The sequence below is a fragment of the Rhincodon typus genome, chromosome 6, assembly GCF_021869965.1.
Source record: "Rhincodon typus isolate 14 chromosome 6, sRhiTyp1.1, whole genome shotgun sequence".
In the NCBI taxonomy this organism is placed as follows: Eukaryota; Metazoa; Chordata; class Chondrichthyes; order Orectolobiformes; family Rhincodontidae; genus Rhincodon; species Rhincodon typus.
Window position 1 is genome coordinate 34,220,538 of NC_063337.1, and position 68,912 is coordinate 34,289,449.

Sequence of the window (68,912 nt, forward strand, 5' to 3'; positions counted from 1 at the left end):
ATTGCCCAGAAGGCAGTGCTATGGGTCTGGAGTGACATGTAGGCCAGACCAGGTAAGGATATGCAGTTTCCTTCCCTGAAGGACATTAGTGAACCAGATGGGTTTTTTCTGACAATCGGCAATGGATTCATGGTCATCATTAGACTCTTAATTCCAGATATTTATCAAATTCAAATTCCACCATCTGCCGTAGTGGGATTCGAACACAAGCTCCCAGAACATCAACTGGGTGTCTGGATTAACAGTCCAGCAATAATACCACTAGGCCATTGCCTCCCCCGTGGCACAGACATGATGGACTGAGGGGCCTGTTTTGTGCTAAAGAAGTTCATGATTCTTTGGTTTCTAAGTTCAAGTGACTAACGCTTAACATTCAGCAGATGGCTGTGTTTTAAGGTCAATGCCACCACTAAGTGGAGCACCACATTAATTAGAGTATTGCAGGGCTATGTCATGACTAAAAATGCTGCAAACATTTGAGATTTTTAAACAACTCCAGTAATTAGAATTCATAGGAACATGTAAACAAGGAGCTGGAGTATGCTACTTGGCTCCTTGTGCATGCTGTGCCATTTAATGAGGTCGTGATTGATGTTTTTGCAATCATAAATCCATTTAACCCTGCCCTGTTGACCATTCACCCTCTTAGTTATCAAGAAACTATCCACCTCTGCATTAATAATTGTCAAGAACTCAGCTTCCACGTCCTGTTCAGAACGAATGTTCCAAAGACTCTGAATTCTCTGGGAGGAGAAGCTTCCATCTTATCAGTTGTAAATGGGTGACCCCTTATTTTTAAACTGTGAACCCTAATTTAAATTCATTCATAACAAGAAGCACTCTCTTTGCATCTCCTTTGTCAAGACCCCCTAGGATCTTGTGCTTAATCAAATTGTCTCTTATTATTCTAAATTTCAGCAGATACAAGTCTAGCCAGTCTAAACTTTCCGAATAAGAAACCCACTTGTTCTAGGTATTAGTCTAATAAATGTTCTCTGAACTGCTTCCAATGTATTTGCACCCTTCTGTAAATAAGGCAATTGATATTACACACAGTACCCTAGGTGTGGTTTCATTAGTGCCCTGTATAACTAAAATATAAATTCCTATTTGGTATTTAATTTTGCCTCACAACAGATTAGAATAGTGTATTAGCTTTCCTAGTTACTTGTTGCACACTAGCCATGTACAATTCATGCACCAGGTCATCCAGATCCTTTGCATCTTAGAACTCTGCAGGAATGTCTCGCCATTTAGGTAATGGGGGTGCTGTTTTGTTTCCCCTGCCAAGATGAATAAGTTCACATTTCTTCACATTATTTCCATTAGCCCAGACCTTCGAGTACTCACTTATCTGATCTGTATCTCTTCGTAGCTGCCTTCTGTCCTCTTCACAACTCACTTTAATACCAACCTTTGCATCATCAACAAATTTGACAAACATACTTCCACCTGTTCATCCAAGTTGTAGAAATACTGAAAATAGAATTTGGCCCTTCAAGTCTGCTCCTCCATTCAATTTGGTCTTGGCTGATTATCCAACTGAATGTTGGAATCCAACTGAATGGCCTATTTCCCCTCCCATCCCCATTGGTATCCTTTTGATTGCTTTTAGCCGCAAGTGCTATTTCCAGCTGTTTTGTGTAGTAGAGAATTCTACATGCTCACTACTGTCTGGGTGAAAGCATTTTGCCTCATCTCGGTCCTAAATGGCTTACCCCATTGCAGTTAGACTGTGATCCCTGGTTCTGAACTCCACTGCCATCAGGAATATCCTCCTGCATCTAACCTGCCTAACCTTGTTAGGATTTTATAGGCTTCTGAGATTACGCAGGCACACACAGAAGTGCACACGCACATGTGCACACACGGACACGTTCCTGTACTACCCCACTCAACACTGCCTGCCATTTACAAAAAAGATCCGCTTATTCCTAATGTCTGTTTCCTGTGTGTCAAGCAGTTCTCTATCCATGTCAGTACACTAACTCCAATCCTATGCGCCTTAGTTTTACATGCTAATCTTGAATGTGAGATTTTGTCAATAGCCTTCTGAAAGTCCAGAAAAATCACGTCAACTGGCTGCATCTCAACAATTCTGTTACATTCTCAAAGAATTTCAGTAGATTTGTCAAGCATGCTATCCCTTTCATAAATCTATGCCAACTCCATGTCCAATGTCCATGTTCATTCCTGCCACTGTTTTGCTCAGCTGTTAAATCTTTTAGAATGGACTCTCACATTTTCCCCATGATTAACATCAGGTTGACTGGTCTACAGTCATGGTTTCTCCCTTTCTTTTTGAAGAGTGGGCTTACATTAGCTACACTAATCCATAGGTGAAGGTAGATAAATCACCGACCAGATAGATTCTATGCCCCAAGTTCTGAGGAAATAGCCGAGGAGATTGTGGAGGTATTGGTGATCTTTTAGGAGTCACTGGATTGAGGGAGGGTCCCAGAGGAATGGAAAATAGCCAACTCTCAGTTCATACCATCGTAATTTCCTTTGTTTAGGTTCGGGACCCTAGTCTCACACCCAAGTATATCACTCCATCTTGATGAGGAATTCTCTCCCAAGGAACCTTGTACAAGTGGATTGCCAATTATTCTTTTCTCATTGCACAGTACCCAGTATAGGATGGTCTGCTTTCTAGTTGGCTCTTCGATGTATTGGTCCCAAAAAACATCCTATATATAGTCCACAAATTCCTGTTCTGGAGTCATAGAGTCAGAGATTCACACAGCATGGGAACAGACCCTTCAGTTCAACTCGTTCACGTCAACTGGATTACCAAAGCTAAACTAGTCCCTCTATGGTATTGCTGATTTGGTTTGCCCAATCTAAGTCACCCACAATTGCAGATGTTCTTTAATTGCATGCATTTCTAATTTCTTGTTTAATGCCATTTCCAGCATCCTTCCCCCCTCCCCCCCACTACAGCTTGAGGTCTTATACAACCCCCATTAATGTTTTTTGCCCCTTGGTGTTTCTCATCTCTACCCACATCCTAGAATGAAGGCAGATACAAAATTCCTGTTTAATTCATGTGCCATCTCATTTTATGTTTCATTATTAATTCTCCAACTGTCTCTCTATAGGGCCATTACTCACTTGGTTAACTCTTTCTTTTTAAAAAATATTTTAATTCTTGCAATCTGCTTTTTATGGTTCTACTTAACTTTCTCCTGTTTTTTCCTCCTTATTTATGTTCTTTTACTGTATTTATCTTGTGTTCAAACTTATGACCTGTCATCTTGTACAATTAAATGCTATCTCTTTAAGTTTGGTACTGTCTTTAATTTTTTCTTGTTAATCATCAGTTCTGGGTCTGTCCCATCTCTATTGACCTATCCTTCAATGTAGTTTATCAATTCACTGTTTTCATGCCTTTTTTTTTGACAGTTTAAAGCAAGCCTTGGACCCATTTCCTGCCCCTCAAACACAGTGTAAACTTCAATCATACTAATGATGCTTCTACCTAGGGAAGCCTTCACTATGAATTCACTCATTAACCCTATCTCATTTCACATTACCAGATCTAGTATAGTTTGCTTTCTGGTTGGTTGCAGAATGTGCTGTTTTAAGAAATTACTTCAAACGTATTTGTCACATGCGCTACCTTTTCTCACCTGGCTTTTCCAGTCTATTTAAAGTTTTTAGCAAAGATTTGTAGCTTGGGTTGTGAGTGAGGTTGTTGACTTGCTCGCCGAGCTGGCTTATTTTCGTTCAGAAGTTTCATCACCATGCTAGGTAACATCATCAGTGAGGCCTCCAATCTTCATCAGAAAACAAGCCAGCTCAGCGACCAAGTCAACAACCTTTTCCAGTCTTTATATCGATTTTAAAAACTCCATTAACGCTGTGTCTTTCTGAGAAGCTCCTGTTATTTTTCTCTTTTCTTGCTCTACCCTTCATTACTGTTTGTGGGTCTATCTAATCAACCTGATCAGAGATGCTCATAGATATTCTGGAGCAAATGGGACTTGAACTTGGGTCGCCTGGTTCAGGGGTAGGGACACTACTACTGCACCACAAAGAGGGGTATCTATGCAGCGCTCCCACAACTGACGACTTGTCTTTGTCATTTGTCTTTTCTATCCAAACTCTTTCTATGTCTTAGACTTGAGTCATCCTCTCTATAGTGCAAATAACTTCATTAATTAACCACCCCTTTTCTTTCCATAGCTTCCTGCTCCATGCTAAATGTCTGGAACCCTTCAAGATTCAGATACCAGTCCATGTTACAAGCACAGAAAATGCTGGAGAAACTCAGCTGGTCTGGCAATATCTGTTGAGAGAAAGCAGAGTTAACATTTTGAGTTCAGTGACAGTTCAGTGTTTGGAAAGATAGGAGGGATGGAAAAGGTGGTGGGTTAGCAGAAATGAAATGAAGACAGTTGTGAGAGACAATCTAGGCTCGGATGATGTCGAGTCCATATACGCTGAAGTTTAAAAAATAATAAGTGAAAGAAGACATTGGTAGAAGTAGTATACAGACCCTTGGACTGTAAGCACTCTGTTGATAAATAGCTTTTCCTACAAATAATAGGAGCATGCAAAAAGAATAGGACAATTATTTGTGACTTTTAGCCCAATCAACATTAGGATTATCAAATTGGAAAAGATAGCTACGACAACAAAATTATAAGGGTGCATTAGGGATAGATTCATAGAGCAATATGTCAGGGAACCAACCAGAGAACTATTTTGGATTTGGTATTGGGTAATAAATGACGTCCTGAGAAAAAGCAGAAATAACAGTAAGCAAGCAGTGGTAGACATTTAAGGAGATAATTCATGACTCTCGGCAAAAATATGTTGCAGAAAGGAGCAAAGATCCTAAGAGAGGGATAGCCATAGCTGACTAAGGTTTTGCAGGAGAATATTAAGTTGAAAGAAAAAAGCATATAACAGAGGCCAAAATCAGTGATAGCCCCAAAGACTGGGACAAATTCAGGATCCAGCAAAGGAGAACTTAAAAAGGTAATAGAGGTTGGAAATAAATTGAGGGTAAACTATTGAATATAAAAACTGAAATAAGAGCTTGATATAAAAAAGGAGCCAGGTCACAGTGGACATACAAATATGGGGAGACTGTTTTGGGAAATAAGAAAATGGCGGAGGGGTTAAACAGATATTTTGCATCAGGCTTTATGGAAGAAAATACTTGAACATCCCACTAATACTAAAGAATACAGTGGAGGAATTAAGTACCATTGCTATCACTTGAAAAATGATAATATACTAATGGACCTAAAGGTTGATAAGTCCCTTAGTCCTGATGACTTACATTCTAGAATCCTAAAAGAGGTACCTACAGAGATAATGAATGAATTGGTTGTAATTTTCCAAAAATCCATGGATTCTGGAGAAGTACCAGAGGAGTGGAAAACTGCTAATATAATACCCCTATTCAAAAACGGTGGGAGGCAAAAAGCAGGTAATTGATTTAGCTTAACATTTATTGATGGAAAAGTATTGGATTCAGTTATTAAGGAAGTAACAGCTGAAAATTCGAGAAATCATAATTTAATATAGCAGAGTCAGCTGGCTTCATGAAGGAGAAATTGTCTGACTAATTCCTGGTGTTTTGAGGAAGACCAACAGGATTGATTGAGCGGATCCAGTACATGTGTTGTGTTTGGACTTCGAGAAGGCATTTGACAAGGTACCTCATGAAGGGTTAAGTCACAAGGTAAGAGCCTGCAATATTGGTGGTAGTATATAGACATGGAGAGAGAATTGGCTAATGAGTAGGGTATGGTGAGTGAGTCAAGGGGTTCTTTTTTTCAGGTTAGTGACCTGTGACCAGTGGAATTCTATAGGGATTGCAACTGTTTTTAATACATATTAAAGATCTTGATGAAGGAAACAAATGCACTGCAGCCAAATTTGCAGATGGTGCAAAATAGGTGGAAAGGCAGGTTGGGAAGGGGATGAAAACGGATCAGAGAGAGATTGGGTTAAGTAAGTGGGCAAAAAGTTGGCAAATGGAGTATAATGTGGGAAATTGTGAAGTTGTTCTTTTTTTGAAGGAAGAACAAAAGAAAAAAAAGTATTATTTAAAAGGAGATTAGCTGCAGAAAGCTGCAATGCCAAGGGACTTGGCTGTACTTGTGCACAAAACACAAAGCTAGCATGCAGATGCAGCAGGTTAATGGAATGTCGACCCTCATTCAAGCAGTTGGAGTATAAGGGAAGCCTTCCCGCAACTGTACAAGACGCTGGTGAGACCATATCTGGAGTATGATTAGCAGTTTTGGAGGTGGTTCATAGAAGGTTCACTAGGATGGTCCCTGGTATGGAACAATTGTCTCTTGGGCAAAGGTTAAATAGGTCGATATTCTATTCATAGGAGTTTGAAGAATGAGAGGTGATCTCATTGGAGGAATGCCTCCATCTTGTCCAGAAGTTTTAGTTGCTTGTCGTTTTAGTTTTGTATTTTACTCCTATGCTGAACATTGTGCCCTTGTTCTGTGAACTCCACGCAAGCTGAAGGGCATTACTGTATTTTTCAACTTGGCACTTCCAACAGTCTTCTAGGCTGAATGTTGAGTTTGAAGTTTGAATGTGACCTCTGCCTTCAGTTTAGGTGGTTTTGTTTTTTCCCCTTTTATTGTGCTGTGTTGACTATGTCTTGTCTTGTTTCCTAATCCCTTCAATTTTTCATCTCGCCTTCAGATGGTTACAGCAATTCATGCCTCATTTGAATACCATCTTTGAACCTTCGTTATACCTATTGCCACTCTGTCTTTTGCAACATGAAATCTTTTTTATTTCCATCTCCACCCTAAGTCAGATAATTTTTATTTTTCCTGCCTCCCCAAAAACATACCCCACATAACCTCCCCCACCCACCCTGGTTCCCATCCCCACTCCAACCTTGTGCAGACTTAAACTCTAAAACCTCTTTCCTGTTCAGTTCTCATGGAAGGTAATTGACCTGAAATGTTATCTTTATCCACAAATGCTGCTTTACCTGCTGATTTTTTTTTTTTCCCCCCAGTATGTTTGTTCTTATTTCAGGTTATTCATGTGATTTTGAAAAACCATTTTGCTGTTTAGGCATATGAATGCAGCTAGCCTCCTTTGCATTAGGGTTTGGGGAAAATGAACTAAGTTGTGTGAATAGAAAGGGTGAATGTATTAGTTTGACAAAAAGCAGTGGATTTCACACACTTGCATCATTGAAGTGTCACTTCACCTGATGAAGGAGCAGCGCACCAAAAACTTCTGATTTCAAATAAACCTGTTGGAGTATAACCTTGTGTTATGTGACGTCTGATGTTACAAATTGGCATATTGTGGAGGCATGCTTGGAATTTGTGATCCGATCCACACTGATTTCCGTTCTCAGAGATCTTGTGATATCTGAAGCCTCTATTTGGTTGGATTTGAACTGATTGAAGAATCTCATCATTGGCTGTTCAGGGTAATTCTTCAAATGGATCATGAATGTCGATTGGATGGTTAGGACACTTTTAACGTTCTCAGAAAAGAATAGACTGTATTTTGCTTTCATAATGAATGTTTAGGACAGGTCATGATTTAGTGTGAGATTTAAGATACAGTGGAAACTCTGTTCTTCACTTTGTAATTTTCATGAGTGCCATAACATATTGAGTAATTAGCAGAGCTCCTAAATGCAATGTTCAAGATGTTAAGTGGAGCGTCCTACTAAATCCTACAGTCTGCTTACAACTCTCACTTCGAAGAAAAGAAAACACAATCAATACCATACTCCAGAATATGAGGCAAAAGGTCTTTCCAAGCTTAGTGAAGTAGGATCTTCATGATTGTTGATGGTCAGAATAGAACCTGGACATTCTGCCTTGTCATTCACTTGACACGTTGGCCTTGGATTCTTTGAATATCTGCTGAGGATGTCGTCTAATGACCTTTTCCATTCCACAGTTTAAAAAAAAATTGTGGAAAACCAAAAGCACCAACAAATTCACATAATTTCAGGCACTGGGACACATCAACAGCAGCTGATGCTTATTAGCAATGCTTTGGGCAAAAAACGGAGCAAAGGCCAAGGTGCCATACAACTGGCTTATGGGTATGATCCAAACACAGGTGAGAATCAGAGTAACTAACGCCATTTACTGTCAGTAATATGTCTGGACAAGGTCATTCATTTTATCTAACAAGCTTGATCTTGTGCAGACTGATTTTATTCTGATTTTATATTTCCCCCCGCCCCTCCTCTCACCTTCCTTAAGTCAGCGTTGATCTATTGAATTCATTGTGACTGGTAGTCATAACGCCATTCATGGAAGAATAACAGTTCCTGCTGAATGAGATTCTAGACATTGAAATGCCTCATGGCTGCAGTCCTGTATTACCTTTGTTCCGAGCCTGTGTGCATTGATACAGAGCAGGGGAGAATTTAAGATTTTTGGTTCATGGTTTGTTCCTTATTTTCTTGGACATGTTGTCGTGCCAACTTCAGCCTATGACTGTTTGAAATTCTTGCTGTCAGTCATAGCCGATGGATTGCACTCTTGCCCCGTAGCCATAAGCCATAAGGCTGTGGGTTTAAAAACCATGTTCAGTGACTTGAGCAAAAAAAATCTTAAATTGTCAGTAATATGGTGAATATATGAAATTTGAAGCAGATGATCAACCATAATCATATTGAGTGGTGGAAATGGCTGAAGCTTAGTATTGTCTACTCATGATCCTATTTCTTATGTTCTTACAAGCCATGTTGACTTTAGCATAAGAGATTAAATTGATGTTGCTGTCGTGGATAAGGAATAACTAGTTGGGCTTCTTAGTGCAAGTTGGGATCTCAATCTGATTTTGCACAAGCTGATGTAATTTTGAGTTTCTGTTGTGGAAGATTGCACTTTTGGTAGCCCCAATATCAATTTACAGAATTTGCAATCCTGGCACTGGTTATAGAGTCATGGAGGTATACAACACAGAAACAGACCCCTCAGTCCAATTCATCTGTGCTGACCAGATATCCTAGACTGACGTAGTCGTATTTGCCCCATATCTCTCTAAATCCTTCCTATTTATTTACCCATCGAGATACCTTTTAGTTGTTGTAATTGTACCATCCTCCACCACTTCCTCTGGCAGCTCGTTTCCTACATGTGCAAACCTCTGTATGAAAAGGTTGCCCCTCAGGTCCCTTTTAAATCTTTCCATTCCTACCCTGGGAAAAAGACCTTGTCTGCTCACCCTATCCATGCCCCTCATGATTTTATAAACCTCTATAAGGTCACCCCTCAACTTCTGACACTGCGGGGAAAACAGCCCAGCCTATTCATCCTCTGTCTATAGCTCAAACCCTCCAACCCTGGCAACATCCTAGTAAGTCTTTTCTGAACCCTTTCAAGTTTAACAACATTTTTCCTATAGCAGGGAGACCAGAACTGAATGCATTATTTCAAAAGTGGCCTCACCAATGTTCTGTACAGCTGCAACATGATGTCCCAACTCTTAAATTCCATCCACTGACCAATGAAGGCAAGCATGCATGCCAAATGCCTTGTTCAGCACCCTGTCTACCTGCAATTCCCCTTTCAAAGGACTATGCACATGCACCCCACAGTTGCATTCATTTGGAGCTCTTCAAACAGGTTTTAGGATCTGACCAAGCTTCTGAACAAAGATTCTCTTCCATATCCATTTAGAACAGGAAATCAACAAAATATATCAATCTGTGTACCTTCTCTTTAAAATCAAAAGGGACCGGTGTTCTTACTGATATGACCAATTTTTTAAAAAAAATTGTGGTATACCCATGTAATTTATTGAACAGCTGTTTTGTTTCATCAACTTTCAACCCCAAAGGAGGATTTGGAATTTATCAACTTTTTCAGTTCTTCATACACAGGAAATCCTGTGAAATGCTTTGGCATTTTGGATTTGAACCCCATTCCAAGACTTGAGCAGAAAGCCAATAGTAATGCTTTAGTACAGTACGGAGGAGCAGTGCATTGTTGAAGGTCATGTTTTTGATTCAGGATGTTAACTCTACTTGTCGAGGTAAACCTAAAACTCAGTGGTAGTAGTCAAAGAACAGCAGCAGAATTTTTTGCACTATCTTAACCAATTATCTTCCAACATGGCCATAAACCAGAAACAAGTAATGAATCTTTATCTAATAATTCTACTTAAGGAATCATGTTATTGACACATGGACTGATCCTTTTGCTTTTGTGATCATAATGACTATCAAAGTTAGTCATTGGAACTTGTCCTGAGGAAACTATATAAATGCAATCCTTTCTTCCTCAGCTTTCACAGCTATGAATTTCCAACTTGATTGGTACTTTCTACTTATTGAACATGCAACTCTTATTTAACCCTTCATTTTATTGATTGGATTCTAATTTTAAATCCAACTATAAATCTTGTTTAAAGTAAGCTATGATTATTTCTTATGTAAACACAAGAGTACCATAGGAATTACTGCAACCATTGAAACAATACTTTTCTGACACTTTTGCAGTGTTAATTGCAGTTGGTTTGCACAAAACAATTCAACCATTGTTTACTTGGAAAAGGAAGATTGAGTTTATTCCAATACAGTAGTTGTTGTTAGTTACGTTTTGTGCATGTCTTCATATAAGTGAGCTTTGTTGCAAGGTGGAGCTTAGTTGAATGACATTTGTAAGGGAACTGACTTCTGTAAGATAATCCAGGAAACCACATTTATTCAAAGTTGATCATTTAGTGGGAGGAATGGACTTTGAAAATCAGTTGTTTAAAACACAAAAATCACCATGAGCTGAGGAGGTTCTTTTGTCAATTTATTCAGGGGATGTGGCACCGCTGCCGCGGCAGCCTTTCTTGCTTATCCTAATTTTCCTCTCAGCTGATAGTGAGCCACCATCTTAAACCACTCCGGTTTGTGTGGTATAGGTAAAAGCCCAAAGAACTGCAAATGCTGGAAATCGGAAACAAAAACAAAAACCCCTGAAGGGGTCATTGGACCGATACATTAACTCTGATTTCTCTCAACAGATGCTCATCACGTGTGCACGCTTTCAGTACTCTGTTAACTTGGTAGGAAGTTGGGTGTGACGCTCACTGCAGGAAGGGGAGAGTATTCTATCATACCCGATTTTTGACTTATTGCTTGTGGAAAGTGTCTGTGAGACGCTTACTGCAGAATACCCAGTCTTTGACCTAGCTATTGTATTTAAATGGCTGATCCAGTTCAGTTCCTGGTCATTGGTGATGTCTTCAAATTGAATTTCAAGGAAGTTGTTAGACACTCTCGTTTTGGAGATGATCATTGACTGTCACCTGTGAAGTGTGAACGTTGTTTGCTACTTACCACCTTAAGCTTCTTTGGTGCCACATCTTCCTGAGTACAGGCACAGTAAGCTCCATTATCGAAGGAATTGTGAATGGAGCTGAGCATTGTAATCACCAGCAAAAATCATGACTTCTAACCTTAGAATGGAGGACAGATAAGCAGCTGAAGATGATTTGGGTCCGGTACACTATTTCGGGACCTCGTGCAATGGTGTCCTGAGGCTTGCAACAATCGTGAACATGTTCAACCAATGGAAAATTTACTTCCAGTTTCTATTTAACTTTGATTTTAATAGGGCTTCCTGATGACCTGCTAAGTCAAATATGGTCTTCATTCCAAGGGCATTCTTTAAATATGGCATTTGATTCATATTTTCATATTTGGATCAAGGTTGCTGTCAACCCTGGAGTCATTTTGACAAGTTGACCATGTTTTTAAGCTTCTGACCATCTATCGGGCTATTAGGAAAGAATAATTACTGCAACAAATCAGCAAAATGCAGTTGAAAACACTTGCACTTAGCCACTATAAAACTCTTGAAAATCTAAAGATCTCATAATTATCTCTACAGACCAGAACATAATGATGACAACATCTTGTCAGCAACTGCTGAGAAATCTGGTAAGTCATAGAATAATTTCCATATTGTTCCAAAAATATAAATAGGTAATATTGTAAAGTTCATAGTCCATTATAACAAGCATGCATATATAAGTTGGAGGTCTTTCAAATGCTTTAGCCATATCCTGTAACTTTGAGTATAATTGCTGGTAAGTCAGTGATTTTACTTCATCTGCAAGAGTTACTTTAAAATAAATTAATTTACAACTTAAAACCAAGATAAACCTTTTTTTTTTACAGATGCAGCTTAGCCCAAGTAAAAGTAACAACCTGTCAAAGTATGGAGGAGACTTCTAACACCGATGTTGAAGGCTCCCTACAGGTGATGATCATCTATAGCGTCAAAGTTCAAATAGGCAGCCTGACTGCTGAGTAAGGAAAACATTTCTTCAGTGAGCAGAATCAACATGAGGCTTAGTCTGCAGTGAAAGCTGAATAGTTCCTTTTTTTCTGTTAAGTTGAAGGATTCAAGCTTACAAGGGAGACAAAGCAGGAAAAAAACAAATAAGATAATGCCATACTTAGATTTTCCAAGCTTGAAGCAGGAAACTCGGCTGCTTTGTTTCTGATGTTGAGGAAAAATGAGTTTAAGAATTCCTTGATTTCAATGTAAGAATAAGGGAAAAAGATTTGGGATAATATATTTGGACATTAGCAAGATTAAAATAGTTAAGGATACGAGCAGTTGTAATGAGAAGAAAGAAGCTGGGGATGAAATACTCACTATCAAAGTATGAATGCTTTCTTGTGTCCTTCCTAGGATTCAAAAAGGGGAATAAAGACCATATTAGTCTTTAGCCTGTCTTATTCCCCTGGCTATCCAAAAGTACTTTGCAGCCAATTAACTTGTTTTGCTATATCATTACTGCTCTTAATCATGTACTAATGATCACCAGTTTGCACATGGCCAGTTCTTACAGCAAGTGATCAAGGGAGACATTGCCCAAATTTCTTGTGACGCAATTGTCCTGGGTTGTTTTTTGCAGTGTTTGTTGCCACTTTTGGCATGTAAAAACTGATGTAAATTAAGCGCAAATGTCTATTGTGTCCTATTCCGGAGACCATCAAGCTTTTTCTTAAAATGATGTATTCCTTCAGAAAATAAAGACTTAATTATTTTGTTGTTCAGTTGAGTGTTTTTGTGAAATGCATAATGAAGTGGATGAGTGTTGTCCACTTGAAGTTATTGCTCAGCCTTGATTGAATGTCTTTTTCAAAGATCAAAACATAATCCTGTGCAGCTCAAAAGGTTACAACTATTGCGATTCATCCTATTTTACTATCAGAGGTGGTGAAAGTTGACATGCATGCCATGTTTGTTGTATTTTGATTTACTAACCATTTTGCAATACTATAATGATATATGCAACAAAATAATGTAAAATAAATTTTATTCCTAATCGTTCATGTTTGACATTACATTGGACAACTGTGAAACACAACATCTGAATGCTTGACAGCAACACTTCTGGCTATTTGCTTGTCTGATTTGAATCAGAACTTGCATATTAATGGAGTCTGAATTTCAGTTTACTCAGGGTGTGTTAGCTCTAATGTGTCATTGTGATCTCTAAAGTTTTAGCGCCAGGCTTACTGGAAGAGAAACTTGTTTGTGATTTAGCTACTAGTTTCTTTCTGCATCTGTTCCATTGCTACATCCTGTCACAGATGAATTTTTATGGCTTTACTATGTGGTGACTATTTGGGCAGGTTATAACTGTAGTGTCACAGAAGTAATTATTATTATTAAAATTTGAATTATAGTCAGAATTACCTTGTGAAGGTAACCCTAGCCTACCCATTTGAAACTGAGCAGATCCAATCACAGAAGAGCAATTTTGTGTTGTCTTTCCAACCTCATTCATTCATTTTTTTTTTGACTGGCATAGTGTCATAGTCTGTCTTATCTAAACGTTTCTTTTCCTCTGCCTTTACCTTATTTTCAAAAACATACTGTTATAAAGTATGAATAAAGTTTATTTCATAACGATTCAAAGTTGACATTAAGGAATAAAACAAAGGAGCTGTTCCTTTCAGAATGTGCCACTCTTCATATATATACATATACAGCTTGTATTTACAATGTTTACTATGTCAAACATACAGCCAGAGGGAGATCTCATGGTTCAGCCAGAGAAGTTTTTAAACAGTTACCAACACCTCTGTGTACCAGTCTGATGGACCTTAATCATTGGCAATTCCCACTTGAGCCTTTGCAACAGCTGCCACAAGCTTTAGAATGTCTCCCAGCAAGGAGTCTTGGATCTTGGAATGTCAGTCTGAAAAAGTAACAATAATTACAAAAGGAGACCAGCAGGTTTTGACAGACCAAACAGCATCCTCCAGCTGCAGTTGATGGTTACCTCAATGTGTCACTGGAAATGTACTGTAGAAAATGGAGCCACTCGGGATGATCCTTAACAAAAGCCAGGCTGCTTATGTGCAAAGCATATTTCAGAAGTTGCTGGACAACTATGTCTTTTCTGCTGCATTTACCTCTTCTTCCATTCATTTCGGAACAAATGAATGTCCAGTAGTAAAACCATTGTGGCTGCTTAGTTAAGTTATTTTTGAATGTCCTGAGACAGCCAGCAGTTAAGGTATTTTGCAAAGTTGTTAGAAAAATGCAAAATAAAAATCAAAAATACTATATAAACTGTAAACAAAAAAGGAAAATGCTGGAAAAGCTCAATAGGTCTGGCAGCATCTGTGGGGAGGAATCAGTTAACATTTCAGGTCAAGTGACTCTTAGAACTAGTTATGTATAACTAGAATAACAAGGTGTAGAGCTGGATGAACACAGCAGGCCAAGCAGCATCAGAGGAGCAGGAAAGCTGACGTTTCAGGCCTAAACCCTTCTTCAGAAATGGGGGAGGGGAAGGGGATTCTGAAATAAATAGGGAGAGAGGGGGAGGCAGATAGAAGATGGATAGAGGAGAAGATAGGTGGCGAGGAGACGGACAGATCAAAGAGGCGGGGGTGGAGATGTAGAGTTAGGGAGGGGATAGGTCAGCCCAGGGAGGATGGACAGGACAAGGGGGTCGGATGAGGCTAGTAGGTAGGAGATGGGGGTGGGGCTTGAGGTGGGAGGAGGGGATAGGTGGGAGGAAGGACAGGTTAGGGAGGCAGGGACAAGCTGGGCTGGTTTTGGGATGCGGTCAGGGGAGGGGAGGTTTTGAAGCTTGTGAAGTCCACATTGGGCTGCAGGGTTCCCAAGCGGAATATGAGGTGCTGTTCCTGCCACCTTCGGGTGGCATCATTGTGGCACTGCAGGAGAGCCAGGATGGACATGTCGTCTGAGTGGGAGGGGGAATTGAAATGGTTCGCGACTGGGAGGTGCAGTTGTTTGTTGCAAACCAAGCGTAGGGGTTCCACAAAGTGGTCCCCAAGCCTCCGCTTGGTTTCCCCGATGTAGAGGAGGCCACACCTGGAACAGCAGATACAGTATATCACATTAGCAGATGTGCAGGTGAACATCTGCTTGATGTGGAAGGGGCCTGGGATGGGGGTGAGGGGGAAGGTGTAGGGGCAGGTGTAGCACTCCCTGCGGTTGCAGGGAAAAGTGCCGGGTGTGGTGGGGCTGGTGGGGAGTGTTGAGCGGACAAGGGAGTCACGGAGTGAGTGGTCCCTCCGGAAAGCAGATAAGGGTGGGGAGGGAAAAACGTCTTTGGTGGTGGGGTTGGATTGCAGATGGCAGAAATTTGAGGATGATGTGTTGGATCCGGAGGTTGTGGGGTGGTACGTGAGGATGAGGGGGATTCTGTTTTGGTTGTTATTGCGGGGAGGGGGTGTGAGGGATGAGCTGCGGGAAATGCGGGAGACACAGTAGAGGCCGTTCTCGACCACTGATGGGGGGAAGTTGCGGTCCTTGAAAAACGAGGACATCTGAGATGTTTGGGAGTGGAATGCCCCATCCTGGGAGCAGATACGGCGGAGGCAAAGGAATTGGGAATAGGGGATGGCATTTTTGCAGGAAGGTGGGTGGGAGGAGGTGTATTCTAGGTAGCTGTGGGAGTCGGTAGGCTTGCCTAGAATACACCTAGAATCTCAAAAGAATGGTTCTTTGACAATGCAACATTTCTTCATAATTGCATTGAAGTCTCATCTTTGACTTCAGTGGTCAAATCTCATTCTTCCCTCCTGAGTCAGAAAATTACTACCAATGGAGTGTGGCTGACAATTGGTTTATCAAAGCAGAGCAGAATCCACTAAGGCTTTTGAGGGGACATTTGGAAAATTAAAACGCAATCCATCAGAGTTGGCCAGGCTTTATGAACGACAAATGGTGTTTGACTGATTTGTTAGAGTTCTTTGGAGATGTTATAAACAACGTGGATATTGGGGGTCCTGTAGATGTTGTATGTCAGGACTCCGAGACGGCATTTGTAATCTTAGGTGACTGAGCCACAACCTAAATGGCACAGGGTCAATAAGCATTATTGCATTCAGAATAAAATTAATAAGTTAACAGCACAAATAAGAATGATAAATGGATATGATTTGGTGGCAGTTACTGAGATTGCAGGGAAACCAAGCTTGAGAATTGAATATCCAAGGGTATTCGTATCTTGGAAGGATAGGCAAGAAGGAAAATGAGGTGGTGTAGCTTTGATAGTAAAGGAAAAGATGTTGTCGTGAGAAATAGTGGAGATCAGAATGTAAAATCATTCTGGGTAGAAATAAGAAAAAGCAAGGGAAAGAAATCCCTGGTAGGAGGAATTTACAGGACCTCAAACACTAGTTCCTTGTTCATACTATGCCTTACTCTGGAAATACTGAGCTTGTAAGAAAGATCCAGCAATAATATAATAGAATTCACCTTGCAGTTTGAAAAGCAGAAGCTGATGTAACAGCATTACAATTGAGTAAAGGTATTATAAAGACATGAGGGAGAAGCTGGCCAGAGTTAGTTAGAAGAGGAGTTTAGCAAGGAAAATTGTGGATTAGGAATGGCAGGTGTTTCTGGGGCTAATTTGGGACAGAAGGCAAAAATTCATCCTAAGGAGAGAACAAAACATCCATGGCTGACAAGGGAAGTCAGGGACAGCATGATGCAAAAGAGAAAGCATACAAAGTGCTGAAGATTAGTGGGAAACCAGAGGATTGGGAAGCGTTTAAATTCTAGCAGAGTACAACGGGAAAAAATCCCATAAGGCAAGAGAAGGTGAAATATCTAAACTAGCTAGTAAGATAAAAGAAGATTGCAAATTTTTTTTTGACATAAAAAGGTAAGAGAGGGCATTAGACTGCTAGAAATTGAGGCTGGAGAAGTAATGATGGGTAACAAAAATGGTGGAGTGTGCATCGGTTTTCAAGTGGCATCTTCTTGAATGTTCTTATCTCAAAACCCCCACACACAGACGTTGACATCAACCCATTGTCCTAATCTCTGTTTGCAGCTATTCAATCCCCCAGACTGACCTTTTAGCCGTTCCTTTGTCCAACTGTTTTTCTCTCTCCTTGGGCTGAGTCTCCACCAATTGTTCTCTTCTCTCTCCTCCACCTCCATCATCATCATCATCATCATCGTCTGCATACATACCAAACATTCCCTAACTAGTATCGGTTCTGAGGAAGGGTCATTGGACCCAAAAGCTTAAGCCTAATTTCTGTCCACAGGATACTGAGGCCTGGATAAACTAGACATGGAGAAGATGTTTCCCTTAGTAGGAGAGACACAGGCTCAGTATGAAGGGACTATCAGTCAGATCGTGGTGAATTTGTGGAACTCATTGCAAAAGCAGGCTGCGGAGGCTAGGTCATTGACTTTATTTAAGACCTAGATAGATAGGTTCTTGATTAGTAAGGGGATTGAAGGTTATGGGGAGAAGTCATGAGAGTGGCATTTAGAAACATATTGGCCACGATCAAATGGTGGACCAGATTCGATAGGTTGAATGGCCTAATTCTGCTTCTACATCTTGGGGCTTATGGTCCTGTGGCAGGATAAGGGGGATAACGTGGTTGCATGGCTTGGTGGGGGTCAAGTTTGACAGTGGGATGGCAGGGGGTTCAGATCTTCAGGGTCCATAGGTGGTTGGGGGAGGTGACATATCTCAGTTCCCAGGAGAGTGGTGTGTCAGGTCCCAGGTAGGGATTGGAGTGTCTCATATTAGGGCTTGGGGTATTTAAGGGGTCTTGGAGAGCGGCACTTAGGGTGACTGAGGTAAGTTTGGGATCAGTTTCGTATTAGTCAGGAGTTAGTCTAATTTTTCCTGAATAACTAGGACTTAACTTCATGTACTTAACAGAATCCTTGATATTCTTTGATTTAAATAAATGCTATCAGAGGCTTTCAGGGGTAGAAGAATTGACAAGTGGAATCTTCATTTCCGGGACAATTCTTTTGCAGTCTGTTGCTATAGAGATTTCCCAGGATCTCCTGGTGTAACTACTATCTATGATAGAAAATTGATCATTTGGCCATTAGGAAATCTGTGCCATTATAAACTTTTTTTAACCTGTGAACAGAGTGTGTTGCAAATACAGCGGAGTTGGGAGGAGCATTTGCATTGAATTTGTTTTCAAAAATGGCGTGTAGAACAGAGGAATTTTCTGAAGTGTTTAAAAGCTACATTTGTATAAGTCATCATGCAAAGAGATGCCTGCAGTGTGCTTGTAAATGTGTAGTTTGTGAATATTTAAAATAGTATGCATTAAATTACTCAGTTCCTGTTTGAAATGCTTTCTTTAACTTCTATATAAGGCGGATTAGGAAAATATAGTACTTTATTTCTCTTCTACAATACAATTGCATTTAATAGTGAAGTTCAGCATTCAGAAATCACCTGCATCCAATTTGCGTAATATTGCTTGTCACCTTTTTACAGATAGTTTGGAAAAGGTAACCATTTGAACGAAATGACGAGGTAGCCTGACTGAGTCGGTAGTCACTGTTTTGAACTAAGATCGCAATTTATACTATTGTACTAAAGATAAAAATAACTTAAATTTATGTAGGTTCTTTCATGTTCTCAGGAAGCTCCAAATTACTTAATAGCTGACTTAAAAACTTCCTGATGTAGAGTTCGTTTGTAGAATTATTTTATAAGATATAGGTACTGTAGACCAGACTGGCATTTGTTGCCCAGCTCTAATTGCTGTTGAAAATGTGGTTATCAACCCTTTTCTTGAACTGCTGCAGTCTATTATGTGTTACTTCATCCATTGTGTTGTTCAGGAGGAAGTTCCAAGATTTTGACCTAGTGATGGTAAAGGAATTGTGATATACACCATCCTGACTTGGAAGTACGACATGGAGAGGAACCTGCAGGTTGGTGGCATTCACGTGATTTGCTGCCTTTGTTTTTCTAGGTCGTAGAGTTTATGGGGTTTGGGCAATGCTGTCGAAGAGTAAACATTAAGAGGATGTTTCCCTTCATGGGAGAGTCCATGACCAGAGGGCATAGTCTCAGAATGAAGGGTTGCCGATTTAAGATTGAGTTGAGGAATTCCTTCTGTCAGAGGGTTGAAAGTCTTTAGAACTACTTGGAACAGAAAACTGCAGGTGCAGTGTACTCGTGTATACTTAAGGCTGAGATAGATATATTCTTGATCAGTAAGGATTATGGAGAAAAGGCAGAACGTGGTCGTGAGGAGTGTCAAATCAACCAAGATCCTATTGAACAGTGTAGTATGCTCAAGGGGCTAAATGGCCTACTCCTTATATTTATTTCTTATGTTCTTATGATCCTTGCTGAGTCACTGCAGTGCAACTTGTAGAAGTTGAACACTATTGCCTCTGTGTGTTGGTCATGGAAGGTGGTGAATGGAATGCCATTGGATTGCCTTGCTTTATTTTCATTGTGTTCAAGCTTCATGATGGAGGTGCACACATACAAATGGAGAGAATTCCATCACAATCCTGACTTCTACATTCTGGATGACAGCCAGAATTTAGGAAATCAGGAGGTGTTACTCACCACAAATTCCAGTCTCTGATGATTCTTGTAGCCACACTATGTATAAAGCTGCTCCTCAATTGTGGACTCTCAGCTCAAGCTTTGACCTAGTTGCATTTGTAGTCAGTGGCCTACAGATCAGAAAAAAGCACTGATTCTGAATGGACTGACTGCACATTATCATGGATTTGGACAGCACAAATTTTTTTACAGCTCCTAGCAGATTTATCTGTCTTTGTCTTCTGAGTTAACGGATTGTTTTTGTTATGAGACTTACTTTGGATTTCTTCCTCTGGCTTCAAGCTAGAAAAGTCTTACCATCTCTGCTGTAGTACAGACTCTGTGTCCAGACTGAGTATGAGCATGTAACTACATTCTGCATGGTGAATGAAGAAGTTTAGGCCTGTTATAATTCCATTCAGCTGTTTATGTTTACTTCCAAATTTAACTGCTGTCTACTTATTTGTGTGAGCAAATAGACAAATATGAAGAAACCTTCCTGACTTCTTTAACCTATCACCACAGCAATGTGACATGCATAGAGTATCCCAAACAGAAATTTACATTTAACTTTTCCCTTCAAAACTGATCCTTTGGCTCTGACATCCACGTCAACCGTTTAAATTTCAAATGAAGTCCGGGCAGTCTGTGTCAACCTTACTGGTTTTACCATGAAATGCCCTAATTTGCAAAGGTACTTTTAGTTTCCTTAATTTTAGAACAGCATGATTAAACCCTTGCTGAAAACAACTGTAGATATCTTTTAGATGTTAGCTGTAGACAACCGTGTGTACACTTGAGGTGTTCAAGAGAACATTTGATCATTACTTGGATAAAAATGATGCTCAAGAGTATGGGGAAGAAGCAGGAAACTGGCACTAGGTTCTTTAATTTTGATCAGAGGAAACATCCAGAGTTTGGGAATGAAGAAAATTTTTAGTTTGTTTTGGCAGCTTTAATTACAATCCTCTGTTCATACAAAAGGTAGCTGGAATGTTTTTTCCTTCCAAGTATTTATCTGATTTTTCTTTTGAAAGTTATTATTGAATCTGTATCCACCAACTTATTGGGTGATTCAACCCGAATCCTACTGATTCATTGTGTGGAAATTTTTTTTCATCATGCTGCCTCAGGTTCTTTTGCATGTTGTCTTAAACTTGTGCTGCCTTTTTTCACCAGCTCTCCAGCCACTGAATACAGTTTCATTTCAATTCTAAACTCTTCATGATTTTAAACACCTCAGCCAAATCTTCTCGTAACACTTATTAATCTCTAAGGTTTTGCAGTAGATTTGTAGCTCAGGTTGTGGGTGTTGAGGTTGGTTGGCTCGCTGAGCTGGTTTGTTGTTCCGCAGGCGTTTCGTTACCATGCTGGGTAACATGCTGCACTGATGATGTTACAACAAACCAACTCGGCGAGCCAACCAACCTCAACTTATTAATCTACAAAGATAATGCTTTCAGTCCATCTACGTTACTTGTCATCCTCATTCCTGGAACCGTTCTAATAAATATCTTCTGTATCTGCTCCAAATTCTTCATGTTCTTTCTGAAGTGTGATACCCAGAATTAACGCATTACTCCAGCTTGCTCTTTTTATGTAGGTTTAAGCAAAACATCTTTGCGATATGCCCAGGTTCTTATGTGCATTTTTATTAAGGACTGGAGTTAACCTGTTTTACCACCTTCCAAATTTGTGAATGGAGGATGCTGTGACAATGATGTTGTCCTTATACCCTGGGTGAAATAGCACAATTTATTACATGTTGCTTACTGATTCCAAATTCCAAAATATGTCACCTCCATGTTTGTCTGTGTTGAACTTTGCTTGTCATGTATCCATCACCCTGCCTATATTCTCTTTAAATGTATATTATTTTCCTCACTGTTGACTTATTCTTCCAAATTTTGTCATCTGTAGATTTGAAAAATTGTGCACAGTGCCCTCAACATGTCAGCACCAGTGACACTAATACTGATCTTCAGCAGCTTCTTTGTATACTTTCTTTCAGTCTGAAAAGTAGTCATTCACCCTAACTCTTTATTCTGCACAACCAACTCATTCTTTTGCTATCTTATGTTAACTATTCTAGTTTACAAAATAATTAATTGTATTGTGTGGCTGCTCGATTGATTTGATTTGCTGCTGCAGACACTGTTGAAAGTATAATTAATCGGTTTTATACTGGGTTAATTTTTTAAAAATGAGTAAAGTGTATTTAATTGTAAAATGATTCAGTCTTATTTCACAGAATAGCAACGAGAATTTTGATTTTCTGAACTTTTCAACGATAGGTTCCTCTGGGCTAGGATATTTTGAGATGTTATAAAATTAGTTAGTAGTGGTTGTGCTGTTTGCTACATTTATTTTCATATTGCTGCAGGAAACTTTTAAATTAGTCAACAGATTACAATAGAGCAATAATAAAACAGGTTAAGAAAGCATTTATTTTTAGTAGTATTATAGCAAATATTTGGCATTACAGTTAAGGAAATGACACTATTGAAAGTGATCCTGTCTTGTGGTCAGGGTTCTATGATTATAGATCACTCAATCTTCTGCATTATTGGTGTAGATCACAGCATCCATTTTATTTTGAATTATACTTTTGGAAATATGTACCACATAGCCATTATTATGAACTTTTCCAAAGTAAAATTGAATTTAAAAATAATTTCAATTGTGTTTCGAGGTGAAGTTGCTAACACCGTATTTGCGTAGCAATTATAATTGATACCTTGCATTGAGAAACAGTTCAAAAGTTTAGTTGTTAAAATGTTCTGGTTTCACTGTTACATCTCCAATCAGCAATAATTTGTGCAGTTTTATTGAGAAACACACAATTTACCATCACTCTTGATCAGAATATCCTTCTATTAGATGCTGCAGTCCTAGTTGAAAGAAATATGGAATTACTCTTTGCTGGATTGCTGTGATAAAAGATTTAACAGTCCATCACATGGTGCCAGAACTTTAAACATTCATGCGACAAAATAGCTGGAGATGTACAGACATCATATAGACCATCTTGAGTCCCTTCCATACAGATGTAATTTCATTGAATTGCATGTAATATTTCTGTGTAATGACAGTACTCACATGTGATCAGCTTTGAGATCCATGGTTTGTTGTATGCTGCACCTCATTGCATTAGAACTGCACGGTACCACATTTGGATCTTGAGCAAAATGTGGGAAACAGCACTCGAGGATAGTGACCAATTGAGAGGATTTCAATTTTAGACTTTAACAAGAACCCTGCAGCAGGAGCCAATTGAATACAGGAAAATATAAGAATTAATAATAACATCTCAACTCTAAATTGTTGACCCTTTGTTCTAGACTCCCTAGCCAGTACTTCCCATAAATAAAGGCAAAATACCATAGATACTGGAAATCTGAAACAAAATTAGAAAATGCTGGAAGACCTCAGTAGACCTGGCAGCATCTGTCGTGAGAGAAACAGAGTTAATGTTTCACGTCTGATTTATAATTCTTTTTCAAAATTCACTTCCCAGCAATCTATAAAGCAAGTATATCCTTCTATAAATATGGAAGCCAAAATTGTGCATAATATTCTAGATATGGCATCGCAAAACTCCAGACAATTGTCACAAGCTCTCTTCGTTGTTGAATTGCAATCCCTTGCAATAAAGGCCAGCATGCCATTTACTTTCTTAACTGCTGTACATACTTGCCAACATTTTGTGTTTTTGTACATTTGCACCCTAGTCTCTCTGAACATAAGCGTTTATAAGTTGCACACCTCTTTAAACAAAAGGTTTTCTCTTCTCACAATCAAAATAAGTAACCTCACGTTTTTGAAAATCCAATTATGTTGCATTTACTGGCTCCTTGTTATCTACCATATTAGTTGCATCCTTAAAAATACTCTAACTGATTTGTCAAACAGGATTTCCCCTTTTGTAAAACCAGGCTGTCCTGATCTGAACATATTTTGTTTTTCCACGTTCATTGTTAAGAGTTTCTTGATAGACTCCCAAAAACTGATGTCAGGATATTTGGTGTTATTTTTCTTGTTCCCTAATTTCTTAAATTTTGGCCTTACATGTATCAACTTCTAACCTGCTGGAACCATTCTCCTGGAGAACTTTGAAAAGTGCTAGCCAGCACATCCACTGGTTCTGAAGCTTTAGCTTTTAAAACCCTAGGGTGTAGGTCATCAAGTCTTAGAGATTTGCTGGATTTTAGTCCCTTACATTTCTGAGGTACTTTTTCCTGTGTTGATATTAACTTCCTTAATTTCCTGACTATTAGTCTCTAGGTTGCCATCTATTTCTGGGTTGTACTTCAGCTAAACCTTCCTTGTTTCCCTGTGTTAACTATCCTGTTTGACCCACATTCATCCCAGTCTTTTCACCCTTCAAAGATCTGAAGCCATCCAAGTACCAACATTATTATTCATTCTAGGCTCACCAGTTGTTGCAGCAAAAATATCAAAACTCTTCAGCATTTAATTGACTTTCAGAAATAACCACCTAAACTAGTACTTCGCTGTTGTGCACGGGAAGTAGAAGAGTGCTGAAATTGTGTCAAAAGTGGTTGAAATGCTGCCACCCAGAATGATGGCATTGGGGAGAAGCCAGGTTTATAGCTTTTATTAAAGTACAGAAGGGGGATCAAGTTGGATGCATAAATAAAACATTATGTGGATACCTACTGGACAACAGAATAGAAACAGGGAAGGTGCACAAAAAAAGACCAGGAAAGGCAGAACCTTCTGAAGAAGGGTCACTGGATCTGAAATGTTAACTCTCCTTTCTCTCCACAGGTGCTGCCAGATCTGCTGAGTTTTCCCAGCAATTTGTTATTGTTTCTGATTTTCAGCATCTGTAGTTCAATGTTTCTTTTTGGTTTCAGAGTAAACAATGGTGAGGTCACAAATGGAATACTGTGTGCCGTTCTGGTCATTCACTATCTGAAGGATGTGATTGCATTGAAGAAGGTACAGAGGATATTGACCAGAATGTTGCGTGGGATGGAAGGTCTCTGGAGGAGAGACTGGATAGGCTGGGTTTGTTTTCCTTGGAGGAGAGGAGGCTGAGGGGCAATCTGATTGAGGTATACAAAATTATGAGAGGCATAGACAGAGTAGATCATGAGAATCTTTTCCCAGTTGCAGACATGTCTAAGACCAGAAGGCATAAGTTTATGGTAAGGAACAAGTGGTTTAGAGGAGGTCTGAGGGGGGAAGAAATTTTCTCACCCAGGAATGGTGGATATATGGAACGTGCTGCCTGAGAGCATGGTAGAGGCAGGCACTCTTCTTTTTACAGTTAAAAAGCACCTGGATGAATGCTCAAAATGCAGGGGCAGAGTAGGCGGTGGACCAAGTGCAGGTAAATGGGATTAGAGTAGTTTGGTATATGTTGGTCTGCAGAGACATGGTGAGCTGGAGGGTCTGTTTCTATGCTCTCTGCCTCTGTCTGCATCTCCCCATCTCTGCCTCTCTCATTCACTCTCGCTCAATAATTATTGGTGATTTCAGGGTTCACATGTACAGTGTTAATCAAATTGATAAGGGAAGCCCAGGGAGAGTTCATGAATGTTTTGGAGGTTGTGCACACCAAAAATAGTATGGGGAGTGAACCAGAGAGCAGTCTGTTCTGGATTTAGGATCATACAGCCCAGAAGAGGTCCTTCAGACAATTACGTTTGTGCTGACCTAACTTCACTAATCATACTTTCTGATACTCCGCCCATGGTCGTGCATGATATTCTCTCAAGGTTGACGATTCCCTCCTCTACTACCCTTCCAGATTCCTACCAACATCTGAGTAAAAGTATTTTTTTTCCCTTAAGTCCCCTCTGAACCACTTGCCCTTCACATTTAAAATTATGTCCTCCATAATTAACCTTTTGACTAAGGGGAACAAGCTGCTTCCCATCCACCTTACCAAGCCCTTGTAAACTTATACATCTCTTGCAGGTCCCCCCTCAGCCTTTTCTGCACCAAAACAACCCAAGCCTATTCAGCCTCTTCACAGCTAAAATGATCCAATGCAGGCAATATCCTGGTCAATCTTCTCTACAGCCCCTCCAGCGTAATTACATCCTTTCTCTAGAAACAGGACCAGAACTGCACTCTAGCAGTGATATTCCTGCTATTATAATCTGTGCTCATATAACTCCTCGCTCGTATAGCCTGTGACACCACTCTTATGCCTTCTGAACCATCCTATTAACCTGTCCTGTCACCTCCAGGGATTTGTGAATAGGTACCCCAAAATCCCTTTGTTCCTCTGAGCTTCCTAGTGCCCTGCCATTTATTGAGGAGCCTCTTGTCTTGTTACTTCTTCCAAAGTACATCACCTCACAGATTGGTATTAAATAAGGAGATGGGACTAATTAATTAACTCATGGTAATGTTTCCTCTGGGGAAGAGTGATCATTGCATGTTATAATTGAAAATTCAGTTTGAGGGTGAAAAACTGGAGTTCCACACTAGTGTTCAGGAGTTAAAGGTAATTGTGTCGGCATGAGGATAGATTTTTGTCAGTGGACTGGGCAAGAAGGCTATAAAAGGACAGTTGATAAGTCGTGGCAAATATTTTAAAGGCATATTCAATTCCTCCCAACTAAAATATATATTACAGAGGAAGAAAGATTGTAAGAGGGGGAAAACATCTGTGGCTAAACAAGAAAGTTAAAGATAATATAAAGACAAAAGCTGAGGCACACCATGTTGCAAAGGCCAGTGGCAAACTGGAAGATTGGGAAAATTTTAAGGATTAAAAAAGTTACAAAAGATGCTAATGAAAGGAGAAAAGCTAGCTAATGAAAGGAGAAAAGCTAGCTTATGAAAGAAAACTAATGCAAAATATAAAAGTGGATAACAAGAATTATATAAAATTATATGAATTATATAAAAGGGAAAAGAGAAGCTCAAATGAATGCTCTCAGAGGATGAGATTGTGGGGAGGGGGTGCAAGGGGTGATTAATAATGGAGAACACCAAATGGCAAAAGCCCAATAGATATTTTACCTCTGTTTTCATGTTGGGGGTCATTAGTACCATTCCAATCATGTCAACGCAGAGGTAGAAAAGGAGCAACTTAAAACAATTGTCATCACATTGGAATCTATTGGTATGAAGGCAGACAAGTCACCAGATTCTGATTTCCTATGCCCTCCGGTCTTAAAGCTAGCCCAGATAGTAAATCCATTGGTTATAATCATTCCAAATTTCTAGGATGATAGAAAAGTTCCAATGGTGTCCTTGTACACCAGTCACATAAAGTAAGCATGCAGGTGATAAGGAAGGCAAATGGTATGTTTGCCTTCATAGCGAGAGGATTAGAGTACAGGTGTAGCGAAGTCTTGCTGCATCTGTACAAAGCATTGGTGACACTATATCGGTAGTATTACCTAGAGTTTTCATTCCCTTACTTGAAGGTTGTAATTGCATTGAAGACAGGAGCGATTCACTTATTTCCATAGATGAAAGAGCTGTCTACTGAGAAATTTGCGCAGCTTTGGACTTTACTTGCTAGAGTTTAGAAGAATAAGAAGAGATACAAGATCCTAAAAGGAGTAGACAAAATAGATGTAGAGCTGATGTTTCATCTGGTGAAGCAATCTACAATGATAGGTCATAGTTTTAATTTAAGGGGTGACAGATTTAAAACAGATGAGCAGAAATTACTTCTCTTGGAGGGTCATGAATCTGTAAAATTCACTACCACGGACTGCAGTGGATGCTGGGACACTAAATTTAAGTAGAGAATTTTTTTTTTTTAATAACATTAGTAACGTGTTGAAGAGTGGGCAGGAAAGGTGACATTGAGGTCGAGGTGAAAGCAGCCATGGTCATATTGAGTGGCAGAGCAGGCTCTAGGCACTGAATTGTCAACTAGTCCTCCTAGTTATTCTCTTATTTGTTAAAATGCCATGCAAAAAGTTAATTCACAAGGCAAGATCACATGGGGTTGGGGAATATACTAGCTAGGATGGAGGATTGGCTAACCAAGAGAAAGCAAAGACTCTTGATAAATGCGTCTTTTTCTGGTTGGCAAGCTGTAATTAGTGAGGTGCCACAGGGTTCAGTCTTCGAGGCCCCAACTATTTGCAACATATATTAATGACTTGGATGCAGGGATAGAACGCACTGTAGCAAAGTTTGCAGACAATTCAAAATGGATGGGAATGTAAGTTGCACTGAATCAATAAGAAATTCACAGATGGCTACAGGTATGTTAGGTGAATGGGCCAAAGTATGACCGTTGGAGTTTAACGTGATAGATGTGCAGTTGTCACTTTGGTCAAAAGAGATTATTTAAGTAGAAAGAAACTTCAGAATGCTTTGGAGCAGAGGAATCTGGGTGTCCTTGTTACAACTGTACAAGACATTAGTGAGACTGGTGCCTGGAAAACTGTGTATAGTTTGGTCCCCTTACTTGAGGAAGGATATAATTAATTGGAGACACTTGAGAGAAGTTCACTGGATTGATTCCAGGGGAATTCCAGGAGACATTGAGCAGTTTTGACTTATACTCACAAGAGCTTAGAAGAATGAGAAGATCGAATCGAGGTATATAAGATGCTAAAACAGGTTGACAAAGTAGATATCGAGCAAATATTTCCCCTTGTGGAAAAAGTGTCTCCCTGTTTACTTGCAACAATCCAGTGAATTGACTTGGTTTTATTTTGCCAATTGACTGAGCACATTAGTATAAAAAGTTGGTTCTGGTGAGCCTGCTTGTTGTATTAGGCAGTAAGCACCTTGCCTCCGTTGTGTACCTTTTGTCGGCATATGGCTACTGGGATGTCAAAATAAAGCTTTTATTTGGTCTCCAGCTTGTTAGGGCATTGATTTGCCAAAGTGTTAAGTCCTTACTTAGTCAAGTCAAACTGAAACAAAAATAGGTATTTCTATTCAGAAAAATTACTTGAAATTCATTTTTGCAAAGAAATTTGCATTAGGGTAATTTTGGATTTGTTAAATTTAACCAACTCTATTTCATTGTAATATATTTTCCGATTAATTCTTATTGTTTTGTGTAAAGAAACTAACCAAACCTGTCTTCACATGCTCGGCCACTTTTGTCCGTTCAGTGAAAGAAGGGATGGCCTTGGGGTCAAAACCAGAATACATTTGATAAGAGTTGAAAAAACAGCTATGACCATGCTGCTAGGATTGTTCTATAAGGCCTACAAGTGATTTACATGTGGTAATGGAGCAGTTGTGTTGGGAAGTAACAGGAATGCACAAGAACTCTCATGTTGATATTGGGGACTCTGATTAGCCAAATATCTATTTTCAGATCTTGTGAGGGCAAGTTCAGGGAGCAATATCTGTAATGTGTGAGAAAACTTCTTTTCTCCAGTATGTTCTCAGTCAAACTAGAACGGATCTGCTGGTTGCTAGATCTGCTTGGAATGAGGTATGTCAAGTGGACAAGTACCTGTGGGAAATAGTTGATCCTCATCTTGTCATCCCAGCTGGATTACTACTGGACAAGTTAAATCCTGAATGGAAATCCAGCTAGATACATCATGATTTGTAGTTAACAAATGTGTTGTTCTTGTGCTCTTGCTCCAAAAATGCTGACTAGTTAATGATTAAACCCTGGACCACTATTGCAAAATTCCACCTCTAAAATCAGTGATAATTCATTTTATCACTCTTTAAACGAGGTTTAAATGAGTCATGGAGAATTACAAGGAATAGTCCAAAGTAGCATAACAAAATTAGAAGTTGTGCAAGAAGTGTTCAGCTAAGCTTTTTAAAATAGAGCCAAAGCCTGAAAGGAAAGCTGCAATGGGACATAAGATGATTTTTAACAAGAAAAATCTTTTGGGTATGGACTCGATGCATTCCAACAAAGAGGAACTGTGTTGAGTACCAAAACCACTGCTCCATAGCTGATAAGGGAGATGGTGAATATGATGCGGTGGAGTATATAATACAAGGCAGGTGAATCTTCACGTGAGATCCAGAATGGACACGACCAGGAAAATATGACTGGAAAAGAAATTTTAAAAATTGAATGGCAGTCAATATGAAAGGAATCCCTGCTAAACCATTAATTATTACTTGCGTCAAATCACTTCTAACCACAGCCAAAGACAAATAGGAAATATTAACCCAAACCCCTATTTAACCCCCAAACGCATGCAAATAGATATAAGCAAACAAACCTGGATGTTATTTATTAAGGAAAGATACTGAAGAAACATAGTTCAGGGGCACCAGCCCACAGCAATCAATGAGTATTTCTTTTATTTCTTCCAAGTTTCTCTGATCTTCGATCTCCTTATTTCCAAATCCATTCAGTTGTTTTCTGAATGTAGCAGGTGGTTGACAGATTAATTGTTCAATATTTAAGTCACTGGTTTAGAGACAACAACTTCTCGAAATATGAGAGATTAGCTATCTTTCAGTTCTTGATTGTTTTTAAAACACGACCTCTCATCCTCCCACAAGACAAAACCTCCTTATAACATCCACCGTGTCAAAACCCATCAGGATCTTGTGTTGTTAGTCAATGGCCTGCCGATATTTAGTCAAATTTCACTTCTTCAGTAAACAATCAAAGATCAGAGGAACTTGTCCCATCTTTCTTTCGTGAAAGAGTTGACTCTGTTGGGGCACAGTTCAGTGGCACAGGCAATCTTAGCCATCTTACTGAAGTGACTATTAATATGTTGCCCAATAAAAGGCAATAAATATTGAAAAAAATTGATTGTTGGAGACATCGAAGGTAAGCTGTGTTATTATCACTTGATCAGAAACACAAGTTTAGTGCAGCAATAACTAAATAGTAACCAGGCAGAGAAACTGTGTAGCTGATCCATCAGGCAGAGAAAGAGGACTAGGCAGGCAGTGTAGGAGTTCCCTTTGGTAGTTTACCTGCAAAACAAATACAGTTTTGAATACTTTTGGGATGAATGGTATCTGGGGAAAGTAGCAACAGCCAAATTCATTACACATCACTTGTCTGTGCTGCATGGTAAAGGAGTAAGTGTGGCAAAGCTATAGTAATAGGGGATTCCAACATGATAAGAATAGACAGACATTTCTGTGGCCACAAATGAAATTACAGGTCAGAATGTTGCCGCCTGGGTACTAGGATCAAGGATTTTTGGAGTGGCTACGTGGCGTCCTGGAGTGGGAGATGAGAGGGAGTAGGGGCAGAACAAGAGAATAGAATAGCGGAACATGGGGCCTCGAGAGAGAGAGAGAGAGAGGACTGAAGGAAACCGGTATTAGTTGGAAAGTGGTGTTGGGGAAATTGATGGGATTAAAGGCAGATTAAATCCCCAGAGACCAATAACCTCTATCCCAATGAATTTAAGGAAGTGGCCTTTTTAAAAAAAAAAATGCATCGGTGGTCATCTTTCAAGATGCTAGACCATGGAAAATTACATATGGATTGGAGGGTAGCTAATGTAACACCACTACTTTGCAAAAAAGGAAGTAGAGAGGAAACTGGGAATTGAAGACAGGTTCGCCTGTCATCGGTTGTAGAGAGAATGCAGCAATCCAATATGAAATATTTCAGAGTGGAGCACTTAGAAAGCAGTGACGGGATTGAACAGAGTCATGAATTTTTGAAAGGGAAATCCTGTTTAGTAAACAATACTGACATTTTTCAAGGATGTAACTAGTACAGTTGATGAGGAGAAGCCAGTGGATGTGGTTTACTTGGACTTTCAGAAGGCTTTGGACAATGTCCCAATTAAAAGATCAGTATGTAAAATTAAAGCACAGGGAGTTAGGGATAGTGTACTGATATTGATAAAGAACTGCTTGGCAGACAGGAAACAGAGATTAGGAATGAACCAGATCTTTTTCTGTGAGGCAAGCAGTGACTAGTGGGGTACTGCAGAGATCATGCTTGGACATGAGCAGTTCGCAATGTATATTAATGGTTTAAATGAGGGAACCAAATGTAATATCTCCATATTTTCAGATGACAAAAGTTGTGTGGGAGGTGAGTTATGAAGAAGGCGCAGGGTTGCTTCAGTGTGATTTGGATAAGTGGAGGGATTGGACAGATATATGACAGATGAAGTATAGTGTGGATAAACATGAGGCTATCCACTTTGGTAGCAAAACCGGGAAGGCAGATTGTTATCTGCATGGCAATAGATTGAGGGAATTGTTCAACATGGACATTCTTGTACACCAGCTGCTGCAAGTAAGTATACAGTGCAGCAGGCAATAAAGAAGGCAAATGGTGTGTTGGCCTTCATAGCAAGAGGATATCTAGCTGCAGTTGTATAGGGCATTGGTGAGACCACACCTAGAGTAATGAGTGCAGTTTTGGTGTCTTCCTCTGAGCAAGAATGTTCTGGTTGTGAAGAGAGTGCAACAAAAGTTTACCAGACTGATTCCTGGGATGGCAGGACTGACTGATGAAGACAGACTAGATCAGTTAGGACTATATTCGCTCGAGTTTAGAAGAATGAGGGGTTCCTAATTACTGGGAGTACAGAGTTGGAGGTCACAATCTTAGGATAGGGATAGTCATTTAGGACTGAGATGAGAAATGTCTTCACCTAGAGAGCGGTGGGCCTGTCGAATTCTCTGCCACAAAGTGATTGAGGCTAGAATGCTAGACAACAAGGTGCAGAGCTGGATGAACACAGCAGGCCAAGCAGCAGCATAGGAGCAGAAAGGCTGACGTTTCGGGCCGAGACCCTTCATGCTGAATGTTTCCAGGAGAAGTTAAATATGGGGATGGAAGGATATGGGAAGAAAGTAGGAGCAAGGAACTGAGTTGAGTTATCAGCCATCATATTGAATGACAGAATAAGCTTGATTGGCCGAATGGCCGACTCATGCTGTTTCATTCGATGTTTCTCTGATTTGCCCTTTCTTCTTGTCTTGACGAACTGAAACATTCATTTGGGAAGGCATTTGCATCAGAAGGTTTGCTTTAAGCACTTCCTGGTGCTGTAAGGTTGCTTGTCTCCCACCCTTCTGAAAACTGTGACTCAATCCTGCAGCACTTGACTTGAGAGGTTAAATTGGCAAGGCATAAATTTGTTGAAAAGGTAAGTTTCTTTCAAATGTAGGAGTTACGTATCCATAAAAGTAAAGTAGTCATCAGTAAAAGTAAATCTGCAATGTTGGGATATCATTTAATGAGAAACTACAATACGCCAGTCAATTACAGAACATGTCACACTTTTCTACTGTGGACATGCAGAAAGACTAGTGTGGCAAAACTGAATAAGTAAAATCAGGAGACTGCATATACCTTTGATCCATTTGCGAATATAGCTTTGTTGATAAATGAGGAATGAGCATGGAGCACCCTGCTTTGGTAATGATTACCCTTTTGTGAGATGTAACGTGGCCTTATTTGTTATTTTACAGCTAGTTTGAATCCCCAGCACCATGGACCTTCCTAATCGTGCCAGTCATAGAGGAGATCAGCAGTCTCCCATAGAAAACTTAAACCGCAGTGAAGATGAGCGCAGCCGACAATTGGAGCGCCTGAGTCGAGAGGAAGCATACTACCAGTTTATCAATGACCTGAGTGAGGAGGACTACCGACTTATGAGAGACAGCAACCTTCTTGGCACTCCAGGTGAGGTAACTGTATTTTATGGAGAAAGAGGTTTTTAAAATATAAGTAAGGAAGAAAGTTCATTTTAATTTCTCAAAACATGTCAAAACATTATGGTGTGAAGAAACTTCATACCTGTTTTGATCATGCTTTACAGCTTTGTGAGTAACCCTCAAAGAAATAATAGCAAATACATTTCAAAAATGGTAAATGCTGTTTGAGATAAGCAAGACTGTCTAATGTGGTCATGGACAAAGGAGAAATGAGGGTGAATTTAAATTTGATTTGTTCCTTTCCCTTTTTACTTTGGTATCTTACTGAGGTAGGCTAAAGGGATATCAATTTTTGAAATAAATGCACAGCAAAATCCTTTTTAAGTTGAAATCATAGATTTAATGAACAAAAATTCAAAATTCCGGAATTTGTTTTGGTACTTCATTCATGATTTACTGTCATGCGTATTTTACGATAAGAGTACAATAAAATGCAGTGAAAGTCTTTGATTTGTCGCCATGATTCAGTGCCATTTTGAATAATTTAGGAATGAGGAGGAAAAAAAATAGCTTAAAGGTAGTCCACCAGTCCTTCCCCAGCTCGTTAACAACAATGCATGTCCTGCCATCTCTCTTCCACCACTTCGCTGCTATCTACACCAGACCCAACCACCATCCAAGCCTTCAATCCTTAGGCGCTATCTCTTGCTGCTGGGCTGATCAGTCTTTCAATGATTGGCCTGGCACATATGGCAATGTTGGAGTCCCATCTCTAGCCGTTGAACCCACCTCATCAATGTCGCTGTGATGCCCTTCCACCATTGCTTCGCTGCCAGCACTGGCCTCAAGCAACGATGAAGTTACTGATCCTCAGGCGCCACCTTTGGCTGCTGGGCCTATCATGCCGATATCACCTCCATCTATTCTGATGCCAGATCCTGTGCTTGTCCAGGAAAAGTAAATGAGGGTTCAATTTGAGGTCTGTGCTGGGCACGTTGTCCTCTATGCTGGGCCCGATCGAGGTCTGTCCTGGGCTCACTCTCCTCCATGTGCTGGGCTCTTGCCAGTGCCATCCAAGCTCAGGACAAGTGGTAAGTAAAGGTATAGAAGGAAAACAAAACCAGAAAGGAGAGAAAGAAAAGAGAAAAAGAAATGAAAAATGGGCAGAGTGGATGAGGTCTGGCTCAGGAGCCCTACTCTGCCAACTTGTTCACTTGTACCATTCGCACACATACACATACATGCATTCTCTTGCACGTGCATGTGCACGCGCACACACACACACAAGATGGAAAGAAGCATGTTAGAACTCAGGAATTTCTTTTAAAGGTGTTGGTGTTAGTTTGTATGACTTAAAATCCAGTGATTCACTGTCCAATTGAGAGCCTATCGGTTTGTTGACCTTTGTAGCAATTTCTTTACAGTAGCAGTTTACAATTCTTGAGTCATGGTCTTCACCTGGAGTTAGAACATTTGTAGCAGCATGTAGTTAGAATAGATAACAGGCCAAGTCTCCAGGTGTCAGTGGACCATTTGCCTTTGGCTTGTAGAAACTTCTGAAGGGTTTCAGCTAATTCCAGTCACACAATTAGAGCAGCCATGTTAAGGGTCTGGCAGTATTGGCCACTTCTTCTTAAAAGGAGAAGCTGGAATAGTATACAGTATTCAATAATATACAAATTATGATTTCTCTTTATGCCCTCTGTCCGTTATAATATTACAGTTATTATTAACTCGAAACTACACTGGACTAGCCATATAAATAGTGGCTACAAGAGTAGATCAAAGCCTATGAATCCTGCAACGAATAACTCGGCTCCTGATGCCCCGGAGCCTGTCGACCATCAAAATAGCACAAGTCAGGAGTGTGGTGCAATTCTCCCCACTTAGCTGGACGAGTGTAGCTCCAACAACGCAAAACTTGACACCTTCCAGGAATAGCAGCCTGGTTCACTGGCACCACATCCACAAACATCCACTCCTTCCGCCGCTGATGCTTCGTAGCAGTAGTGTGTACCATCAATGAGCTGCACTGCACAAATTTACCAAGGATTCTTAGACAGCATCTTTCAAAATCTATGGCCAGCACAATCTGGAATGGCAAGGGCAGTAGATACAAGGGAATACCATCACCTGCAAGTTCCCTTCCAAGACACTCAGCATATTGATTTGGAAATACCTTGTCGTTCTTTCAGTGTTGCTGGCTCGAAATCCTAACTCCCTCTTTAATGGCATTGTGGTTATACTTATGCCAATGGACTGCAGCAGATCAAGAAAACAGTTCACAACTACATTCTCAAGGAATGGGCAGTAAATTGATGGCCTACCTTGTGATGCCCACATCCCGTGAAATGAATAAACAAGAACAGATTATGCAGACTCTGGCTCACCGTTATTCAGCTGGAAGAAGAGAAAGGTGGATGCAACGTTAGCGTTTTAAGCTTGAGGAAGGACAGTTTTGAGTGAATGATGGTAAAGCTTGCTAAAATGAACTGGGAAACAAGGTGAAAGGGAAGTTGATAGAAATACAATGGAGGACATTTAACAAGATATTTCAGAATGTTCTGAAAAGATGCATTCCATTGAGAGAATTTCCCAGGGAAGAATTCACCATCCATATCTAACCAAGGAAGTTCAAGATGGTATGAACTAAAAGAAAAAGTGCATTTATCCATAAGTGACATGTCAGAAGATTGGGCAAAATTAATATGGGGAAACTTGAGTATGAGAGAAAACAAGTTTTTTTTCAGGTATTTCAAAGGAAAAGATTCAGCAAAGTGAGCTTTGGTCCTCGAGAGTGTGAAGAATTCATGTTAAATCTAATAATATCGTATGAAATGAACTGATTTTTGCATCTGTGTTCACCAGAGGATGGAAATAAAATCTTCAAAATGAAGTGACGAATATAAATACAAGTAAAATCACCAGGGAAACGGGACTGAGAAAATTTTTTGACAAGTTCCTTGGCCCTGATAATTTTATTTTAGGGTGGTCTTGAACATGGCTGCTGAAAAAGAAGCATTGGTTTCAGTTTTACAAAATTCCATTAACTCTGAAAAGGTCCCATCAGATGAGGAAAGCGTGCATGTAAGTCCTCCGTTCAAGAAAGGAAGGAGACATAAAGCAGGGATACCACAGATCTTCAGCCAGTATATCATAGGAAAATGTTCAACTCTTAGGAGATTATAGCAAGGCACTTCAAAAATCTTGATGCAGTTTGAAGGGTTGGTGTGGTTTTATGAACACAAAGTAATGTTTGACTAATTTATTGGTGCTCTTTGAGGGCATACAAGTAATGCAGATAAAAGGGAACTTATGGATATGCTGTACACCCAGAGAAAATGCGCATCAAATATCGCTGTCAAATAAGAACTGACACAGTAGGTGGCAAAATAGAGGATGTATGTCTGGCATGTCTCGTTGTCTGACCTTGCACATTTCACCTATCATTCTTCTGATCTCCAGAGAATATAGACTATATGGGCGGCGCAATCTTGAATAGGCAGAACCTTCATGGTAAACTTAGCCAGTGTAGAAATTGAAATCATTCTATTGGCGTCACTCTGCAATGCAAACCAGCTGTCCATCCAACTGAGCTAACAGCAAAATGTATTTCAAGTGAACATACAGACTATATCTTGGGCTAGTTGAAATGTTCAATAACTGCACATCAGCTAGGCCATTCTGCCACTGAATATTTTCTTAAATGGGACTTGTTCTACTTGTCATTGCTAACTGTTTATATCGAATGTTATTTTATTCCCCTACCTCCTTTAAGCTACTGTTCAGCAGATACCTAATTACATCTGACTTGCTCTTGTATTATTGTGGGATCACAGCAGTGCTGAACACTTGATTAATCGAAGCTTGCCCAGAAGCAATTATGTGATGAAAATTCATGATAGGTTATTGTTACTGTTTGGAAACTTGGATTCTAAAGTCAAAGGACCATGGATAGCTTTGAGATAACAAGGTGTAGAGCTGAGTGAACACAGCAGGCCAGGCAGCATCAGAGGAGCAGGAAAGCTGACATTTCGGGTCTGGACCCTTCTTCAGAAATTGGATAGCTTTGTTTGATTTTGTATTTCTATATTGAATGTCTTAAGGGGAATTTTGGTATCATTTTGAATCTAAGTGAGATGTGGATTGTCTGAAGTTCCGTCGATATGCATCTAAAGAAGTCTTTAAATACCTTGAGGTGAAGAGTTCAGTGCATTGGAAACGAGGATGAAGAGGGGTATCCTATGACTGAAGAAGCCCGAAAAAATACAACTATTCACAAGTTCAGGCAGTGTATACAGGTCCCCTCTGACTGAAAAGGTCTTATAAGTACAGTTTTCTCCAAAATAACGATTATGGCTGAGTGGCTTAAAAAATTTCCAGAAGCTGAAAATACTAGAAGATGAGGGTATATAAAACTCATGTGTTTGTTCTGCAAGTTTTCAGAATTCAATAAAGTTCCAGAAACCAAACCAATTACAGCATTGTTGTTAGATCTCTAATTTCTGAACATATGTTACATTCTTCAAGGTCTGTCAAAATTAATAAATTATTCCCCAGAGTTATTTTTGGAGGCTCTGACTTAATCTCATTTTAATATCTACAGATTTTACCCATGAGTCCCAAATGAATTCAAGTAGCTTAAGTATGAATATAATAGTGTTGCAATGTTTATTTTGAAAGTTTGGAATATCTGCTCAAGCTGAGCCAAAATCTAATGTTGGTGTTATTTTGGACTTGTGTATTAAAAGAACATGTATACGTTGACAGATCGATCTAGCAGCATCTGTGGGGGGAAGTCAAGTTAGCATTTCAGATCCCATGACCCTTCTTCAAAACAGTTCCAAGTTTTTCCAGCAATTTCTCTTTTATTTCTGATTTCCAGCATCCGCATCTTTGTTTTTTTAAATGAATATGTTCAATATTTTCTCTTTCATGGTTGCTTCAGGTGAAATTACAGCAGAAGAGCTACAACAGCGCTTGGATGGTGCAAAGGAGCAATTAACATCACAAAATGCTGTCGGAAACTATGAACCTGAACAAAGTCAGAACCAAGGCAAGTTTTGAGTTTGGAGGTAAATTTATAACTGTACAGACTCATGTCGTTTGGCGGCAGTGCAACACTCCTGCCTAATATTGGGATAGAGCTTGTTGTCTGGTGGTGCTGCTTGATCATGTTTTTTCCAGGACGGTTCAGTAGTTAGCATTGCTGCCTCACAGCGCCAGGGGCCTGGGTTCGATTTCCCCCTCGGGCAACTGTCTGTGTGGAGTTTGCACGTTCTCCCAGTGTCTGCGTAGGTTTCCTCACACAGTCCAAAGATGTGCAGGCTAGGTGGATTGGCTGTGCTAAATTGCCCATAGTGTTCAGGGATGTGTAGATTTGCAGAATGGATCTGGGTGGGATGCTCCGAGGGTCGTCGTGGACCTGTTGGGCCAAAGGGCCTGTTCCCACTCTGTTGGGATTCTATTCTATTCTATTCTATAATCTTGATTGGTTTATTTTCAGTTCAGTGGTACAAAGGTAATACTATAGTATTTCAACAATAAGCATGATGAAGGTCTTTAGTAATTCCATGGATGAGGAACTTGAGTTAGGTTGATAGATTGGAGCTGTCCTTACAAAAATTTGAAAGGAAATTGATATAGTTATTGAAAATTGAATGTCTGGACAAAGTTGACAAGAAGATATCGTACCTGTTCACAGGCAGTTTGAGAATCCAAGGAAACTAATTTGAAGTGATTGATAAAAGAACAAAAGGTTGACACGAGGTAAAATCAGTTTTGTATAGCAAATGTTTTGGACCACGAATGTGTTACCAGAGAGCTTGGTGGGTTTAGTTGGATAATTGGATTGGATAATTATTTGAAGATGATACATTTGACAAACCTTCAGACAAATGGCGAGGCAATTTTACTAAGATTCTATAGCAGAGAGCTGACATGGATACAATGGGCCAAAGAGCCTCTTATGTTGTAAAAATTCTACGATTCTATGTGGATTAATAAGTAAATTTTGCATGTCAAATTAATCATGAAAGGGAGATTAGTATTCCAGAGACTCTGGCTCATGTTTGGGATCATGGGTTTGAATGCCACGGTGGCAGATGATGAAGTTTGAATTCAGTATAAAATCGAATTAAACATTTAGCTTAGTGACAATCATGTAACCATTGCAGATTCAAAAAAAACATGAAACTCTATCTGATGCACTAATGCACTTTTCATAAGGAAGAAAATCTGCTACCATTACCTGGATTTCAGACATTTTTGTTTTGATTTCTTTATTATTGTCACACCTCCCTTGGTACTGTGAAAAGTTCTTTGTTTTGAATGCAGTACAGGCAAATCATATCATACAATTTCGCCTCCAATTTCCACCGTGCCCTCACTTTCACCTGGTCTATCTCTGACTCCTCCCTTCCCTTCCTCGACATTTCTGTTTCCATTTCTGGGGATAGACTGGCCACTAATATCCATTACAAACCCACCCACTCCCACAGCTACCTGGACTATACATCCTCACACCCCACTTCCTGTAAAGACTCCATCCCATTCTCTCAGTTCCTCCGTCTCCATCGCATATGTTCAGATGAGGCCAACTTCGACAAGGGAGCCTCCGAAATGTCCACGTTCTTCCTCAACCTAGGATTCCCCAGCTCCATTGTCGACAGGGCCCTCAGTCGGATCCGACCCATCTCCCGCACTTCTGCCCTCACCCCTTCTCTTCCCTCCCGCAACAGCGATAGGGTTCCCCTCATCCTTAGCTACCATCCCACCAGCATCCACATCCAGAAGATCATCAGATGCCATTTCCGCCACCTCCAGCAAGATGCCACCACTAGACACATATTCCCCTCCCCTCCCTTGTCCGCCTTCCGCAGGGACCGTTCCCTCCGGGACACCCTGGTCCGTACTTCCTTCACCCCCAACTCCTCCCCACAGCCCTACGGCACCTTCCCCTGTAACCAGCGAAGGTGCAACACCTGCGCATTTACCTCCTCCCTCCCCGGTATCCAAGGGCCCAAACATACCTTCCAGGTGAAGCAACACTTCACCTGCATTTCCCAAAATCTAGTCTACTGCATTCGCTGCTCACAATGTGGTCTCCTCTACATTGGGGAAACGAAGCATAGACTTGGCGACTGCTTCGCAGAACATCTACATTCTGCTCGCAAAAAAGACCCTGAACTACCTGTTGCCTGCCACTTCAATGCACCACCTTGCTCCCTGGCCAACATCTCTGTCTTTGGCTTGCTACAGTGTTCCAGTGAAGCCCAGTGCAAGCTGGAGGAACAACACCTCCTTTTCCACTTGGGGACCCTACATCCCTCCGGACTCCGTATTGAGTTCAATAATTTTAGGGCCTAAACTCTCCCGTGTCCCAGCCCCCCACCCCACACACCAGGCCTTGTTACCACATAGCCTGCCACTACACACCCCCTGTTGTTAGTCACTAACAGTCCCCATTAACAACTGTTCACCCTCCCAGCCTGATCGTTAGCAACTCCTTTGTCTGTCCAACTGCCTTTCTCTCTCTTTGGGCTCTATCCTATCGTTTACTCCCTACCCCACCCACCTCCCTATTTTCTGCATATAAACTGACGTTTTCCCAGCCACCATCAGTTCTGAGGAAGGGTCACCGGACCCGAAACGTTAACTCTGTTTTCTCCTCCACAGATGCTGCCAGACCTGCTGAACTTTTCCAGCAACTTTGTTTTTGTTGCATATCATACAAAGTGCATTAGGTTAACAGAACAGAGTGAAGAATACAATGTTATGGCTGTGGGGATGTGCACAAAAAGCAAGGTCAACATTCATGTCTAAAATTTGAGAGGTCCATTCAGAAGTCTGATAACAGCGGGGAAGATGCGGTTCTTGAATTTGTTTGTACATGTGTTTAAGCTTTTGTATCTTCTGCCTGACGGAAGATGTTGGAAGAGATTATAACCAGGGTAGGAGGGGTCTTCTAATTATGTTGGCTGCCTTCTCTTGGCAGCAAGAAGTATAGATAGAGTCAATGGATAGAAGGTTGGCTTGTGTAATGGACTGAATTGCGATCACACCTCTCCGTAGTTTCTTACGGTCCTGGACAGAGCCATTGCCATACCAAGTTGTGATGGATCCTGATACAATGCTTTCTGTCGTGCATCTATAAAAATTGGTAAGAGACTTTACAGACATGCTGAATTTCCTTAGCCTCCTGAAGAAGTAGAGGCATTGTGCTTGACTGTACCATCAATGTGGGTAGACCAGGACAGATTATTGGTGATCGTCACTCCTAGGAACTTGATGCTTTCAACCATCTCTACCTCAGCACCATTGATATAGGTAGGGTCATGCCCTCCGCCTTGCTTCCTGAAATCAATGACCAGCTCTTTTGTTTCATTAACATTGAGGGAGAGATTGTTGTCTTTACGCCATGCCACCAAGCACTGTCTTTCCTGTATTCTGTCTCATCATTATTTGAGATTCGGCCTCCAACAGTGTGTCAGTGAATTCATAGGTGGAGTTAGGATGAAATTTGACCACACGGTCATGTGTGTCGGGAGTATAGTAAAGGTCTGTGACATGTGACCCCAGACCTATAGAATGAATTCCCCCATACAGTGCAGTGCCCATCACCAAGAGGGACTCCGTAGCAACTCGATGTTCCAAGCTACATAGCTGCTAGACAGCAGATAGTAAGAGAACAAACAGGATAGAAAAGTCTGTTTGACCTTGTCCTTGCTAATCTCCCTGTCAGAAATGCTTTAGTCTTTGACTGTATGGTAGGAATGACCACTGCACAGTCCTTATGGAGATGAAGTCCCATGTTCATTTTGAGAGCATGCTGTATTGTGTTTTGTAGTACTGACAACATACTAAATAGGACAGACTTCAAAACATCTAGCAACTCCAAACTGGGCATTCTTAAGGCACTGTGGGTCGTTAGTGTACTCCATTACAATCTGTAACATCATGGCCTGGTGTGTACCCTACTCTACCATTTTGCCATCAAGCTAGGGGATCAACCCTGGTTCACTGAAGAATGCATGTCAGGGACAGCATCAGGCATACCTAAAAATGAGGTGTCAACCTGGTGAGCCTACAGAACAAGAATGCTGTGTGCAAAACTGTGGAAGCAGCATGCATCATGCAGAGATAGGCATTTCCTAACTATTAGATCAGATCTCAGCTCTGAAGCAGGCAAATGGTGGTGGGCAATTAAGCAACTAACTAGGGAAAAGCCTCTTTTAAATATCCTTATCTCAATGATGGGAGAGTCCAACACGTTAGTGCCAAAGATGAACCTGAAATTTTTGCAGGTGCCTTCAGCCAGATGTGCCAAGTAGAGTGTCTTCCTATGACCTTTCAACTGATCCATTTCACTAGATGCAATTTCAAGAAATTGCTAAATACCCTGTTACAGACATTACCGTGGGACACTAACAGTGACAACTCCACCAATCATCCTGAAGATGCTCCAATCTCAGCTGCGCCCCAGACCAGCTGTTCCAGTGCAGCTACAACAATAGTATGTACCCAACTACATGGTATACAACTTGGCTGGTTACTGCCCTACCAGTGTATTTTGGAGGCTCCCTTGTCAAATGAGGCCAACTTCAACAAGGGAGCCTCTGAAATGTCCACTTTCTTCTTCAACCAAGAATTCTCCAGCACTGTTGTCGACAGGGCCTTCAACTGGGTCCGACCCATCTCCCGCACTTCTGCCCTCGCCCGCCTCTCTTTGCTCCCGCAACAGTGATAGGGCTCCCCTTGTCCTTACCTACCATCCGAACAGAATCCACATCCAGAAGATCATCAGACACCAGTTCTGCCACCTCCAGCAAGATGCCACCCCCAGACACACATTCCCGTCCCCAAAATTCTAGTCTACTGCATTCACTGCTCACAATGCGGTCTCCTGTACATCGGGGAAGTCAAGTGTAGACTGGGTGACAGCTTCACAAAACATCTAGGTTCTACTTGCAAAAAAAGACCCTGAGCTACCTGTTGCCTGCCACTTTAACACACCACCCTGTTCCCTGGCCAACATCTCTGTCTCTGGCTTGCTGCAGTGTTCCAGCGAAGCTCAACGCAAGCTGGAAGAACAACACCTCATTTTCCGCTTGGGGACCCTGCAGCCCTCTAGACTCAATATTGAGTTCAATAATTTTAGGGCCTAAACTCTCCCATGTCCTAGCCCGTACCCCACACACCAGGCCTTGTTACCACATAGCCTGCCATTACACACTATCTATTGTCAGTCACTAACAGTCCCCATGAATAGCTATTTACCCTCCTAGCCAAATCGTTATCAACTTCTTTATCTATCCAACTGCTGTTCTCTCTCTTCAGGCTCTCCTATTGTTTATTCCCTACCCTATCCCCCTCCCTGTTTTCTCCACATAAACTGACGTTTTCCCAGCTACCATCAGTTCTGAGGAAGGGTCACCGGACCCAAAACGTTAACTCTGATTTCTTTTTCTTCACAGATGCTGCCAGACCTGCTGAGCTTTTCCAACAACTTTATCTTTTTGTCCCCTGATTTACAGCATCTGCAGTTATTTCTGTTTTTATTACACAATTGTTTTAGCCTTTCTACAAAAATAGTTTAAATCTGATTATCAAACATTATTTAATTTGGTAAGTCTGGGTTCCTATATTACTGCTTGAGATTTCCTAAGATGTAATTACCGGTTCGTGCCAAGTGGCATACTTCCTAATAATATCATTTCTAGACTGTCTTTTTGCACACTTCTCCCCTGAAAATGATGGCTGCCCTGTTTTGATATTACAGCAGCAGCATTACTTAGCCATACTGTGCTTGCTTGTACAATGGCTGCCAAAGGAGCAAAGATGCACAAAGAAGGTGAACATTTACTGTAGAAGACAGCAAGGTGCACTTGGAATTTTACAATTAACAAAGAATTTTCCTCAGGAAAATTGAGGTTCTATGCTCTACTGGTGACCTGTGCATTACTTTAAAATAGGCCAAACGCTTTCACAATGGGATCAGCACATTTGTAACAAAATTTTAAAGACTGCAATGATATACAATAATTTTTATGCTTAATCATTCATAGTGTTTATTCCTCTTGCATAAAGTGCAATGACAAAGCATGCTACCATGATTCCTTGTTGCATTTTTATTGACGCATTTTTTTTTGCATCTTTGCTGTTTTTCTGCAATCTGTTTGGAAATGATGCCCAATTCGTCCTTCATCCTTTCTAATTGAGACCTTAATTTAGTCCTTCGTTGATAGGCACCCAATTTCTGATCCTTCTCAAATGTATGCAATTTTTAAGATTTATTGCGTGAAATATATTTTGCAGTAGGAACTGCAATACAGAATTTGTCAACTACAAGCCTTAATTGTAAATTAATTTATTTCATTTGGGTTTTCCAACAAGACGGCTCTTGGGATTCACCTATTTTATCTACAGTATGTAAGTCTGAACTTAATAGCCATGCACACTACTAAAGAAAAAAAACAAATAATTGGATTTGAAAATGAAGTAGAAAATGCTAGAAATGCAAAGTGTGGTTTATTTTCTCTTTCTGTATGTTAACAAGTCTGCAGTGTATGTATTTGTTTTTGGTTGATAAGTTGCAGTTTAGTTTTAGGTCATGTGAACTAATGCTGTGACACCTAATCCTGAGTATTGTTATGAAGCAGTGAAATATCTCATTTGGCACCAACTACCCACAATACCAAAATGTGTATGTGATTTCCTAATCAATCAAGCTAGGTCTTGTGGTATTTGAAGAATGCATATCTTTTTAACAATGAATGAGACATAATGATGTGTCTAATCTAATTAATTAGAAATATGTTATCTGAGCACCAAGGTAAGAAAATTTTACTGGAAGATTTAACATGATGCATTTTTGTTTCCCTGTATAGGCTCTGACACACCAGGGGAAAGTTCCAGTAGCGATTCCCTTCTTGAGTGGCTAAACACATTCAGGCGTTCAGGAAATGCCACCCGCAGTGGACAAAGTGGAAACCAGACATGGAGAGCTGTTAGTCGGACAAACCCCAACAGTGGCGAGTTTCGCTTCAGCTTGGAAATTAATATTAATCATGAGCATGATGCCGGCAACGGTCAGTCTTTGGACACGTCTTCACTAGAAAATAGGGACAGAAATGTAGAAGATGCTCGACTGCTAAGTTTATTGACTCCTGTTGCTAGTCGTACAAGAAGTCGCACTCGAGCCCACATGCAAGTGACCAATTTTGAAAGTAATTTTGGAGGCACAGTGAGAGTTGAAGAACTTGGAGCCACGCAAGTTAGTCCAACTCAAAGGAGTTTCAGAAGTGCAACTATTGACAGAACCACAGGTAGGCTAAGGCCCAGGAGACCAAGCACTAACCGACAAGCTGTTTTAAGTGCAACAGTTGACCGACAAATAGGAAGACGAACAGCAGGACGGCATAGTGTTAGAAGAATACAGGAAGACAATCAGGAACGTCAAAGTGACCCTGCACAGTTACAAAGTCATAGTGTTCCAACTACTGTGAGAGAGAGTCGTGCACGACGGCACATGGAACAACGTAGATCTTCCAGGAATTTTCAAAACCGACGGAGTCGTTCACCCTTGCATAGAACAAGTGTTCCTGTAAATTTTTTGGATAGGTCTTTATCCCACCAGGAGGATTATTTACAACCAAGACAAAGCACGAGGAGGCAACGGACAATGGACCAATCCACCATGACAACTGAGGAACTGCAGGCTGTCAGCAGCAATCCTTCCTTGCAATCCATGGGCGGTGGAATGATTAGACAGCAAATTGTAGACGAGGGGGATGTAAACCATCCCAGTGGATCCTCTGTAGCTGTTCGAAGGCACCCGACTATTATGTTAGATCTTCAGGTTAGACGGATACGTCCTGGAGAAAGTAGAGATCGTGACAGTATTGCTAACAGAACTCGATCTCGTGTCCGAATGGCAGAAAATACAGTGACCTTTGAAAGTGACAGTGGTGGTTTCCGCCGTACTATCTCACGGTCTGAACTTGCAGGTATTAGGACTTATGTTAGCACTATCCGTATACCTCTACGCAGGATATCTGAAACTGGGCTTGGTGAGCCATCATCCATAGCCTTGAGGTCAATACTTCGTCAGATTATGACAGGATTCGGTGAACTAAGCTCTCTAATGGAGAATGATTCCGATTCTGAACTTAACCAAAGAGTTCAGCAGAACCAGTCTGAGAGGTCTGATTCAGTAAGCTCGCAGATCAGTCCTAACAGCAATCTCTTGAATTTAAATAATCAATCAACTAACATATTAACAGGAGACCGATCAGAAAGTGAGCAAATGAATGAAAGCATGCAGAATGAAACCCTTGACAATGCTGCTGAAAGCCAAGAGACACGACAAAGTCGAGACACAAATAGTTTAGTCGAAAATGGTACCCTGCCAATCTTGCGGCTTGCGCACTTCTTTTTGCTGAATGATGATGATGAAGATGAGCGCCAGAGGGGTTTGACCAAAGAACAAATAGACAATCTGTTGACCCGGAATTATGGAAACATTAGTGTAGAAAATGAAGTCAGCAAAACCTGCAGTGTATGTATTAATGATTATGCAGTTGGGAACAAGCTTAGAAGGCTGCCTTGCGCACATGAATTTCATATTCATTGCATCGACCGTTGGCTTTCTGAGAACTCTACCTGCCCTATTTGTCGACAGCCTATTTTGGGCTCCAGTAATTGATTTGAGAGGGAGTATACAAGCATCCTGTCCATTTTTGGAACCTTTAAGCACTAAAAGCCTGAGTTATAGGAATTTGTAAAACAAATGTTATAGATTCTATTATAGAACCATGAAATACATTCTTATTGCTTCTTGCTGAAGCTTTATTTTTTTAGACATTTTTTTTGTTGAGCTGAGCACTTTGTCATTGGATTGATTGGAACTGAAAAGTGAGCCAAGCAGAAGTATATAATTGTACATGATTAATCATATCTAATACATTTGTAGATGCAATTATGGATTATAGTGTGCTGTTTTTGTTACAGGATAACAGTGCGAATTAACATAAGGCAATTGTCGTTCAGGTCTGACTAATAGTACAAATCATCTGAGTAGAATTAAATTGCCCTTGATCATTGTTTATGATATAAAGATGAAACTTTACAGATTGATAAAATGAGCTTGGTATTCTGCAAATAAAAAAAACACATTTGCAATTAAGTAGACTGACTTTTGTGCCGAATTACAATGAGACTTCTGATATTTACCATCAGCACTACTTTAAATTTTTGACTAATCTTAATAAAGAATCATTTGTTGTATGTTTTGCTAATATGGGTTTATAAATACAATATTTATTCCATTTTCTGTTCTCTTTCCTGCCCCTCACGGCCACCATACAAACATTCTTCCCTCCCATGCCTGAAAAAGTTTTCACTTTATGCATTTTTGCTGCAAGTTGGGCAAACATGGTCATGCAGAAACTTATTTATCTGAAAGAGTTATGTCAGATTTTCTGATGATTCCTGAGGTCACTGATGAAAGTTTAACATGATTTTCCAAATTAATCTGACTAATTTAGCATTTGAGTACCTTGAGTGGAAGGGGGTGTTCTTGTGGATTTGATGAGGCAGTGTGTTTTTTTGCAGTTTCATGTGTACCTGGAAAAAGAACCTTTCCTTGCTAATGGATTTCCATTTGACTGAAGTGGAAAGCATAAAATTCAACAGAGCAGGAAAGGTGGGTGCCAGGATATGATAGATTGGAATAATGGTTAGCTTTCTGGCCAGTTAGTTGTCCACTGAAAGCTTGCTTGCAGGTATAGCAAGCAATTAAGGGAAGTGATTTGTTGGCCTTTATTACAACAGAATTTGATTATAGGGGCAAAGATGTCTTACTGCAATTATATAAAGCTTTGATGAGACCAGACTGAGTATTGTGTGGTGTTTTGATCTCCTTGTCCATGGAAAGACAGATTTGCCATAGAGGGAGTGTAATAAGGTTCTCCAAAATAATTCTTGAGATGAAGGGATTGTTATATGATTAAATAGATTGTTCTCTGGAGTTTTAGAAGAATGGGACGTGTTCTCATTGAAACATGCAAAATTCTTAGAGGAATTAAAAAGGTAGATGCAAGAAGGATGTTTTCCTGGTCAGAACCAGAGGAGATGGTCTCAAAATAAGAGGCAGGCCACAGGGACTGAATTGAGACATTTTTTCACTCAGGATGGTGAATGTTTGACATTCTCTGCCCTGGAGAGCTGTGGAGACTTGCTTTTTGCGTATGTTCATTGCTGAGATTGATCGCTAACTACATATCAAAAACATCAAGGAATAGTGCAGGAAAATGGTACTGAAGTAAGATTGGCTATGATTCATTGAATGGCACAGTGAGTTTGAAGGGTTGAATGGCCTCCCCTTCCTGTTTCTTGTGCTCAATGACTTCTGGAGACTGATTATTATACCACTATATTTGTACAAAGGATATTGTGCAACAACTTATCATTTGTTTCTCAGCCAGATCAGCAATATGTGACAGTAGTGTGGAGCGGAACACTTCAGTGATATTTTTATAGACTTCTTCAGTACACTTCATTTAGGTGCTAAGAAATGCACTGAATTTGTCAGGTTTTGATGGTATTTATATCTATGGAACAGTAACAGCCTCAAAATGGCATCACTAAACTTTTCAACTTTTAAATTCCTATTGCCACGTTCACCTAGAACCTGCTTTTTATCAGTGGCAGATACCAGTCACAACAACATCAGGGTCGCGTAAAATACTATTTTAAGTTAGGGCTGGTTAAATTATGGTTTGGTAACAGTTGTGGTGAAGCAACGTTGAAAAGATAAATTCAACTTTTGGGGGTTGAGAAACATTCTCTAGAAAGTAGGAGTCTGACATGAATCTTGCATTAATTGGCTACTGAAAGGTTAAAATCTACTCCATTTTCTGGGGCCATGAGTTTCCCTTCCCAAAAGTTAGTCCGAGTTCAGATAAGACTCTTCAGTGTATGTGAAGATAGTTGCATCCCGCTTTCCTAGCAAACAATTTGAAACTTCAGCATTTAAGAAGTGGGCCTTTTTTCCTGAAGGGTCTGTAAAGGCATTGTCTTTGATCATAACAACGCTACTCTACTTCAGCTGGCCTGCAAGTGTTGCTGCTGGTTGAATCTTTGATTTGTCTGAATAATTAGTTTTGCATCGTCATATCAGCAATATGTTTGTATAAAAGGGGAAGTACTGGACATGTTTAAAAAATATTATTACATTTACCCCTCTGAATAAGATTCAGATAGGTTTAACATATGTGACCCCTTAATTTTGAGGACACTTTTTTTCATCCAAGTGTATGAATTTTGCAAAACATTTATGATGGCATTGTAAATGGACAACAGTTACTTTTACAAGGTAAATTTAACTGTTTTTAACTCTGTAGAAACAGATTTTTAAAGTAACTTTTTAAGTACTAAAGATCGGTTTGTGTTAATTTTCTTTTGGTGCAAATTCACACTGCAAAACGTGATCAAATATAGAAAACTGCCCCTTTAGTGACTTAACACATCAACCCCCAATAATTCTTCTTTCTAAATGTAACTGCGTGTAAAAATTGAAAAGGAATGTACAATGCAGTTGCACAGATTCCTTGAATGTTTTCCTTGGAAACCAAATGCTCTTGTATACGGTAGCATAGAAACTAGGTTAGTATCTGTAAACTTTGTATTAATATTTCTTTTTGTTAGTTTTTAAACTTCAATTTTTCACAGTAATTATTTAATCTGCTAAGTTACATCAAAAATAGTTCAGCAAAAAATTAAAATAAAACGATGAAAAATTTCATCTGGAGTCAGATATGCAGCATGGAACCATATCCTTCGTTTTAACTCCTCCATGTCGTCCAGGTATCATAAATTAATCTAGTCCCATTCGCCAGCATTTGCCCCATATCTCTGTAAAAATTCCCTTCCTATTTATGTACCCATCCAGATGCCTTTTAAATGTTGTAATGGTATCTGCCAGCCCTCTTCCACTGGCAGCTCATTCCATACATGCACAACCCTCTGTGAAAAAGTTGCTCCTCAGGTCCTTTTTTAAATCTTTCCCCTCTCACCTTAAACCTATGCCTTCTAGTTGTTAGCTCTCGTACCCTGAGGGAAAAGACCTTGGATACTCGCGCCATCCATGCCCATCATGATTTTATAAACCTCTATAAGGTCACCCCTCAAGCCTCTGATGATCCAGGGAAAATAGCCCTAGCTGATTCAGCCTCTCCCTATAGCTCAAACGCTCTAACCCTGGCAACATTCTTGTAAATCTTTTCTGAACCCTTTCAAGATTCACCACATCCTATAGCAGGGAGACCAGAATTGCACACAGTGTTCCAGAAGTGGCCAAACTAATGTCCTGTATTGCTGCAACATGACCTCCCAACTCCTATACATAGTGCACTGACCAATAAAGGCAAGCACACCAAACTCCTCCTTCACTATCCTATCTACCTGAGACTCCACTTTCAAGGAAGTTTGAACCTGCACTCCAAGGTCTTTGTTCAGCAACACTCCCCAGGACCTTACCAGTAAGCATGTCAGAAGCTAAGATACAGCACAAGTAACTCACCACCTGATTCCCTCCCCTCCCACGCCCACCCCACCCCAGTCCCAAAGCCTGCCTACCATCTAAGGCACAAGTCAAGAACATGACAGAATATTTCACAGTTGCCTGAATGAGTGCAGCTTCAACAACGCTCAGGAAGCTTGACACCATCCAGGACAAAGCAGCCCACTAGAATAGCACCACACACGTAAGCATCTACTCCCTTTATCACCAATGCTTAGTTGCAGCAGTGTGTACTATCTATAAGATGTACAGCAGAAATTCACTAAAGATCCTCAGACAGCACCTTCCAGATCATAACCACTTCAATCTAGAAGGACAGGGACAGCAGATACATGGGAATGCCATCAATTGCAAGTTCCTTCCAAGCCACTCACCATCCTGACTTGGAAATATATTGCTGTTCCTTCACTGTTGTTGAAATCCTGGAATTTCCTCCATAAGGACATTATGGATCTACCTACAGCACATGGACTATCATGGCTGATTACTTTCTAAGGGCAACGAGAGATGAGCAATAAATGCTGGCCAGCCAGTGGCGCCCATGTCTCTCAAGAAATTTTTTTAAAAATTTGACCGCCATTTGACCCAATTTCAATCACTAACCGTACTGAAAGTTTTCTGAAAATTGAAATACACAACATCCACTGGCTACCCGTAATCAGACTCTGCTGGCTGCATCCTTCAAAAATCAGAACAGGTTTGTCAAACATAAATCCGTGTCAACTCTCTCTAATACTACTATTATTTTCAGAGTGTCCTCTTATCACTCTCTTTATAATAGATTCTGATATTTTCTTTCACTCTCTCCCTCTCACTTTTTTTATACATATTAGATATCTATACAAGTTTTTACAGTCCAATTTTTTTAACAAAGATTTGCTTTCATATTCTAATTTATTTACTTAGAGTTTTTTTGGCTCTCCTTTTGAATTCAAATAGAGCAGAAAGGGATGGGGAAGTTGCATTATTGGTAAAGGAGTATCTCACGCTGTACTCGGAGGATACGTCAGAGGACTCATGCACCGAGGCAATATGGGTAGAACTCAGGAATAGGAAAGATGAAGTCATAATGCTGGGGGTATACCACAGGCCTCCCGACAGCTAGCGGGAGATAGTTAAGAGAATATGTAGACAGATTTTAGAAAGATGTAAAAACAGCAAGGTTGTTGTGGTGGGTGATCATAACTTCCACTGTATTGACTGGGACTCACGTTGTGCCCTGGGCTTCGATGGAGCAGAATTTGTAAGGACCAGGAGGTCCTTCAGGAGGATTTCTTGACAGTATGTAATCACTCCAACCAAGGAAGGGGTTATACTGGACCTAGTTTTGGAAAATGAACCCAGCCAGGTGAGCAAAGTTTCAGTGGGGGAGCATTTCAGGAGTTGACCTTAAATTACCTGAGTTTTAAAACCTTGAGTTTTAAGTTACTCATGGACAGGGATAACCAAGTCCTCAAGTGAAAGTGTTAATTAAGGGGAAGGCGAACTACAACAATATTAGAGAGGAACTGGAGAGTGTTGATTGGAGGTGCCTGTTTGAGGGTAAATCCACGTCGGACAATGTGGGAGTATTTCAAACAGCAGTTGATACGAGTTCAGGAGCGGCATGTTCCTGTGAGAGTGAAGAAGGATAGGTATGGCAATCAGCGTGAACCTTGGATGACCAGGGATGTTATGACCTTGGTCAAAAAGGAAGAGGAAGCGTATGTGAGTTTAGGAGGATGGGAACTGACAAGGCCCTTGAAGTATACAAGGAAAGTAGGAAAGAACTTGAGCAAGGAATTAGAAGGGCTAAGAGTGGTCCATGAAAAGTCATTAGCAATCAGGATTAAGGAGAATCTCAAGGCTTTTTACACATACATAAAAAGCAAGAGGGTAGCTAGGGAAAGGGTTGGCCCACTCCAGGTAAAAGGAGGGAATGTATATGTGAAGCCAGAAGAGGTAGGGCAAGTCTTAAATGAACATTGTATCGGTATTCACCAAAGAGAAGGAATTAATGGAGGATGATCTCGGTCAAGTGAGTGTTGAATTTCTAAGCCAAGTTGCTAATGAAAAGGAAGAGCAGTTGTGCATCTTAAAAATTATTAAGATAGATAAGACCCCAGACCCTGATGGGATCTATCCCAGAATATTGAGGGAGGCAAGAGAACAAATTGCTGGAGCATTGACAGACCTCTTTGTATCCTCTTCGGCCACAGGTGAGATCCCAGAGGACTGGAGAATGGCTGATGTTGTCCCATTGTTTAAAAGGATAACAAGGATAATCCAGGAAATTACAGACATTTGAGCCTCACATCAGTGGTAGGGAAATTATTGGAAGAGATTCTTAGGGACAAGATTTGTAAGTGTTTAGAAGCAAGTGAACTTATTAGCAATAGACAGCATGGTTTTGCGTGGGTGGGTCATTCCTCATTAATTTGATCAAATTTTTTGAGGAGGTGACAAAGATGATTTATGAGGGCAAAGCAGTTGATGTTGTCTACATTGACGTCAGTAAAGCATTTGAAAAGATCCCTCATGGCTGACTGGTACAAAAGGTGAGGTCACATGGTATCGGGGTAAGCTGGCTGGATGGATACAGAACTGGCTTAGTAAAAGGAGACAGAGGGTAGCGGTGGAAGGATGCTAATTGGGATGGAGGGCTGTGACTAGTGGTGTTCCACAGAGATCAGTGCTCTGACAACTGCTCTTTGTGATCTACATAAATGATTTGGAGGAAAGCATAGCTGGTCTAATGAGTAAGTTTGCAGATGATACAAAGATTGGTGGAGTTGCAGATAGTGAGGAGGATTGTCATAGGATACAGCAGGATATAGATCATTTGGAGGCATAGGCAAAAAAATGGCAGATGGAGATTAATCCAGCCAAATGTGAGGTGATGCATTTTGGAAGGTACTGGTAGAAATTATACAGTGAATGGCAGAATCCTTAGGAATATTGATCTGCAGAGAGATCTGGGTGTGCAGGTGCACAGATTGTTGAAGGTAGCAGCGCAGGTAGATAAGGTAGTAAAAAGTCTGTGGTCTGCTTGCTTTCATTAGAAGGGGCATTGATATTGTGATAGACAAGTTATGCGGCAGCTTTATAGAACTTTAGTTAGGCCACACTTTAATATTGCCTACAGTTCTGGTTACCATACTACCAGAAGCATGTAGATGCTTTGGAGAGGGCAACATAAAAGATTTACCAGGACAGTGCCTAGTATGGGGGATCTTTAACTATGGAGAAAGGTTGGATAGATTGGGTTTGTTTTCACTGGAACGCAGGAGGTTGACCGCAGGCCTGATAGAAGTCTATAAGATTGTGAATGGCATGGATAGAGTGGAAAGTAAAAGGCCTTTTCCCAGGGTGGAGAGGTTGATTACTAGGGGACACAGGTGTAACGTACGAGGGGAAAGTTTAAAAAGGATGCGCAAGGCATGTTTTTCACACAAAGGGTGGTGGTTGTCTAGAACACATTAAAAACCAAAAGAACTGCAGATGCTGTAAATCAGGAACAAAAACAAAGTTGCTGGAACACATTGCCAGAGGAGGTGGCAGAAGTAGACAAAATAGCAGCATTCAAGAAGCACCCGGAGGAATACATGAATAGGAAGGGAATAGAGGGCTAGGAATCTTGTATGTGAAGACAGTTTTAGTATGAAAGGGCAAAATATGTTGGCAAAGGCTTGGATGGCCGAAGGGCCTGTTCTTGTGCTGTATTGTTCTTTGCTCAATGCAAATAAATTCAAACACCACTCATTGCACCAAACCTATTGTATATTGCCATTTATTCAGCTCCAACAAGTGTGTCACGTGCACAGCCATGCACATTATTGCAATTAATTTATAATTTGTATGTTTTTGTTATTAACTTTTACATTTATTGATTAAAGTGTTAAATATAAGATAAACAGATAAACCTGGTTAAGAAACCAAAAAGCCATCCTAATTTGGAAGTGACCATTGTGTTTACCTTCAAAATCCTCATGGTAGGGCCAACGTGCATATTGCTGTCTCCAGAAAAGAAGCTAAAAGCTAGCAATGCTGGAGAATGGCTTGTCAACTGTATTACCAATATAAATCATTCACGTGGTTATAGAAGCAAAGAAGGTTATTGATGATAAAAATCATTCTTTTACATTTCTTTGAGATTATCCTATAGCATGTTATGTTGTCATCGAGAAGAGTGGTGGTATAGAAGTTTAGTGCCATTCGTGATTCTGCAGATACTGAAGCAGTCAGTTCCAAATGCTGCAAGACCTGGACAACATTAAGGTTTGGGCTGAAGTGGCAAGTATCACTTTGAAATACAAGTGCCAAGCAATGAACAACAGGAGAGAATCTAATCTCTTCTTGATATTTGATGGCTTTACCATTGCTGAATTCCCTATTATAAACATTTTGGTGTTTCCGTTTAACCAGAAACTGAAATACAGCGGTTGTATGAATGATGTAGCTCCAAGAGCAGGTCAGAAGCTAGGAATTCTACAGTGAGTAAGTCGCCTCCTGACTTTCTAATTCCTGTCCATCATTGGCAAGGGAGGTTGATGGAATAGCATCCAGGTGCTTAGATGAGTGCAGTTCTAATAACACTCGAAGCTTGACATATTTCAGGACAAAGAAGCTTGTTTGATTGGCATCCCATTTAACACCTTTTATCATTCACTGCCTTTGTTACCAACACACATTGGCAGCAGTGTGTAGAATTTACATGATACGCTGCAACAACTCACCACAACTCCTTATACGCACCTTCTAAAACCAACAACTGCTATCACTTAGAAGGCCAAAGGCAGTAATTACATGGGATCCCGCCACCTGCAAATCCTCTTCCAAACCACAGACCATCGAGACTTGGAAATACGTTGTTGCTCCTTCAGTGTTGCTGGATCAAAATCCTGAAACTCCCTCCCTATCAGCACCATGGTTGGTCGGCTGCAGTAGTTAAAGAAGGAAGCTCACTTCTATCTTCTCCAGGGTAACCGACATGGGCTATAAATGTCACCATGCTGAGAATGAATTAAATCCGGTTAATTGCTGAGCAAGTTTATAGCACTTGTTGATAACACCTTCCATCATTTTATTGATGATCGAGAGTAATCTGACTGTAATTGGCCAGGTTTGATCTGTTCTGGCTTTTGTGTACAGGACATTCCTGGGCAATTTTCATATTGTTGGGTAGATGCCAGTGTTGTAACTGTACATGGAACAGCTTGGCTAGGGGTGCAGCAAGTTCTGGACCACAAGTCTTCAGTCCTATTACCAGACTGTCAGGGCCCATAGCCTTCGCAGTATCCAGTACCTCTAACTGTTTTCTGATATTGTGTAAAGTCAAATTGGCTGAAGATTTGCATCTGTGATGCTGGGAACCACTGGAGGAGGCAGAGATGAGTCATCTACTCGACTCTTCTGCCTTAAGATTGTTGCAAATGTTCCAGCCTTATCCTTTGCACTGATGTGCTGGACTCCTCCGGCACACAGGAATGTACATGGATCCTCCTCCCCAGTGAGTTAATTGTCCATCACCATTTATGACTGGATGTGATAGTACTGCAAAATTTAGATCTGATCTGTTGGCTATAGGCTTGCTTAGCTCTGTCTATCACTTACTACATATGCAATTTGGCACACAAGTGGTTCTTTGGTAGCTTCACCAGGTTGACGCTTCATTTTTAGATATACCTGGGGCACTGGTCCTGACACTCTTTGTGGAGCCAGAGTTGATCACCTGGTTTGATGGTAATGGTAGAGTTGGGGATATGTCAGGCCATGAGGAAACAGATTGTGTTGGAGCACAATTTGATCGCTACTAATGACCCACAGTGCCTCATAGATGCCTAGTCTTGAGTTGCTAGATCTGTTCGAAGTCTATCCCATTTAAAATGGCTAAAGTGCCAAACAAAATGATGGAGGGTATTCTCATTGTGTAGGCGAGTCTTTGTCTCAAAATGGAAACAATTTAGAGGTTTCTAATGAAATTAAGTAAGTAGTTACTCACTAACAGTTAAACTATTAAATACGTAGTTTAATTCCTGAGAGACTATTCCCTTGATCCTATACCTACCTCACACATCCTCAACTACACCTCTTGCAGGACCCAACACCCTGTGCCCTGCTTTCCCCCAACTTCACCTTCCCTAGATGCTGAATCTAACTGCTTGACAAGCTCCACCCTTCTCCTCCAGTAGACTACTCCATTACTAATTCTCTACTAAACTGAGTTTCCCCAGTATACTCTTCGTTTCACATTTCCAGTATCTGGAGTATTTTGCTTATATTTGCATGTTTAGTTCACTAACAATTCTCTTCTGGCTATGCCTGCCTTGAGAAATGTCTGTCTTCTCTCCAACAGGATTTCTGCTTAATCTTTTGGTTTGTTCACCTTCATTGCTTTCTATTTCTCTCCTTGTGTTATCTTAGTGGAGAGGACCTATTCCCCTATCCCACCTTAATTTACACCCCTTTTACATCTCTCTTTCTCTTTCACCACCCTTGACAACCCTTTTGTTTATCGCACTGGGCCTGTACACCACCTGTCCATATGATCCACCTGTGCCTTTGTCAGAATTATAATTAAAACCTATTTTCCAACACCCTTCAGTTCTGAAGAAGAGTCATATTGGCCTCAACATGTTAACTCAATTTCTCTCTTTACAGATGCTACGTGATCTGTTGAGTTTCTCCACCATCTTCTGTTTACTTTAGGATTAGCAATGGTGGCCGTCTATAAAAGAGACTCCAACGTAACAGTGGTAGATATCTCAAAAATTAATTGAAGACAAACTGGAAAACAGCTCTGGACACTTGACGATAATCAGGAACATCAATTTTTGTGAATAAAAACAGCTGTACAGATCTTTAGATAGGGCATTAACCATCTAGAAGACAGAACAGCTTGCCTTTTAATTAGAGATTAAGTTCCTTCAAGATGCAAAAAAAATCCAAGAGTCAGTTTGCTTAAATCCAAAAATCTAAAGTTGCAAAGACCAGCAAGATTAAAGGTGATACATGTGTAATCTGCCCCTCTCTCTTCAAAAAAAATACAAATCTGAGAGCCTTGTAATCCAATTTTCTTTTTTGAAACAATACATATAAATATTAGCCTTTCTAGGAGAAAATACAGCTTAAAAACACTAAATAAGCAGGTTTTTCATGTCAAAAGCTTACCTGTGTCCAGACGTCAATCAATTCTGCCCTTTTCTAACTTCAAATCAGCATGAAGGTAAAGGGAATCCTGCTTAACGTCATTACTGCTTATTTGACGTGAGTTCCATCTAGAGGGACATGCCCATTACTACAAGAATGAAATTCTTTAAGCCTGTAGTTTTAAAAGCAATAGTTTTAAATGGATCAAGCCTGGTAAAGAAGCAACACCAAAGAAAAATAGGGGTAAACATAAGCAAAACTAAGTAAAATGAAATGGGAGAGAGAGAGAGAAAAGCAAAACCAGTAAAATAAACAAACTCTGCACTGCACACTACATCTTTTAAAAAAAAGACTTGCAAAGAAAAATGGAAGATAAAAATGTAATTCTGAATTGGACATTAATGACACAAACTGAATTAGAAATATTCAAGCCCCTGCAGTTATTCAGGTAATGTATGCAGTATTATGTAACAGATCTGTGAAAGAAAGCTCTGGAAATCATTTTTATCATTGGTAAGGAGGAGCTTCATAGAATTAATGCATCCCTTCATCTATGGATGATCAGATAGATCCAGAAAAGATCTCGACAGTTCTTGAAGACCAAATCAAGAGAAGAAATAACTTTATGATTAACAGACTCTAACCAATAATTCTTCTACTCAGCCACTTGGAAATTCCATGCAATGATCAGCAGAAGTGGATGATGCGCGCAGATCTCAGCACAGTAAAAATTATGGGGAATATCGGCTCCAACTCATTGTACAGATTGCAACCTCAAGAGTCTTTTGATCAGTTCATCAGAATTTACCGCAGCAAAGGCCATGAGTGTGACTTTTCTGAAGAGGAACTGTCAGAGGGGATGATAGATTTAGTCATAGCCTCTACACCAGTTAAAGCCTTTAGGAAGGATTTTCTGGCAAAGGAAAAGGGTTATATGACAGGGTCATACCTTTGACACTTGAGATGGACACAGGTTTGAAGACATAATGGCAGGCTAACAACAATTACATGCTTTAAGTGCAGCCAACACTATTGTTACAGTAAGTAAAGCAAAAAAATGTAGTTTGTGGTATCTATTCAAAAGTTGTCCGTGATACTTGTGAAGCATATGGCACCATAGGACATGGGGCATTTATGTGAGGGAATCCCAGGTCAAACATAGTACAGTTGTTCAATAATATAAGACAACACAACACCAACAACAAGGAAAATATTAAGAAGGTTCACAAATGCAAACACATCAATGAAGTTCAGAGTCAACCAAGCAAAAGGCAAATTTAAGAAGATGAAGCTTTCCATATTTTTAACATCACACACTGTGTTCCTGGTATAAAACAATCAGAAGCCTTTACAACTATTAATATCACGAGTCCTATAAAGGCAGGATATCATACTAAAGGCTAAAATTAGCAGAGGAGTTAGTGCTGACATATTACCACCAGGCATCCTGATTGACATATATCTCTGTGATACTGTATGGTACAGATAATTATCTACCAATGGCTATCAATATTAAAGAAAGTCAAAAATTACTTGACACCAGGTTTTAGTCCAACAGGTTTATTTGAAGACACAAGCCATTCTGAGGAAGGGTCATCAGACCTGAAATGTTAAATCTGATTTTTTCTTCACAGATGCTGCTGAGCTTTACCGGCAACTTCTGTTTTTATTCCTTTCAAGATGTGTATACTTTGTGGGGAGCAAGCTACATCACATCATCACCACATGATCCATGCTCAAATGATTTACCAGAACCTATCATAGACTGGGACTGTACGCATTAGAATTTAGAAGAATAAGGGGCGGGGATCTTATAGAAACATATAAAATTATGAAGTGAAAAGATAAGATGGAAGGAGAAATGTTGTTTCCACTGTCAATGTTTCAAAGCTTGACGTTGAACTTTGAAATGTTAATCTTTTAAACTCTGTTTTACCTGTGTCTGTAATGATTGAATTGACAACACATGCCAATGTACAATGATATATATCCATTTGAGGTAACTTTTTATCTTTGGAAAAACGGGACTTTGTGTTATCACTCACAGTCAGTATGTCAGTATATCTTTAAGGAACACATCATGTCAGTAAATCTTTAAGAGAATGCTTATGATGTTATCACTGCAGCATAACATGTGACTTGAGGGTATAAATATCACTGATTCCATCTTACCTGGGATCACTTGAAGCATGACATACTACAAGAACATGCAGCACAGTGTAAAATAAAAGCTTTATGTTAGCCGAGACACTGATATGCTTGTGATTATAATACCTGTACATATTATCTAACCAGAACAAACTTCTGTTGGATTCTTCAATATCACAACATTCTTGTATAGATTCTTATGATGTGGGAGATGACATAAGCATTGTGACATAAGGTAAACTAGCTGCTCAGCAGTGACATCATGCCCTGCTACCCACAGCTCCCTCTCCTAGCCTCAATATGATCCTTTGCATTGATAATAATTCGTGGTATTTATAACAGGAACAGAAATTGTTGGAGGAACTCAGTAGGTCTGGCAGCATTTGTGGAGAAAAACTAGCATTAACATTTCGAGTCTAGTGACCCTTTCTGTGCACTCATATACATACACTTTAACTTTGCACTGGACTTTCTTTCTTGCCCATTCCTACTCCTGCACCTTTTAACTTATTGTTTTCCTTAATCAGTGTCAGCTGTATCCTTATCCTTACATATTTTGCTAGTCTTGGTATTTTCCTCTACTGCTCATTGAATCCCTACAGTGTGGAAACAGGCCCTTTGGCCCAACAAGTCCACACTGACCCTCAGAGCATCCCACCCAGACCCATCCCCTATAACCCACCTAATCTACACATCCCTAAACACTACAGGCAATTTAGCACGGCCGATCCACCTACCCTGCACATTTTTGGACTGTGGGTGGAAACCGGAGCATCTGGAGGAAACCCTTGCAGACACAGGGAGAATGTGCAAACTCCTCACAGATAGTCGCCCGAGGGTGGGATCAAACCCGGGTCCCTGGTGCTGTGAGGTAGCAGTGCCAACCACTGAGCCACCGTGCCACCCCATGTTCTTTCTTGGTTCTCAGATGCCTGCCAACTTAGTTTAAAGCCTTCCCAATAGCTTTGGCAAAACGTCTTGCAAGCAGTCCCGGCTCTGTTCAGGTGCAATCCATTCAGCTTGTATAGGTGCCATCTTCCGCAGAATCTAAAGCCCTCCCTCCTGCACCATCTTTCCAGCCATGCATCATCTGCTTTGTTCTCCTATCTGTACATGCTTATATGTGATGGTAGAGGTAATCTGGAGATTATTACATTTGTGGTCCTGCCTGCTAACTTTCTCCCAAGTTCGCTAAATTCTGGATGCAGAACCACATCTTCTTTTATACCAAAATCACTGGTACAATGTGTACTGTCATGATTTATTTTACTTCGTACAATCTATCCGATGAAAGCCAGATATTTTAAAGATAAATTTATCCAAAGGAACGTGTATATATGGCTATTCAGGTGTTTTCTTAAAATTAACATTTTCATGAAGATTTTGGAAATATATGATATAAACGTATCAACTTTTAATATAAAGTTCACAAAACAAAACAAAAACGGTAGAGAGCTCCTGCATTGATGACATTTTTCTTGTACGAACTCCGAATAATTTGAAAAGTGGGTTTTTATTGACAGTGTAAGAAGGGTAAATGAGGCTTGTGATGGATGCTGGATTGTGTCAATGTATGGTTGGAGCTAAGAATGGCACTGAAATCTAAAGGAATGATGATGATTGATATTGTTTAACATAATGTACCAACAGATGAGTCTACCTCTGTCTTCAGAAAATTCACCAATAAAATGGAAATGGAAGATAGATATGTAGAAAGATTATAGCATTGAAAGAGGCTGTTCAGCCCATTGCCTCCGTGTCAGCTTTCTGCAAAAGCTTTTCAGTTGGTTCCACTGTCTGCCTTTAGCTTGAAGCCTTGCAAATCTTAAGGTCAGAAGTCACACAACACAAGGTTATAGTCCAACAGATTCAATTGAAATCCCAACCTTTAGGAGCACTGCTCCTTTGTCACCTGACGTACCAGTGCTCTGAAAGTTTGTGATCTCAAATAAACCTGTTGGACTAGAACCTGGTGTCATGTGACTTCCGACCTTGACCAGCCCAGTCGAACACTGGCACCTCCACATCAAATCTTTTCTCATCAGATAATTATCAAATTCCCTTATAAAATATGTAATTGAATCTGCCTCAACCACTCTTTCAAGCAGTATACTGCAGATCCTAATCATTCTTTGTGTTAAGAAGTTACATTTTATGGTACCTTTAATTCTTTGGCCATTTGCTTTAAATTGGTGTTCTCTGCTTTTTGGTCCTCCTGTTAATGGGAACAGTTTCTCCCTATCTTCTCTGTCCAGACATCTCATGATTGCAATTAGTCTCATCAACTCTCTTTGCAAATCTCTTCTCCAAAGGGAACATTCCCAGCTTTGCAAATCCATCCACCTAATCAAACATTCCCATTTGCATGTCTGATGTTCCTCATCCCTAGAATCATTCTCATTAACCTTTACTGCAATCTCTATAATGCCATCATACCTTTCTTAAAGTAGGGCATTCAGAATTGGACGCAATAGTCCGACTGAGGCAAAGCAAGTGTTTTATAAAGATTCACAATAAATTCCTTGCTTTTATAAATTGTGCCACTATTTATAAAACCCAAGATCCTTTGCACTTTTTTTAGCAGCTTTTACAATCTGGCAACCACACTCAATGATGCGTCCATATAACCCAAGGTCCCTCGAATCTTGTACCCCAATAAAGATGTCCTTTTTTTTAATCCCACCAAAACGAATCATCACAACTCTCTGTATTAAATTGTTTCTGCCACATAACTATCCTTTTCACCAAGCTATCTATGTTTCTTGAAGTCTGTCATTATTGAAATATTGCTAAAAGAAACCAAGAAAGTGAAGCTTTTCATCTTGCACCCATCAGATTAAGGGTGCAAGAATCATATGACAAAAAGAACACTATTTTATATCGTATAAGAAGAAGGTGCTGATTGGTTGGCCCTTTGTTGACATGGGAAAGCAGCAAGAACAGTTAATTGTCAATTTTAATTCACAGACCAGGCAGTGGATTCTGATTAATCAGAGTCTTGCTGTAGGGTTATAGCAGAGATTGACTGTCTCCATAATGCCTTTCTTTTACGAAAAAGGGACAATATATGCACAAATTTTTTCTGCCTGCATAAGACAGGGTCTATGTATTTATATATGTAGTTTCTAGACCACACAAATTCATCACACTGTCAGCCTGACCGATAATCCTAAATTGGTTTCCAGTGTAATTCTTGTTTAATAAATGATTTCTGATCACAGAATTAAATCTAATGGTGCATATACGTCTCTGAGGCTTGCATGCATTGGTTGGCTGAGCACAATTAGCATGCTGTCCACTGTAACTAATCAATGGGACATGTTGTTGATATGGTTGTCAGTCATTGGAATGTACGACCTATATTCATGGCATCACACTGGCATTGCAACTCATATCACATGACCCATTTGTGTGAATCCATTCACAGTCCTGTCTAGGATTGTGCAAATGTTAGCTCCCAATGATTCATTGTAAATAATTTAACTGATAGGTTTGGAGAACATTCAAATATATCAATATGTTTTCATTAAAAGAACCACAATAACTTTACAATGACTCTTGATACTTGAAGCATGTTAAAGCTCAAAATAACCATATAAAATTGGTATAAATAATCATTTAGTTATACATGAGTATTTTTTAAAGGAAAGATACATTTTATCCAAGCTTTCTGTCTTGCACACAACAGGGCAATTTTCAAGCAATATCAAATTAAATAGCAAACAATATTTACAGTGTATGAGAGGAAAATGCTGATTGGTTGGCAAATGGACTCTGATTGATAGAGGCATTTCCAAGGAGAATGCACCAGTAAGTGATGGTTAACAGTTAACAGCCAAGCTTTGTTTACTGTTTAAACAAGGTAGGCTTACTCTGATTAGTAAAGATATTGCCCTGAAAATGAACCAGACAGTGGCTGTCACCTATTTTGTCTCATTAAAATGGGCACAGTACATATATGTTCTTTCTCTCGACGAAGAACAGGGCTCTGTGTTAATAAATGTAGCTTCCTGTACATACAAGCTTATCACATTGTGAGCCCAACTGACAATCTTAAATTAGTTGTTGGCATAACACTTTGTAAACTCGGGATTATGGAGCAAAACGTTGTCCAATGATTGATAATATTTAATATTGAACACTGTGATGTGAATTCTGCAAGTGAGGGTGAGTTGGGTGCGGTCAGTTCCTTGCTTGTTGCAAACAGCCAAAGTGACATGCTGTTTGGTATGATCCACCAGTCTTTGGAATGTACATCCTATATACCTAGAATCAAACCAGCACTGAAATTATGACATTTGTGTGATAGGCAGAGTGCTCTTTTGGCTTCATAATAACACTGTGTTAGTGGGTAGACACTGCTTTGTTATAGAGTTATACAGCACAGAAACAGATCCTTTGGTCCAGCTGTGCCTGTGCTTGGCTTACATCCCCCCAAATCTTTCTTATTCATGTACTTAAACAAATATCTTTTAGATGTAACTGTAGCCGCATCCACCACTTCCTCTGGAAGTTCATTCCACACATGAACTACTCTCTGTATAAAAATGTTTGCCCTCATGTCCTTTTTAAATCTCTCTTCTCCCACCTTAAAAATATGCCCTCTGGTCTTGAAATCCCCCACCATAAGGAAAAGACACCTGCTGTTCGCCTTATCTATGCCCCTCATGATTTTAAAAGCCTCTATAATGTTACACCTCAACCTCTTATGCTCCAGTGAAAAAGGTCTCAGCATCTTGCTCAAACGTTAGAGTCAATGCACCCTTCCAGTGTAATCTGATGTAGGCAGTGCACTTTTATGAGATCAATGTACAGTGAGAAATGTTCTGTTTGGGGTAGCAACATATGATTAAACCATTTCCCCTTGACAATGAAAGACATGTTTACGGTATGTGGCATGGTGGCTCAGTGGTTAGCACTGCTGCCTCACAGTGCCAGGGACCTGGGTTTGATTCCACTCTCAGGCAACTGTCTGTGTGGAGTTTGCACATTCTCCCTGTGTCTGTGTGGGTTTCCTCCCACAATCCAAAGATGTGCAGTCCAGGTGGATTGGCCATGCTAAATTGCCTGTAGTGTTCAGGGATAGACAGATTAGGTGGGTTGCAGGGGTATGGGTCTGGGCGGGATGCTCTGAGTGTCAGTGTGGGCTTGTTTACACACAGTAGGGATTCTATGAATCTATTTCTTGTGGTTTACTGAGTAATATTCCTTCTGAGTTTGCAGGAATAGAAACAGAAGTTGCTGGAAAAGCTCAGCAGGTCTGAGCAGCATCTGAAGAAAAAATTACCCTTCCTCATCTTTACTAATACTTGTACTTTAATTCCAAGTTTTTATACGATTGCTTCTTCAAACTGAATTCAATTTCATAAACTGCTGTAGTGGAATTTGAAATCGTGCTCTGTCTATTTGTTGAGCCAACTATTACAGTAACATAAATGCATTTTCTGAAGAAGGGTCCCGACTCGAAACGTCAACTTTGCTGCTCCTCTGATGCTGCTTGGCTTGCTGTGTTCGTGCAGCTCCACACTGTATCATCTCTGACCCCGCCATCTGCACTTCCCGCTATCCCCGCCATAAATGCTGCACTCGTATTGTTGGAATCGATTCTCTGCCAGACCAGTAGGTGGCGCAACCATTGGTACCTGAGCGTTGTTGGGGGTTAAAAGGTTTTCTCTAGATTTGGGGGGTGGGGTGGGTTTAGAGGTGGTGGGGGAACTAGAAAAACTCCTCAGTAAATGACAGAGTCTGAACTTACTGCTCTGTTTTATGTCAAAGGATCGTCTCATTGTGAGTTTTACTTTGTTCAGGTTAGGGTGTGTGATTTGTCAGTTTATTATTAAGTCGCTGTTCTATTATTGATATATTTTTTAAAAAAAGAATAACATTTTCCTAGCTACCATTAGTTCTGAGGAAGGGTCACCGGCCCGAAAACGTTAACTGATTTTACTCCACAGATGCTGCCAGACATGCTGAGCTTTTACAGCAGTTTCCCGGAGTTGTTTCAGTTTTCACGTTGCTTGAAGTGTTTAGTGGAATTTGTTTGGTGAAGTGCAGGTCATTATTGTAATGAGGGAGACAGAGGTCGAGGTTACCCAGCAGCAAGCATTTTTACTAGATATACAAGGCCTTTAAATAAATGCCTGTCTCAAAATGAGTTCTGAAGTTCTGTTCATTTGTTGTTCTGTACGATTTGAATGTATTCGATTTGCTGCGCGTTTTTTTTTTTGCTGCAGTTATCCTCCCTTCTTTATTCATTTAAAATTTATTGACGGGTTGTTTTTATTTGTATGTCATGTTCTGACTTACAGTATTCTACACACCTTGTTAGTTTATACTCTTGCAGTCTGTGTCATCCTTTCTGGCACCGTTCTACAACTTTCTTATTGACTTTCTTAAATTAAGGTGTAGGTTTTAAGATTCCAGATATATTAAACGACCTGTAAAATCCATTGTGGTTGCTGACAATGTCGAACTGCACATTTACTGCTGTATTGAAAAGTTGATATTAAAGTAGTTACGATCATTTTCATGTCCACTGTTGTTAACACTATCCAATCCCGTATAGCAATTTTTTTTCAGGATGATAAACCATTTTGACGGTGGTCTCACATAAAGATTCAAGGTAGCTCTCAAGTGGTCAGGGAACTCCATAACTCTTGTGTGTATGATCCCATCCTTTGCTCTTTCTTTCCCAGTTTCCCAATGTTTAAATTCTCTTGGCTTGAGTAGTTGGATGTATTTCAGACTAACTCGCAAGTCATTTGCTGTCCAAACTGCCACTACTTATCCTGCAAGCATAAATGCTTCCTGCTTTCTTCAATTTAAGACTGAATCATCTTCTCAAATACGGTTTCCAAATTCTTGGTATTATCTGGATTTTTAGCCCATCTTAAGACTCAGCTGCTATGACTCTGATCTAGTTATGCTGTTACTTCTGTTAACCAATTAGTTAACTGCAGCTGATCTGGACTGATCCTGGGATGGCCTACTAGTCCCATTAGTTTATCAGCTTTAGCTACAGTGTGATTCATGGGCAGAGATTTACTCTAGATGTAATACTGACCTCCAGTTTTACAACATGTTTTCTGCTCTGATACTGTTCCTGCACGTCCTGAATCTTCATTCTCATAAAATATCTCCATCAATGTGTACTCTGGCACTCTACCTTTCAAATAGTATCAGTTTTGTTCCACCAGAATGAACTTGGACTGAAGTAGTTTGATGTTGCATGTTGATTCCACACTATGTACTTCAACTTTATCCTAACATTGCCTCTCTAGGCTTAAATTTGAATTCCCTCCTCCCTCTTATCCCTGTTTACTAGCAGGACAAGAGAATCCTCATTACTGTTGTGTAGACAGGATTATGTAGCTTGAGTTCACTGTGCCTATCTGTGTGCTGCTCTATTTCCACTATTTTATATGTTTTAAAGCTACTTTTTTTTAAACCTCCCCTAAACCTCTTCCTGTTGTTTTGTCTCTCTTTATTTCTCACCTTGGGAATTCTGTCTGCCAAATCCTGACTCCACTTAAACACAGAAAATAGAAGCAAGAAATAGGCCATTTGGCTGTTTGAGCCTGCTTCATCTTTCAGTATGGTCATGGCTGATCATCCAACTTTATACCCTGTTCCTGTTTTCACGCACAACATACCATTTGCCTTCTTCACTGTCTGCTGCACCTGTCACCTTCAGTGACCGGTGTTCAAGGACATCCACAAATTATTGCACTTCCTGCTTTTCCAATTTATAGCCATTCAGATAATAATCTGCTTTCCCATTTTTGCTACCGAAGTAGATAACTTGAGATGTATCTGCATTACACTTCATCTGCCATGCATTTGCCCACTCTCTCAACTTGCCCAAATCACACTGAAGCAACCCTGCGTCCTTCTGAGAGCTCACCTCCCACCCAGCTTTGTGTCATCTGCAAACTTGAGATATTACATTTGGTTCCCTCATCTAACTCATTGATATGTATCATGAACAGTTGGGATCTAAGCACTGATCCCTGCCGATTTTCCCCTGATTTCTCACTGTCTGCCACCTGGAAAAAGACTTGTTTATTTCTACTCTTTTTGTTTCTATCTGCTGGCTGGTTGTCTATCCATGTCAGTACACTTCTCCAATCCCATGTGCTTTAAATTTTACATGCTAATCCCTTTATCTGGAACCATATCAAAAACCTTCTGAAAGTCCAAGTAAACCACAGCTACTGGCTTCCTCTCATCAACTCTATTTGTCACACCCTCAAAAAATTTCAGTAGCATTCGTCAAGCAGGATTTCCCTTTTGTAAATCCATGCTGACACTGTCCAATCCTGTCACTGCTTTCTAAGTGCTCTGCTGTTAAATATTTTATTTTGGACTGCTGCATTTTCTCTACCACCAATGATGGGCTAACCAGTTTTTAATTCCCCATTTTCTCTCCACTTCCTTTGTTTCAAAGTAATGGGGTTACATTAGCTGCCCTCCATATGAAATGTTCCAGAGTCTATAGTATCTTTAAAAGATAACCATCAATGCATCCACTGTGTCTAGGGCCACTTCTTTAAGTAATTCTGGGATATGGATTATCGGGCCCAAGGGATTTATTGGCCTTTTATACCATCAATTTCACCAACACCATTTACCACCTAATACTGATTTCCTTTAGTTCCCCGCTCACATAGATCTTGTTTTCCTCAACTCTATTCTCCTGTCCTCTTCCCTACTT

The 68,912-nt window shown here is 40.2% G+C and overlaps 2 protein-coding genes across 2 annotated transcripts in view; both read left to right on the forward strand.

Moving 5' to 3' along the window:
• The first annotated feature begins 11,767 nt into the window (after positions 1-11,767).
• Positions 11,768-47,527, forward strand: rnf6 (ring finger protein (C3H2C3 type) 6). The gene is made up of 5 exons (XM_048597581.1): positions 11,768-11,908; positions 12,149-12,230; positions 33,157-33,370; positions 38,291-38,398; positions 45,231-47,527. The coding sequence occupies exons 3-5, from the start codon at positions 33,178-33,180 to the stop codon at positions 47,045-47,047; spliced, it is 2,118 nt and encodes a 705-aa protein (XP_048453538.1). The 5' UTR covers positions 11,768-11,908; positions 12,149-12,230; positions 33,157-33,177; the 3' UTR covers positions 47,048-47,527.
• An 18,363-nt stretch (positions 47,528-65,890) lies between these two features.
• Positions 65,891-68,912, forward strand: part of atp8a2 (ATPase phospholipid transporting 8A2) — a 701,479-nt gene continuing 698,457 nt past the window's right edge. The window contains exon 1 of the mRNA XM_048597580.1: positions 65,891-65,986. The gene's annotated coding sequence lies outside the window, so the exon portion shown is untranslated. The remainder of the gene's footprint in view (positions 65,987-68,912) is intronic.

Excerpts from the sequence above, each read along its gene's own strand:
- rnf6 (XM_048597581.1), top strand. The coding sequence starts at position 33,178 with ATGGACCTTCCTAATCGTGCCAGTCATAGAGGAGATCAGCAGTCTCCC. Across the intron at positions 33,371-38,290 it reads CAACCTTCTTGGCACTCCAG|GTGAAATTACAGCAGAAGAG; the intron begins GTGAGGTAACTG and ends TGGTTGCTTCAG. Across the intron at positions 38,399-45,230 it reads TGAACAAAGTCAGAACCAAG|GCTCTGACACACCAGGGGAA; the intron begins GCAAGTTTTGAG and ends TTCCCTGTATAG.